This window comes from Solanum dulcamara, chromosome 1 (assembly GCF_947179165.1).
Source record: "Solanum dulcamara chromosome 1, daSolDulc1.2, whole genome shotgun sequence".
Classification (NCBI taxonomy): domain Eukaryota; kingdom Viridiplantae; phylum Streptophyta; class Magnoliopsida; order Solanales; family Solanaceae; genus Solanum; species Solanum dulcamara.
In genome coordinates, this window is record NC_077237.1 from 48,810,927 (window position 1) to 48,883,015 (window position 72,089).

At 36.0% G+C, this 72,089-nt stretch overlaps 2 protein-coding genes and 1 long non-coding RNA gene across 3 annotated transcripts; 1 reads left to right on the top strand and 2 right to left on the bottom strand.

The window, feature by feature from the left end:
* Positions 1-15,634: 15,634 nt before the first annotated feature.
* On the bottom strand, positions 15,635-17,548 carry LOC129887954 (uncharacterized). The gene is made up of 3 exons (XR_008766518.1): positions 17,164-17,548; positions 17,011-17,083; positions 15,635-16,113 (listed from the first exon to the last, which is right to left on the bottom strand). It is a non-coding gene; the product is annotated as an uncharacterized LOC129887954 (long non-coding RNA).
* A 13,454-nt stretch (positions 17,549-31,002) lies between these two features.
* Positions 31,003-33,999, top strand: LOC129882338 (probable receptor-like protein kinase At1g80640). The gene is made up of 10 exons (XM_055956627.1): positions 31,003-31,383; positions 31,703-31,843; positions 31,917-32,170; positions 32,235-32,367; positions 32,441-32,504; positions 32,589-32,685; positions 32,761-32,863; positions 33,189-33,307; positions 33,482-33,571; positions 33,697-33,999. The coding sequence occupies exons 2-10, from the start codon at positions 31,711-31,713 to the stop codon at positions 33,853-33,855; spliced, it is 1,152 nt and encodes a 383-aa protein (XP_055812602.1). The 5' UTR covers positions 31,003-31,383; positions 31,703-31,710; the 3' UTR covers positions 33,856-33,999.
* Positions 34,000-34,483: 484 nt separating this feature from the next.
* Positions 34,484-48,354, bottom strand: LOC129882418 (alpha-ketoglutarate-dependent dioxygenase alkB). The gene is made up of 7 exons (XM_055956743.1): positions 48,083-48,354; positions 47,853-48,004; positions 46,969-47,327; positions 46,233-46,371; positions 46,035-46,101; positions 45,810-45,931; positions 34,484-34,951 (listed from the first exon to the last, which is right to left on the bottom strand). Exons 1-7 carry the CDS (start codon positions 48,166-48,168, stop codon positions 34,812-34,814), a joined length of 1,065 nt encoding a protein of 354 aa, XP_055812718.1. The 5' UTR covers positions 48,169-48,354; the 3' UTR covers positions 34,484-34,811.
* Between the last annotated feature and the right edge of the window lie 23,735 nt (positions 48,355-72,089).

Sequence of the window (72,089 nt, forward strand, 5' to 3'; positions counted from 1 at the left end):
ACATTATAACTACTTTATGATTATGAACTATGTTTGAGAATTAAGCATTCATCATAAATTGAATAAACTGTGATTTTAAGGATTCTTTTGATAAAGTATCAAGTCTAAGATAAGTAAGTTGTAGCCTACCTCAATGTTGATCATGCACTCTAAACAATGTCATACTATCAAATCAATAATCTAGGCGTCAAGACAAGAGAATTGATATTATAATGCAATAAAGAATCTCGGACATAAAATTGGGCCAAGAATAGACCTACGGGACTCATGTTAGAAATCATAAAATTGACTCTGTCAATAGGTCCTAAAAAAGCTCAAGAAACTTGTGCCCAAAAGTGAGGCACATTCCTAGCTCATACACTGCCCAAAATAGCCCCACATCATACTATCTTAAGAATACCAAATTCAAGACTTGAATGAAGAAACTAACAAGTCTTACCGGATCTGAAGTGAGAATAAAGGCCCCAACAATGCTCTCACGCTATTCCCAATGAGAATAAACCTTTGCAAGAGCAAGGCCCTACTGAAGTCACCAGTCAACGTTGGTGCGGCTGAATACAGGAGCGACTCTATCAAAGCGAGCCAATCTCTACGTGAGTGGTGGCACCAACAACTTCTCAAAATTTATTCGGAGCCCCACAAATGCAAATTGAATATGTACCCTATCCAAAACAGCATTTGGACTTAATGAAACTATCGAAATTGACGAAGGTCATTTCAATAAAAAGTGTGTCTCAAACCCCATGCTCCTTTTAAGCTAAAAATAAGGTATCTCGAAATGAGATTGAAAGACTTAGTACCCAAACCACCAAAGGACCCTCTAGACTGAAATTGATGTTTTAGAGCTAATGAAACAAACAGAATTACATTTCAACGTTGTTTACTTAAAGGGTTGACCGAAGTCAACTATCTCAACTCAAAAACTCTAAAACCTAAAAACGCACATAAAAACCAAATGAATTTCCTGATGATAGTCCTATCAATCCCAGTGTATGACTTGGATAAGTTATAGGAAAGCTCTAAATGCCGAAAAATGTGAAAGTGAAGAAAATGACCTAGAGGGTCATTAGAGCAATTTTGTAAGGAAACTTTCAAGTGACTAAACTTCTTTTAAAATATAATATACAAAATATCTATAAAGAAATTTCATGAAAATATACTTTACTCGTGAAAATAATGCATATGAAATACTATGACAAAGTTTTTAAATAACTTTTATCTAAGAAGGGTCTATGTTGTAGATTAAACAAGAACCATCACTCAAGAATCATCGATAAATATGAAATACGATAGTTTCAATAATAGAATTCAACAATAGAAAGTTAGAACTAGGGAGAAATTGAAATCATAGACTTCGGGTAAATATCCTAATTTTGATCTTAATGAAAAAAACTGTAGATTTAGGGCCTGAGGAAGAACTGAGCTCCTCACTAAGATAGCCTTACATACCTTGAAGCTCTCCAATTGATGATTTAACGTTGAAGAGTAATCCCTAAAGTCCATTCTTGCTCCTTGAGACGAGTTCCCATAAAACCCTAAGTTTTGATGGTAAATTCTTACATATAATACATAATAATATGTTAGACTCACTTAGAAATCATGAGAGTATGATTATATTATTGTGGAAGGAGGTATAATCTCTTTGATAGATGATGGGTCTTGCTCAAAACCAAGTCTTGAACTTTAGAAATGAATTATTGATTTTGCTAGAGATAAAATAAGGATTTAATGTTAGAATCATGTTAAGATTTCATGATTAGTGATTAATAATGTTTGAAAACATTTGAGATACATAAGGGCACATACCTTGGTGGAAGAGGTGGAAGAGAGGAGAGAATTTAAGACAAAACAACCCCTAAGTCGTCCAAGATGAGTGCCTTAATGAAATCCCGACTTAAACTTACAAAGAGGTTAACGTAACATAAAATATATTAGAGAAATAGCCTAGCATGGCGCGCCCACGCTACCAGGTGCGCGTCGCTCATGACCAATTTGATTGTCGTTTAGTAAAACATGCATAACTCTTAACTCAGAAGTTGAATTAACGAGTGGTTAGATGTTTTGGAAAGAAGACTCAAAAATCTTTCATTTGGTGGGTTATAAGCCATGTAACTCTTTGTTTTCATATATATATATTATTGTTTGAATTGACCCAAGTACGAACTTATATTGAACCTCAATACATGTATCTCTAAGGGGTGCTTAACACCTTCCACTTGGAGTAACTAAAAATCCTTAACAAGAATCTCACTACATTCGCAAATTACAATGGAGTTTATATTTACATTTAAAAAAAGTTTTCTACGTAATTCTAAAATAAGGTGACAACTCTAAATACTTTCAAAATTAGAGGAAACTGGACCATTAAGTTGTGAACTATTTTGGCCTTATTATCATTTTTAATGGCCTTTTTACTTAAATTATGTATTATAATGCCTTAATTATGAATTATAGTTGAACTTTTTTTACCAAAAATAGCTAAATGCATATATAATATATTTCTAACATAATTTTAATTTAGTGACAGACAAACTAATTTGAATATTATTTGAATATTTAAAACTCTCTTGCTTCATGCAAAGCCAAGGTGGTAAATTATAAGGAATAAGTACCACATGCCAAATGTTGTACGGATTTTTGGACATTCCAAATGATTGAAAACCATCACTTACAATCTCAAGTGTACATTATGAGCTCAGCCGCAAAAGATGGGTGAAGTTCATCAAAAACAAATTATGCCATTGAATCAACTGAGTGCGTCATTATTCCATCATGAACTCTTTGGTTATAATACCATGACATAATAGGAGATATCTTTGAGAACATAAAAAGTCTTTGAAGTCTTGGCTTTAGAGGAAAATAACGTAAAATCTTGCATGATATTTTTTTTTCCTCTTTTAAATTTAATTTCCCCACTATGCTTATTCTCCTTTGTGAGCCTCAGAGGTTGAAAAGTAGGAATTCTGAGTTAAAAAAGAGAAGAGAGGAATATTTTTGTCTGAGGCTCGCAAAAGGCTTAGGAAATCTCCAAAGGGCCTTGACGACTCGCCAAAGCGCAAAAGTGCTTGCCAAAAGTTCTTGGAAATTTGCTGAGACTCAAGGGACGATTGTCTTAGAAGGAAGCGTGGTTGGTGACTTGCCAATTTTCCTTGGTGAGATGATTTACCTCACCAAAATATTCAAAAAAAGCTTGCAGAGGAAGAGGGAGTTTGGGCCAAGGAACATTTTGGCAACTCACTGAAAGGATCGGAAAGTTAACCTATATCGACAAACTAACCTATCTCGCCGAAATGATTAGAGATTTCTCATCAGACTAAGAGGAGGATTGGCGAGCTTGGCCTGTGGATTGGCAACTCGCCGACCAGTATGGCGAGTTTGGCCGATCTCACCAAGTGGTCTCTGTCAGACTTTTAATGAGGTTATTTTCATTCTTTTTGACTTATTTAACCACTATGCTACGATGTTTTAAGCCTAGTTTTTAAACCTATAACTATCCTAACCTTTTGAAATCTCCTCATTCCTTCTCCAATCACTAGTTACCATATTTCTTTCTCTAAATACTCTCACAAAGATAAATAATCAAGGAAATATAAGGACTCAAGTATTCAAGTCTCCTTTTTTAGATTTTAAGCTTGGTTTAATCAAGGTATCTTGGGAATTCATCCATGTATCATTTCCATCCATTGATCCCAAGGGTTTTCTTTGTTTTTCAATTGATTTCAATTTAATGATTCTAAGGTTTTCATGAGAATGCATTAGGTCAATTCAATTAAGATTTATTTCAATATTAATGATTCAAGTGTACATATTTCAAGTTAAATTACATGTTTTCAATTGAGTTTTCATTGAAATATGCATTATGATATTTTAAAGTATGAAGTTATGAAGTTATGAAGTTATGATCATGGATTGATCAAGAATTTGTGATTAAGGTTATGATGATGATGAATTATGATCTCCAGTATGTCTTCAAGCTAATATAAAGGTTGTGAAAGTTTTTCTCACACTCATGTTAAAGCTGGAGAAAGATTTTCACCAACTCACAGATTCATAAAGATCAAAAGATTTCTTTTTCTTTTATGAATCACTATGTTAATAAGATACTCTTATGATTATTTTATAATATTGGATTGGTATTTATTATTGCCTTTCCTAATAATGTTAATGGCTATGATTTTAATTTTCATTGGGATATTGACTAAGCACCAAGAGGACTTTGAGGTAGGGTTTGGTCCGCAAGCTCAAAGAGCGACCCAAGGAATCTCTAGTAGTAACCTCTAGTCCCAAACTTGTAATATCCCCTAAAAACGTTGTATATGATGTTTCAATTTTTGCCTAAACATGATACAGTCTCTGTATTTTGGTCATACCTTTTCATAGAAATATCCAAATTGAGTGATTCAAATTTCTGAGTAACCACAAGATCATTACCTACAACTTTTATGAAGACTATATTTTAAGATTTGGAGGTTAAGTAGGTCAAATAAATTAATCTTTGTAAGGTAGGATGCTGTTACGGAAATAAGTGTTTATAGAAGAAAAATCATATCTCACTGTAGGTTTATCCAAATTGGTTGATTCTTGAACTATATGAAACTAGACTTCCATATCTACAATTCTTATGAAGACACCAAATCCTAATAAGGAATTTATCTTATTCAAACGCAGCTCCCAAAAATAGTATTCTGTCAAAGATAACTCATTTCACCTACCATAGAAAGATCTAGATACATTTGACATCACTCATGACATAAATTATCCTCCATTTAACATCATCCATGACATCAATATATTCCACTAAATTTTCAGATTTTTATTTATAATTATTTTATTTATTGTTAGGTCATCTTTCCCACCTATAAATACCCACCTTATTTCCTCATTTTATTCATCAAGCTTTCTCAAGCAAATCTTCTCTCTATACACATTCTCAAATATAGTTTTAGTTCTTAGTAGTGAAGAAATACTATTCCGGTGATTCATATATTCCGGGTAGTACACAAAACGTTCCGGCAAGGAGAGAAGCTAGGACTCAAGAGTGTTCATTAAGTCTTCCGGTACCAACTAAAGCTTCGGTTTCCAGGTATGTAAGGTTTCAATGAGAGTATTCCTTCCACTCTCATGTCTAAATTATTTTGATTATATGATAAATTATGTTTATTTTCTTTAAGCTTTACTCTAAGTTATGTGGGTGTTTATCCATGGGTTCTTCCACCCATGTAGTCCAAAAACTCTTTCAATTAAATATCTTGATTTTAAGTAATATTTTCTTATGTTAATTCTTAATTTTACTTAATAGTATGAATCATGGTTAAACTAATGATTATTTCTCTATTTTGATGCAATATAATTTCATATGTATGAATTGATGGTTTACAAGTAATTCTTTTATTTATCTATTTAAAAGTTTTTGAAATTCATGGTGGGTTGTTTAAAGCATGATTTTTAATTAATGGATTTCAAAGTATTTATGAATATTTATTTACATACATATTTGCAAGTTGAAGTGATTTGAACCCACCTAGTTTTACTATGTTTTTAATAAAGTTTGACTTGAAAGCTTTGACTCCAAATAAATGTTTATGAAAGAAATATCTATGATCAAAAAGGGAGTCTTATGAAATGAAAGAATGATGAAATGATATGAATGATGAATTCTTTATGCAATAAGGACAATTCTTGCATATTTGAATTATCAAATGTTTTAATGAGCTATTCTACCGATTATGATGTTTGAATTCTCAAGTTATATGCTATGAATATTTTGAAGTATTAAACTATTCCGTGGGATTGACTTAGCACCGAATGAGGCATTGAGGTGGGATTCGGTAAGGGAATCCTAGTAGCAACCCCTTGTCTCATTAACTATGTGCCAACATAGGAGCCCTTGTAGGCTTAGGCTAATGGATCCATAAATAGCCCTTAAAGTTAAAGTTAAAGAAATGAATAAAGTTGACGGAGTTCTACCTGGCAAGTAGTCTCCCCGGCCAACGTAGGGGGTTATGTTGGATTCCATGTAATAGCTCGCATGGTCTTAAATGTCGGTTATGGTTAGCTTCCCACAAAATGAATGTTTTAAAGGATATCCATATGATTTATTATGCATGTATTACATTATGTTCCATATTACATAAATGTTATAATATTTTCTCAATGTTCATGCATCCTTACATACTTAGTACATTCAAAGTACTAACGCATACTCTTTTGCCTACATGATATCACCATGTAGGGATCGGTGCTCCTCCTCGTTCTCCTCCACGTGGCTAGTTGATATTCTATTGAAGACTACTTTTGGTGAGTTCCCATGTTCCGGGAACAATACTCCTTTATCTTTCTAGCTTATGATATGTTAAGATATTTTATTATGGCATTTCTTCTATTATGATTGAGGGTGAGCTAGGAACTTGTCTTAGCCCCATTAAATCTAATAGTTAGAGGTATTGTTGGACATATGTAAGTTGAAGATTTATTATTATGATTTCCGCTTGTCTATTTATCATCATTACCTATGAAAGGCTAAAAGAATGCTAAGAGGCTTGTTTGAGGTACTTTTGGGTTCCTCATTCGCCATGTCACATCTAGGCCCTAGGGTTGGGTCGTGACAAAACTACTTTGCCATCATAGGTTTGCCTTAAAGGCCTAGTTAGTGGATCCACAACTAGCTCAAGTTAAAGATATTCTCACGGAGTCTACATTGGCAATTAGCCTCTCTCTTTTCAGTGTGGGAGTAACACTGAATTCCATATTATAGCATACATGGTCTTATATATTGGTTAAAGGTTATATCCCATAAATGAATAATATTTTTCTTATGGACCCTTCTAATGATTTTAAAGGATGCATTGACCACATGTTATGACTTATGGCTTTCAATTTCATGCTTTCAAATAATTATTGGTCTTGCATCACATGTTTTATGCTCATCATGCTATCATGTTTACATTAAGCACATTCCCCACATACATAATACATTCCATGTACTAATACATACTTTTTGCATCTATTGTATCATAATATAGGGTCTGACGATCATTACGCTCATCCTTCCGCTCATGGCTAGAGTTGTAAATTGCTATCATTAGTCGATTAGTGAGTCCTCAGGTCTCGAGGAAAAAACCAACACAAGTTTTATGTTCTTTTATTATGACGGTTATATTTTTCTTTGGGTGAGCTAGGAACATGTCTTATACCCCCATATGGACTAAGTAGAGGCATGTTTTAGACTATCATGAGTTGTAGATCCTATTATTCGGACATATTGCTTAAATTTGTTTCCTTATTCGAGATTTTATTTGAGACTTATCTTTCGCATTATGTTGTCCTTGATGTTTTACCTACCTTATGTATGTGAAGTATGCTAAGAGGCTTGGTTGGAGTTCCCCAGGATTCTAATCACCATGTCATATCTAGGGCGTAGCTTGGGTTGTGACAAACTTGGTACCAGAGCACAAGGTTTAAGGTGTCCTGGGAGTCTAACATGCAATGTCGAGTAGAGTCTTGTTTATGGGCGTGAAAAGCGCCACATATGTGAATAGGAGGCTATGAAGGGTTTTAGGAAATTCAACTTATTTCATTATCTTATCTTGTGATCGAGTCAAACTCTAAGGCTTTTCCCTCTAACACTTTCTCTTAGCAATCTCAGAACTATGCCTCCACGAAGAATCCTCGTATGAAGAAATGTTGAGGAGGAGCAACAAGCTCCAAATAATCCCTTGAATGAGTAAGTGTCTCATGTTGAGTTCTGAGCTGTTTTCCAAGTACTTGCTCAAGCGGTAGAGGTCCAATAAAATAGAGAGGTAGTTGGTCCCGTGAATTCAAATATGGGTGCGACAGCAATGAAGGTTTATGATTTCATGAGGATGAGTCCACCGGAATTTCATGGGTCAAAAGTGGACGAGGATTCACAAGAATATTTGAGAAGAATTCTCAAGATCATGGAGATTATGGGAGTAAGCCCAGTGTAAATGGCGGAGTTGGCGAGTTATCAATTGAAAGAATCTGCTAGAATTTGATTTTATCAGTGGAAAAGTGAACGAACTAGAGAAGTGGGTCCTATTACTTGGGAAGAAATCAAATAGGAGTCTCTTGACTGTTTATTTCCCCTTAAGGTAAGGGAGGCTAAGATTCAAGAGTTTATCAACTTGAGATACAACATGAGTGTGAGAGAGTATCCCCTCAATTTTCACTAAGTTGTCGAAATATGCACCATTCATGGTTGCTAATCCAAGAGCTCATATGAGCAAGTCTGTTTTGGGTGTGTTGGACTTGGTGGTCAAAGAATGTAGAACCCCTATTGCTAATCAAGGATATGGACATCTCAAGGCTCAAGATACATGCCAAAGAAAATAGAGGAGGAGAAGTTGAAGGAGAGTTCTAGAAGGAGTCCAAGAGGGCTTAAATCGATGGTGGTGAGTTTTCATATCATAAGCCCAAAAATGGTGGTCGTTCACAATTTCACCAAAAGTTCTCCAACCAAAATTCTTTAAACACTCTGGATTCAAATTTCGACAAGGATAGGGTATCTAACCCTAAGGTTCAAGGAGGAGATCCAGGTGGTCAAGTTATCCTTGCATGAAAGAAATATGAAAGGAACCATAAGGGAGAATGTTTGGCGGGATCGGGTGCATGCTATAGATGTGGCAAGCCAGGTCATTATATGAAAGAGTGCAAAGGTGGTGGATGACCCTAGGTCTAGACTCAGACCACAGGCCGACAAGCTCAACAGGGTGACACTATAGGTTCGGGTGGCGGCCAATGCCAAAACCGATTTTATGCTCTTCAAACTAGGCAAAATTTTGAGAAGTCTCCTGATGTGGTTACCGGTACGTTAAAAGTTTTTGAGTTTGATGTTTATGCATTGTTAGATCCGGGTGCTACTCTATCATTTGTTATTCCTTATCTTGCTATAAAATATGTTGTTAGTCTTGAATTTTGTTAGAGCCTTTTTTGGTCTATACTCTTGTTGGTGATTCTATTCTAGCTAAAAAAATCTATAGAAATTGCCCAATTTCAGTTTCTCAGAAAATCACCTCAGTTGATATTGTAGAGCTTGATATGATCGACTTTTATGTTATTCTTGTTATAAATTGACTTCATGCATGTTATGCTTTAATATGTTGTAAAACCCATGTGGTTAAGTTTTAGTTTCCTAATGAGCCATTCCTAAAATGGAAAGGTGGTAAGTTTGAGTTCAAAGGTCAATTCATATCATGCTTTAAAGCTTGAAAAATAATTTCTAAAGGTTGTGTCTATACTCTAGTATGGATTAGAGATACGAATTCTGTAGCTCCTACTCTTAGTCAGTTTTGATTATCAATAAATTTCCAGAAGTATATCCCAATGATTTTCCAAGTATCCCTCCCAAAAGGGAAATAGACTTCGATATTGATCTTCTTCTCGATACTCAACCTATATCTATTCCTCCTTATCGAATGGCCTTGGCAAAACTTAAGGAGTTAAAGGATCATTTGAAAGACTTGTTGGATAAGGGTTTCATTAGATCAAATATCTCTTCATGGGGTGCTCTAGTTCTCTTTGTTAAAAAAGAGGATGGTTCTCTCCATATGAGCCTTGGCTATCGATGATTGAAAAAGGTCATGAATAAGAATAATTATCTCATCCCAAGGATTAATAACTTATTTGATCAACTTCAAGGTGCAAGTTACTTCTCAAATATTGACCTCTACTCGGGTTATCATCAATTTCGAGTAAGGGAATGTGACATTCCGAGGATGGCTTTTAGAACTCAGTATGGTTACTTTGAATTCTTGGCTATGTCTTTTGGACTACCAAATGCTTATGCAACTTTCATGGTTTTAATGAATCGGGTGCTCAATCAATATTTAGATATGTTTATTGTTGTGTTCATTGATGATATTTTGGTCTATTCTAAGAATGAGGAGGAGCACTATCATTTGAGGATTATCTTGCAAGTTCTCGAGGATCATCAATTATTCTTTAAGTTTAGCAATTGTGAGTTTTAGTTGAGGTCGGTTGCTTTCCTTGGCCATATTATGTCTGGTGAAGGGATTATGGTTGATCCTAATAAAACCTAAGTGTTAAAGAATTGGCCAAGACCTTTGTTTTCTTTTGATATTCAAAGTTTCTTGGGCTTAGCCGGTTATTATAGACGATTTGTGGAAGGCTTCTCTTCCATTAAATCGCTCTTAACTATTTTGACTTAAAAAAAGGTGAAATTCCAATGGTCTGAGGTATGTGAGAAAAACTTCCAAGAATTGAAAGATAGACTTACTTTTGCTCTGGTGTTGACTATATCGGAAGGGTCCGATGGTTTTGTTGTATATAGTGATACTTCAAGGGTTGGTCTTGGTTGTGTTTTGATGAAAAATGGTAAGGTGGTAACCTATGCTTCTAGACAACTCAAGGTGCATAAAAAGAACTATCCGACTAGTGACTTAGAATTGGCGGCGGTTGTGCTTGCTTTGAAAATTTGGAGGCACTATCTTTATGGTATCCATGTTGATGTATTCACCAACCATAAGAGTTTACAATATATGTTTAATCAAAAGGACTTGAACCTTTGACAAAGGAGATAGCTTGAGTGGTTGAAAGATTATGATATGAGCATGTTGTATCATCAAGGTAAAGTGAATATGGTTGTTGATGCTCTTAGTCGATTATCCATGAATAGTATTGCCCATGTTGAATATAGAAGGAAGGATTTGGTTCGTGATGTTCATAGTTAGCTCGGTTGGGTGTTCACTTGGTTGATTCCGAGGATGGTGGTATAGTTGTGCAAAATAGTTTTGAATTGTCTCTTCTGATGGATGTTAAGGCAAAACAAGATAATGATCCTACATTGATTGAGTTGAAGAAGGCAGCTGCTGAAAATATTAATAAGGCTTTCTCCCAAGGGAGAGATGGTGTTCTTACATATCAAATTCGATTGTGTGTTCCCAATATTGATGGCTTGAGAGAAATGATATTGTTCGAGGCTCATAGATCACGGTATTGTATTTATCCAGATTCCACAAAGATGTGTCAGGATTTTAGGGAAGTGTATTGGTGGAATGGCATAAAGATGGATATTGTGGAGTTTGTGTCCAAGTGTCCTAATTGTCAACAAGTGAAGGTTGAGCATCAAAGACTGAGAGGTTCGGCTTAGGACATTAAGATTCCTACTTAGAAGTGAAAAGACTTGAATATGGACTTCATTATAGATTTGCCTCGTACTCATAGGCAACATGATTCAATTTGGGTTATTGTTGATCGAATGACTAAGGCGACGCATTTTTTCTGTTAGCCTATTCGGCTGAGGATTGTGCTAGACTTTACATTCGTGAGTTGGTTAAGTTTCATAGTGTTCCGTCGTATATCATTTTGAATCAAGGTACTCAATTGACATCTCAATTTTGGAGGTTATTCCAAAAGGGTCTTGGTACTCAAGTTAAGCTTAGTATGGCTTTTCACCCGTAAATCGATGGCCAAGCCGAGCATACTATCCAAACATTGGAAGACATGTCCAAAGCTTGCGTAATTGACTTTAAGGGTAATTGGGATGATCATTTATCTTTGATCGAGTTTGTTTATAATAATAGCTACTATTTTAGTATTCAAATGGCTCCATTTTAGGATTTATGGTAGGAAGTGTAGATCTCCTATTGGGTGGTTTAAAGTTGGTGAAATTGCCTTAATAGGTCTGAGTTGGTGCATGAGACTATGGAGAAGGTTAGACTCATTAGACAAAGAATAAAGACTTTCAAAAGCCGACAAAAGTCCTATTTGGATGTAAGGAGAAAGGAACTTGAACTTGAAGTTAATGATTGGGTCTAGTTGAAAATTTTGCCGATGAAGGGTGTAATGTGCTTTGTCAAGAAGGGGAAACTTAGTCCCAGTATGTGAGCCCATACCAAATTTTGATACGGTTTAATAAGATGGCATATGAGTTGCCTCTGGAGTTGGCATCGGTGCATCCAGTGTTTCATGTGTCTTTGTTGAAGAAGTGTGTGGGTGATCTAAGCTCAATTGGGGGTTTTAGAGAGCACTGGAGTAAATGAGAGTCAATCCTATGAGGAAGTTCCGGTTGAGATTCTAGATCGATAAGTTTGAAAGTTGAGAAACAAAGAGGTTGCATCCATAAGGTGTCGTGGAGAAACCAATAGGTTGAATGTGCTACATGGGAGGACGAAGCCAATAAGATATCACTTATCCTCATCTCTTTTCTTCCATTTCTAGTTGAGGTATTAATTTCCTTCATGGTTTTCTCCCACGAATTCCTAAGTTTTAGTTTTCCATGTCTTTTCATATGCACACATGTTCATGAAGTTGATTTTAAGCTATGATTTATGTTAAGTTGAAAATCTCATGGTTTATGTATGTTACTATGTTATTGGATTCATGTTGAGTTGTTATGTCTCTATTCCTACGCTTTTAATGCTAGTTGAGTCCCATTCAAGGATGAATGTTTCTTAATGGGAGATATAGTGAGGCCCGAAAGTTGAAAAGTTAGAATTTTGAGTTAAAAAGGAGAACTGAGGAAAATTTCTGTCTAGGGTTAAAAAGGAGAAAAAAGGAGAACTGAGGAAAATTTCTGTCTAAGTATCGCCAAAAGGCTTGACGAATCACCAAAGGGCCTTGGTGACTCATCAAAGTGCAAGAGTGCTCGCCAAAAGTTCCTGGAAATTTTCTCAGACTCAAAGGACGATTGGAGAGGAAGGAATGGTGGTTGGCGACTCGCTAATGTTCCTTGGCGAGATTATTTACCTCACCAAAAGATTCAGAAAAGTTGGCAGAGGAAGAGGAAGTTTGGGCGAAGGAAGGCCACTTCGGCAACTCGCCAAAAGGATCAGCGAGCTAACCTATCTCACCAAAATGATTAGAGATTTCTAATCAGGCTGAGGGGAGGATTGGCGAGCTTGGCCTGAGGATCGGTTACTCGCTGACCTGGAAGGAGAGTTTTTCCAACCTCAACAAGTAGTCCCTGTCAGACTTTTAATAAGGTTATTTTTATCCTTTTCGGCTCATTTAAGCCCTAAGGTACAACATATTAAGCTTATTTTCTAAACCTATAACTACCCAAACCCTTTGAAATCCCCTCATTCCTTCTCCAATCACTAGTTACCATATTTCTCTCTCTAAATACTCTTCCAAGGATCAATATTCAAGGCAAGGCTAGGGCTCAAGTATTCAAGTCTCCTTTTTCAGACTTTAAACTTGGTTTAATCAAGGTATATTGGAAATTCATCCATGTATACTTTCCATCCATGGAGTCCAAGGGTTTTCTCTCTTTTTCAATTGTTTTCAATTCAATGATTCTAGGGTTTTCATGAGAACGCATTGGGTCAATTCAGTTATGCTTTATTTCAATGTTAATGATTCAAGTATGCATGTTTCAAGTTAAATTGCATGTTTACAATTGAATTTTCATGGAAACATGCATTATGTTATTTTTCAAGTATGAAGTTATGATCATGAATTGATGAAGGATTTATGATTAAGCTTATGATGATGGTGAATTATGATCTCAAGTATGTCTTCAAGCTAGTATAAAGGTTGTGAAAGCTTTTCTTACACTCATTTTAAAGATGGTGAAAGGTTTTCACTGACTCGCGGATTCATAAAGATTGAAAAGTTTTCTCATTCTTGTATGAATCACTATGTTAATGAGATACTCTTATGATTATTTTATGATGTTGGATTGGTATTTATTATTGCCTTTCCTAATGATGTTAATGACTTCAATTTATGATTTCTGCTAGGATATTAACTAAGCACCGAGAGGACTTTAAGGTGAAGTTTGGTCTGGAAACTCAAATAGCGACTCAAGGGAACTCTAGTAGCAACCTCTAGTCCCAAACTACCTTGCCACTATAGGTTTTCCTTAATGGCCTAGCTAGTGGATCCACAAATAGCTCAAGTTAAAGATGTTCTCACAGAATCTACCTTGGCAAGTACCCTCTCTCTTTTGGTATGGAAGTAACACCGAATTCCATGTTATAGCTCACATGGTCTTATATGTTTGCTAAAGGTTATATATGACAAATGAACAATGTTTTTCTTATGAGCCCTTGTAATGATTTTAAAGGATGCATTGACCACATGTTATGACTTATGGTTTTCAATCTTATGCTTTCAAATGATTATTGGTCTTGAATCACATGTTTTATACGCATTATGTTATCATGTTTATGTTATGCACATTCCTCACATACTTAGTAGATTGCATGTACTAATGCATACTTCTTGCCTACATTGTATCATAATGTAGGGTCCGACGATCATCTCGCTCATTCTTCCGCTCGTAGCTAGAGTTGTATAGTGCTATCATCACTTGATTATTGAGTTCTCATGTCTCGAGGGCGCAACCAACACAAGTTTTATGTTCTTTCATTATGAAGGTTTTTTTTTTCTTTGGGTGAGCTAGGAACATGTCTTATGCCCCCCATCTAGACTAAGTAGAGGCATGTTTTAGACTATCATAAGTTGTAGCTCTGATTATTCAAACATGTTGCTTTAAGCTTTCTCCTTATTCGAATTTTATTTGACACTTATCTTCTGCTTTATGTTGTCATTGATGTTTTACCTACATTATGTATGCGATGTATACTAAGAGGCTTGGTTGGAGTTCCTCAAAATTTCGATCGTCGTGTCACATCTAAGGTCTAACTTGGATGGTAATATCCTTCCATGTGGACGCACCACAAACTTTGCAAGATTGAAGACACCTATCACCCTTCCAATGTAACATGCAATCATTATTACATGCATCAATCTTCTTATAAGAAAGCCCAAAATTCTTAATTACCTTCTTTTCCTCATAATAAGAATCTGGCAAGTTTGTTCCATCCCGAAATAAATCTTTTTTCAAAAACTTCAATAACATCGTAAATGACTCATTTCTCAAATGGCCTATACTTTTAATGTGAAGCAATTTAATCAAAGTAGAAAGTTTAGAAACTTTTACACTTTCATATAATGGTAGATAAAAATCTTTCAAAAGCCTATAAAATCTTTTTGCTTCACCATTTGGTTCCTCCTAGAAAATGATTACCACTGTTATTCATAGTATTTCCCTCAAAATATGGGTACATATCTCTCAACATACCATGTATTTCATCCTCAGCATCACCCTTTTTAATGTCATTAGCATCTTCAAATTCAAAATCTGATTGTGTTTCACCTGACATCTCCCCATTTTGATACCAAAGAGTACAACTTGATATTATTCTATGAACTATTAAATGTGACCTAACCATCCCACGTGATCTAGAAGCTGCACTACCACATTTGATACATGGACAACATATCAATTGCGGTTCTCCCAATTTTGTAAAAGCATAATCCAAAAAAATCTCCACCTCATCTATGTAAGCATTAGAAAGTCGATCTTTAATAAGTTCCATCAATTGCTTATTAAGCGTCATAATCTTGGTGCATGTAAAATAGATATAAAAATACATTAGTATAACAACCAAGTTCAAGAGCAACATTAAGGAATGGAAATTATAATTATTCTACCAAGTCTACATAGCATTGTGATAATAATTCTAGTCGGAAACTAGAATCAAAATGTGAAAAATTGAAATAAAGAAAAGGATATGTGGAATTATCGAAATCTAATAGAATTTATGAGCAACAAAGGACTTTATACCTTCACCTCTCAATTGAATCCGATCAAACAACAAAAACCCAAACTCAACAAAAAATGAGAAAACCAAATTGAAATCCACAAAGAGGGTAACTTGATTATTGATTAAGCTAGAAGAAGTTAACGCGAGCAATATCAAGAATCCACCCTAATCACTCAACTACAATTACCAATTATGAACTACACTAATGCTAGGCTTTACCTAGAAACTACAAGCTTCGAAAATTTTAAATATTCAATTCATCATAATCTAAGTCTTCAAAAATGACAAAACAATACTAATTATACTAAGAAAATAAAGAAGACATTTTTTTATAATTTTACCCTTAATGAGATAAGGGCCTTGTTTGGTTGTCTTCTTTTGTGAATTCTTGAATTTAAGAGATTGTCACTTGCCCATATAGCCTCTTTATTCTTCCTCTTTACTTTGACGGACCTTCCACACATTGTATATATTTATTTGGTGTCCATCAAACACCTCTAAAGCTTTCATGTGATCCATTCTATCCATGTTGTTATCACACTGGATATTAGTACAGAAAGCATAACTATGACAAATAAGAATTGTAGTAGCTATGAGAGCATAAAGAATGATATGCAGGAGATTAAGCTAAATTTATCTTACTGCTTTCTTTTTGGAGTAATCAGTTCTACTTTAATGACACAATTTCTATCATTGATGTCCTTGATTCATTATAGATAGAAATAGGAGCATTCTAGAGTTCCAACGGTAGATATGGTTTCAGTACTACCTATGTACTATTTTTGGATATAATAAACAGTTACTATTCTAGAAAAAAATGAAAAACTAAAATCACCTTAGCTATTCAGTCAAACTATAGACAAGATTCTAATAGACATTAGCTATGGTGATTTTGTATTTAATCATGTCCACATAGGGAAAAAATCTACGGCTAACCTATTGGCTAACTTGGGTAAGGACACTTTAGTACAATTACTACCACGTCTTAATCCCAAAAGTGTTGGAGTTAGTATATGAGTCCATAACCAACTAAGTTACTATAAGATACCCTACTCTTGCCGGAGGAGTATTTTTCACATTGTTTAATGAGAGTAACAGCTTGAAACTATTAACGTTGTCCTAGCAATTATCTGATTAACAAGTTTACTTAATAATAATCACTGTTGCACCACCATTTATTGTCAATCAAGGCTACTAACAGAAATGCACACATTAATACATACGAACAAATGTCTGTGATGGCTTATATACATAATTTAAGTAAATGCACACCAATAAACTATTGGGAAAAAATCCAAGATGGATCATAAAGCATAAATCCAAAATCGGGCAAAATCAGACTTTCGACAGAATAGTTCATATTCAAAACAACATAAACTTATTTTATCTTAAAGAGGAGGAAACTTCAAGAATTTACCAAGATGTTATTACTCCCATCAAATATCAGCAAAATTCAAGTGAGATTTGAGGTAACAACAGAAAGTTGAGTTCTGCAGTCAAAAAGTGAGATGTTGATTTCCTTTTTAAAAGTCTTGAATGGAGACCTACAACCTAATATTTCCTAACAAACCTGGATATTAGGAGATGCATACGGCCGTTAGCTGACTTTTCTTTGTTGATTTGTCTCCAACAACTGATCAATTCTGTGATTCTCTAGGTTTGAGGGTCTCTTCGATATAACTATTCAGTCTATAATTTTTTTAATTTGTGCTAAATTCTATTGAAAAAGGTGGGGAAATGAGCGTAGTGGAGACTGAACCATCGATATTTTCTCCGGAGAAGGAGGAAATTGGGGTGGAGAAATATATACATTTATGATATTGGGAGTGTACTCTAATTTTTATCTCGTAGGAGCTGGGGGAGAAGTAGGTAGTTCGGATATTGAGAGTGTACTGTACTCTAATCTTGTAGAGGCTGGGGGAGAGGTGAGTAGTTCATATTTTTATTAGATTAAATTATTAGGAGGGGGTGGGGTTTGTGAAAATAAAATGTACTATGTGATTTATTTAATCAATAACAACTGAGTATTTTTTTAAGGTCCAAGTATTATCCCCTCATTAATATCAAATTAAAATTACCTTTTAATGATTGAAAAAAAATTGTGACGCCCATAAATACACATTTAACGATCGAATTTATATCCTTTCTTTAAGAATTGTAGTTAAAAAAAACAATTTTCCTCTGTAGTAAAGTGAGAACCCCTTTACTTGTGCTTTGTGTTAAGACCTCTCACCCTTTCTTCTCATCTTCCTTTTTCCTTTCTATTCCTATGTCTTTCATACCAAACCGCACTATAAGTTCCTTTGACTTTTGGTATAATCTCCTTCAGTCATCCCTTGATATTTCCTTGCAGTTTTATTAGTGATCTTTCTCTCTTGAATCTTATTGTGATCTGATTGATGCCATTGTTAATAGGAGTCACTGTACAATTTTAATATAATTTTTTCGGAGCTTCATCTCTTCTTCTCTGGTGAATCACCACTACTAAACCACTATCAAACTCCCTTTTCTCCGTTTCTTTTTCGGTTCAAACAACACTATCATATCTGAACACCAGAGAGAGTTTTTCGGCCAGGTGTTAACGCAAGAGAGAGTTTTCGGCCAGATGTAAAAGCAAGAGAGAATTTTTCGATCAGATCTAAACATCGAATTTCATGGAGCTCACTGGATAGCTTGTGATTCTTTATTGTAGGTCATTTATTAGTACAAAAAATGGATGTTGCTTCTTAAAAAATAGAATAAATGATGTGTTGCAAATTAGATTTGAATTTAAAGAAGATGATAATATATTGGATATGTGCGGGAGAAGTCATCACCAACGAAAAAGTGAACCAAGAAAGCATAAAGCAGACAGATACGACATCTGTCGAAGGAGCCATCTCAGGCGAGCTTCTTCAACGAGGAAGTTAAACTAAGAAGCAGATGGACACGGAGAGAGATGAGGGGTGCAATGGGTGATTTTACCTATTAAAAGTAAATTCGGTTATAGGCCGTAAAAAAAAGTACTCCAAAAAAGGGTAATAATTAATTTGAAAGAACTTATTTATGTTAAAAAAAAAATTGAAAAGAGTAAAATAAAATGTCTTTAAATTATGTGAAATGAATTAAAATGTCCTTCGTTAAAGTTTGGTCTAAAAATTTTCTTCTTGTCAATACTTAGTTCAAAATGCTTATGTTGTCAATACTTTGATCAAAAAATATCCACATTTTTACTTTTGGATCAAAATGCCCTTTTTCTAATAAAAATAGTATTTTCTTTTCTTTTTAAACACATTTTTTGCCTACTAAAAATATTGTAATTAACTCTTCATTAATTTTTATAAATATAAGAGCATAGTAATTCATCATTAAATTTCATTTAGATGATGACAAAATTTCTTTCCCCTAATAAAATAGAAAATATTTTTATTTCTGAATATTTTTTGAACTGAAAAAGGATAAACATTTGCTAATATAATCATTAATTTTAAACTTAAGATACAACAATCATGATGCCATAAAATACGAAAATTTATTATATTGCTTCAAATGACAAAATTGTTAAAAAAACAAATGTACAAGTGAATTGTCCACTTGAAATATTTGTGGATTGTCTACTTGAAATACTTTTTAATTTAAGTGGGGCCCACATCCCACTATTTTACTTCATCTTTTTGGCTATAAATAAGACATCACCTGCAATGTAACAACACGCACAAATACTACATTTTCTCTTATGTTCCTCCTTTCTTATTCATTATTCTCTCCGCCTCATTTTGCTAAATTTAATTTATTTTTATAACACGTTATCAGCACGAAGCTATAATTTTCTCCAGATAAATTAACTTTTATATCAGAATATGGAAATTTCTCAGTCATCAATTGGATCCAAAATCAATTATGATGATATGTATCTTATTGATAGTGCCACAACACACACTATTTTAAGAGATAAAAAATATTTCTCTTATTTAATTATGAAAGAAGCTAATATTAATACAATATCTGGTAGTACAAGATTAATTGAAGGATCCAAAAAAGCTAAAGTTGTACTTGTCAGGGAAACAAATTTAACAATTAATGAAGCATTATATTATAGTAAGTTTCAAAGACATTCGTCAAAATAATTATCATATTGAGACTATAAATGATGAAAAGAATGAATATCTTTACATTACTACAATGATGTCGGACAAAAAATTTATATTTGAAAAGTTACCCGCTCTTTCATCCGGCTTATACTTCACAAGTATTAGCATTGTTGAAACACATGCCATAGTAAACCAAAAGTTTACTAACTCAAATGATTTTATTATTTGGCATGACCGGTTGAGCCATTCCGGTTCTAATATGATGCGCAAAATAATTGAGAGTTCACATGGACACTCTTTGAAGAGCCAAAAGATTCTCCAATTTAAAGAATTTTCTTGTGCTGCATGTTCTCAAGGCAAATTGATTACTAGACCATCAGTAATCAAAGTGGACATTGAATCCCCAACATTTCTGGAACGTATACAGGGTGATATATGTGGGACCATTCACCCATCATGTAGACCATTTAAATATTATATGGTTTTAATAGATGCATCTACAAGATGGTCACATGTGTGTTTATTATCAACTCATAAAATGGCATTTGCGAGATTACTTGCTCAAATAATCAAGTTAAGAGCACAATTTCCAGATTATGCAATAAAGACATTCGTCTTGATAATGTTGGTGAGTTCACATCTCAGGCATTTAATGATTATTGTTTGTCCACTGGAATAATAATTGAGCATACAGTTGCTCATTTCATACTCAAAATAGTCTAACGGAATCATTGATTAAACGTCTCCAATTAATTTCTAGACCAATGCTTATGAGAATAAAACTTCCCATTTCATTATGGGGTCATGCTATTTTGCATGCAGCAAGTCTTGTGCAGATCAGACCCACAAGTTATCATAAAGTCTTCACATTACAATTGGTTTTTGGTCAGAAACCGAACATTTCCCATCTTAGAATATTTGAATGTGCAGTATATGTACCAATTGCTCTACCACAACGCACAAAGATGGGACCCCAAAGAAGATTGAGGATATATGTGGGGTATGAATCTCCTTCTATCATAAAATATTTAGAACATATGACTGGAGATTTATTCACCGCAAGATTTTCTGGTTGTCATTTTGATGAATCAGTATATCCAGCATTAGGGGGAGAAAATAAGCAGCTGAAAAGAGAAATATATTGGAATGTATTTTCACTATCTCATTTATATCCTCATACAAATCAATGTCAACTGGAAGTTCAAAAGATAATTCATTTGTAAGATATTGCAAATCAACTGCCAGATGCATTCACTGACCTATCAAGAGTTACTAAATCTCATATCCCAGCTGCTAATGCTCCAATCGAATTAATGTCCCAGTAGGATAATTAAATAATGCAAATGAGTCTAAACCACATTTAAAACGTGGTAGACCGATGTAACACCCCTCAAAAAATTTCCCCTAAGATTCAGGCCTTCCTTGTACACGTGTGGGGCCCATCGTATTTATTTCAAAGTATGTGCTTGAGTTAAGATGAGTCCCTGAGAAATTAAAGAGCGTTGGAGGTGATGTGGGGTCATAGAGGACCCCTAGGACCGAGCTAAGTCCCAAAAAAGTTCATCGTGGCTAAGTTAAGATGAGTTCGTGTATGGGGTCGACTTTTAATGACCCTATCTTTTGAAAGACGGAAATCTAGGTGGACCACGACTTATTAAATTAAAGTTCGTCGAGTTTTCTTTTCAACGCCACAAAAATGTGAATTTTGGAGTTCAGAGTTGAAAGATATGACGATCCTAAGATGAGCTAGCACGGCAGGAATTTCATTTTTGGCCTGGGTTGCAACTGCTGGGGAAATGGCCCTGGCGCTATAAGGGCGTGATGCGCCACTATCGCGCCAGAAACATGCCTCAGTAGTTTGGGCTCTGGCGCGGCGCGCCACTAAAAGTTGTGCAGGGTTTTTCAGGCCAAATTTCCAGAACTCAGAACAATGGCCTTGGCGCTGTAAGGGCGCAACGCGCCACTATCGCGCCAGATGCGTTTTTAGCCTATTTTTAGAACTTTTGAGGAGGGGTAATTTGGGAACTTACCCAAGTTATATATGTATTGCCATTGATCATTTTGGGATCAAAATTTCCAGCTCTCTCTCTCTCTAAAAGCCCTAGAAATCTCTCTCTCTCTCTCTCTTCTTCTTCTTCTCCATTTCCAACAAAAAGAGTTCAAGAGCTTCAAGATTTGAGTCCTCCATTGAAGACCCAACACCAAGGTTTTCTTCAAGTCTTCCCTAAGGTATGTAAGGCTATCCAAAACATGGGCTAAGTCCACCCATGTGCCCTACTCTTGCTTTGAGGTTAGATATCCATGAAAAATGTAGTTTCTTGGTATGGTTCATGTTTGAATGAGTTTTGTCCCCTATTTATTTAATGCCATATGTGTTGATGTTATTGAGCTAAGAAATTCCTAAAACCTTCATGTTAGTATGAGTTGATGGAGATGACTTGTTATTATGTTTTATTGATCTCTTTAGCCAAGTGATTATGTTGCTTAAGTCATTTTCCTTAAATGTGTTATTCTACTTGAATTGTTGAGCTAAAGTCATAGAGTTGTGATGAGTCTTGAGGAGATGTCATAAATGCTTACCTAAATGAGGCTTGATTGAGTTAATTGGAGGATAGAATTGACGAGTGGACAAGGTCCTAAATGAGACTTGCCATTATGACTTAAATTGAGTTAAGAATGAGGATAGAGTTGATGAGTGGGAAATGTTCCACATGAAACTAGCCGTGAGGGCTTGCTTGAGATGATTGGAGGGAGTCTTATGAGCATAGAGTCATGGGAAGAGTATCGATCACCGAAGTGGGTAAGAGTATAGTCCATACTCGAACCCCAGAAACTACGCCGCCAACGTAGGTAGGGATGGAACCGTTAAAGTCGGATGTTTCCCATTTTACTGTCCTGAAATAATAGGACTTGACTAATCGATGGTATCCATGATTAGGGAGGCGTTCATGCCCTGACAAGGTATGGACGGACATGGCAACAACGTCTGATTATTGTACTATCACCGGCTCATAGGTGATGGTTGTCGGTTAAGAGAAACTCCCATTTAGGCCTTGATAGTGCTCCGAGTCAGTTGAGTTAAGTGGCTTATGAGTTAGTCCTGTCTAAATTATTCTTGTTGGACTTAGGACATTTGAGTGAGTTGTCATGTATTTATGTATGAGTTGAGATCCTGACATGATATTGATGTTTTCTTAATGTGGTTTCATCCGGATATTTTACATACTCGTACATTCCATGTACTGACGTCATTTGGCCTGCATCGTTTCATGATGCAGAGACAGGTACTAGAGATCATCAACCGGCGCTCCGTTGAAGATCCACATACACTTCCAGCTAGTTGGTGAGTCCTCCTAGTTTTCGGAGGATATTGAGCCTTCTTGTATAGTTTTGTTGTCATTTCTTTTATTTTGATTGTTGATAGCTATGGACTTGTCATTGGCACCTTTTAGACTTGGATAGAGACTTCATAGACTGGAGTGTGGGGAGGTTGAACGGTTAATTTGAGGAGTCTTATTATATTTGTTGTTGAGTTGATGAATGCTAGGCCTTCGGCCCTCATATTGCGAATAGTATTTCATTAATTGAGTTTCCGCTAAGAGAATGTGATTGAATGAATGTGTGACTGGACCAGGTGGTTCGCTCGGAGGTCATAAATGGCCTTCGGGTGCCGGTTACGTCTAGGGTACCCTCCCGGGGCGTGACAACCGATTGGTTCCAAAGATAAAAATCCTCAAAAAAGAAAAGGAGCAAATAATCAAGATGGTCATGATATGAAAGAACCTACTCAAGAAGGGCGATGAGACATAACAATTGATAAAACCTTGGAAGAGGTTAAGGCGCCTAAAAATAATAATAAAAAATTCAATAAATTATGTCTCACCAGAAAAAATATGGAACCAAAATAATGTAATTGTCGACAATAGTTTTGCTTATAATGTTGCTATGGAAATAATGCAACAAAATGAGAATCTTGAATCAAAATCTGTCGATGAATGTAGACAGAGGAATGATTGGCCAAAATAAAAATATGCAATCCAAGTTGAATTAGCTTCGCTTGAAAAATACAAAGTTTTCGGACTGATAGTCCGAACACCTGAAGGTATAAAACCAGTGGGGTACAAATGGGTTTTTGTGCGAAAAAAAATGAGAAAAATGAAGTCGTAAGATATAAAGCACGACTTGCGGCACAAGGATTTTCGTAAAGACCCGACATTGATTATATGGAAATATATTCTCTTGTGGTGGATACAATCACTTTCAAGTATCTTATAAATCTGGCAGTTCATGAAAAACTTGGCATGCATATGATGGATGTCATTACAACCTATTTATATGGTTCTCTGGATAACGATATTTTTATGAAAATTCCTGAAGGATTTAAAATGCTTGAAATATTTAAAGATTCCCGGAAAACTTGTTCAATAAAACTTCAAAAATGTTATATGGGCTGAAATAATCAGGGCGAATGTGGTACAATCGTCTTAGCGAATATTTGCTAAAAGAAGGATATAAAAATGATCCAATTTTCCCTTGTGTCTTTATGAAAAGGTCTGGATCTAAATTTGTCATAATAGCAGTATATGTTGATGATTTGAATATTATTGGAACTCCGGAAGAACTTTCAAAGGCAGTAAAATGTCTGAAAAATGAGTTTGAAATGAAAGACCTCAGAAAGATAAAATTTTATTTTGGTCTACAAATTGAACATTTTGCAAATGGGATAATTGTCCATCAATCAACATATACAAAAAATATTTTAAGGAGATTTTACATGGATAAAGCACATCCACTGAGTACTCTAATGGTTGTGAGATCTCTTGATATTAATAAAGATATATTTCGACCTCATGAAAATAATGATGAGATTATTGGGGCTGAAATATCATATCTTAGTGCAATTTGTGCATTAATGTATCTTGCCAATAATTCTAGACCAGATATAGCTTTCGCTGTAAACTTGTTAGCAAGATTTAGTTCTTCCCCAATGCGAACACACTGGAATGGAATTAAGCATATATTTAGATACCTCTGAGGGACCACAAATATGGGATTGTTTTACTCAAATGAATCCATGTCATCATGGATTGGTTACGCAGATACAGGATATTTATCTGATCCCTATAAAGGTCGATCGCAGATAGACTATTTATTTACGTGTGGTGGTACAACTATATCATGGCGTTCAATAAAGCAAACTATGATTGTCACTTCCTCAAATCATGCAGAGATAATAGCCATTCATGAAGCAAGTCGAGAATGTGTTTGGTTAAGATCAATAACTCAACACATTCAAGAAACATGTGGTCTTTCTTTGACAAGAGACGCTCCAACAATATTGTATGAAGACAATTCTGCATGTATAGCTCAATTAAAGGGAGGATACATCAAAGGAGACATAACTAAACATATTCACCAAAATTATTCTTTACCCATGATCTTCAAAAGAAAGGTGAAATAGATGTTCAACAAATCCATTCAAATGATAATTTAGCCGATATGTTTACCAAGGCATTGCCAACTTCAACCTTTGAGAAAATCAGATACAAAATTAGAATGCGTCGTCTTCGAGATATTAAGTAATGTTTTATCAGGGGAGTAAAATACGCGCTGTACTCTTTTTCCCTTAGCTAAGGTTTTGTCCTTCTAGATTTTCCTGGTAAGGTTTTTAATGAGGCAACACTCAAGGCGTATTACCAAATGTGTGTACTCTTTTTCCTTCACTAGGCTTTTCCCATTGGGTTTTTTCTAGTAAGGTTTTTAACAAAACACAACATCTATGGGTGTTCAGGATAAATATGTATATTATTTCTTGTAATTTTTTTAGTAAGGTACATTTCACGCGAACATCCAAGGGGGAGTGTTAAAAAATAAATAGACAAGTAGATTGTCCACTTGAAATCTTGTTTAATTTAAGTGGGGCCCACATCCCACTATTTTACTTCATCTTTTTGGCTATAAATAATTCATCACCTACAATGTAACAACATGCACAAATACTACATTTTCTCTTCTGTTCCTCCTTTCTTATTCATTATTCTCTCCGCCTCATTTTGCTAAATTTAATTTATTTTTATAACAAAAATATCTTTAAAATATCATCGATGTAGTTATTGTTGACCCTTTTTCATATTAACTTTTGAATCATTGAATAGATTAGCAAATGTTTATCCTACTCCAATTTAAAAAAAATAAGAAATAAAAATATTTTCTATTTTATTAAAAAAAAATTAATCATTACCTAAATAAAAATTAATGATGAGGTTACTATGATATCATATATATATATGTGTGACCTATATTATCAATTTTAAAAGTACATGAGATAATTTTAATCTAATTGATAAAAGAAGATAAGAAGATAATAGATTACTTTCCACTTTTATATTAGTAAAAGGAATTTTAAAAGAAATAAAATAAGAAAAAGTCCTTTAAGAACAATGTTTTACTAGGAATAATTTGTTTTAAAAGAAAAAAATAATATGTTAATTAGGAAAAGGACATTTTGAACCAAAAGTAATAATAGGGATATTTTTGGATCAAAATATAGATAGTAAAAACTTTTTTGGATTAAAGTATTAACAACAAAAATATTTTTTGATCAAACTATTGACGGAGGATATTTTTAATTATTTTTCGTTTTAATAATAAAGCCTTTGGCCATATTTAGATATTTTTAAAAAAGTGTTTTTTATATTTTTTAAGTGCATATTGATGTACCTATAATACACCTAACATGTGACTGACTGCCTGCTTTTATGTGCCTTCTTTTATATTTTCCGTACATTAAACTATCTTGTCATTTAATTTGATCTAGCTTACAAGTAAATACCTAATAATGGCGGATTTGTTGGATTGGGAGAATTTTGAACATTTCTTTCTCCTTTTCCCCCCCTACCAAATAGCACTGTCTTTAGTATTAAAGGGTCATACGAAAAATTAAAATCTGAAACCACAAGGGTGCAGACATACACGAGAGTAAATTGCTTAATAGATAGATTACTCTTTAATTTTATTGAGATTAGTTACAGGTTAAAAGTGAATAAAATAAGCTCTCTTATGACATTCATTCATAAAGATGAGAGATTAGCAATTCAAAGTCTCGCATCCACGATTAGAAATGTTGATCGATATTTAAATTGTGAAAGTAATTTAGATTTTATCTATAATATTTGGTTCAAAATTTTAAATAAATATAATGAGTGAATAACAAGAAAGAATAAAATAATTTTTTTCTCACTCGATATCTTGTATTGCTGATCAAATTGAATGCAAATTGCATAAGATTCATTAAAAAGGAAATCAATCTCTATCCAAATTTATTCATTCTCAAAACTTAAATTTGTATAATTGGGAAAATATTGTGTATCTCACCATAATTCTTGTGGGTGTAAAGACAGTTCCATTTAAGGATATGATATGAGTCTCATGAACATCAATTAATTCACTGTCGACATTAATGGTATGAGAAAATTATTGATTAAATCTTTTTCCCTTAAACATCAATTGATAGACATATGGGTGAAAATCGGACGGCATTGGGTCGAAAGACAGCTAAGATTTGGTAGGTGAATTAGATGGACTTACTAAGAGAAATAATAAAAATGGTCCCCTCCTATTTGGGATAAGTTTAAAATAGTCTTAATGCTAATTATTTTAGTCCTTTAAATTTGTTAATTTCATTGACGTGGCACACTTTTATATTCAAAATAAATGGTTCAATTCTATAATAATTAAAAATAACTTTAACTTTAATATTATTCATTTACCATTAATGAAGTACATAGAGTTTTTATTTATTAAATTTTTTGTCAAATGAAACAATGTTACATAAATTACAACAGAGGGAGTAACATTTTTTATCTCCATCAAAGTATAAAAGCATAAAATCATAAAAGAGGTTAGATAAGGATATATGAGAAAGCAAATAACGAGAATGATGGAAATAAAATAGAGTAATCAAAGTACAGAAAGTAATAGATAATAACAGAAATCAGAGCACAAGAAATAATAGTGCGCTAATGCGCCTACTAATAAGGAAGAATAACGAGACTATGTACTAGCCTTCTACCTTAATGTGGGTCCTCCACACCCTCCTATCAAGGGTCATGTCCTCGGTAAGCTGTAGTTGCGTCATGTCCTGTCTAATCACCTCTCCCCAATATTTCTTCGGCCTACTCCTACCTCTCCTGAAGCCATCCATGGCCAACCTCTCACACCTCCGCACTGGGGCATCTCTGTCTCTCCTCTTCACATGCCCAAACCATCTTAGTCGCATTTTCTGCATCTTGTCTTCCACCGAGGCCACTCCTACCTTATCCCAAATAGCCTCGTTTCTAATCTTGTCGCTCCTGGTATGCCCACACATCCATCTCAACATTCTCATCTCTGCAACTTTTATCTTTTGAATGTGAGAGACCTTAACCAGTCAACACTCCGCCCCATTTAACATAGCCGGTCTAACCACCACTTTGTAGAACTTGCCCTTAAGTTGTGGTGGCACCTTCTTGTCACATAGCACACTAGAAGCGAGCCTCCATTTCATCTACCCTGCCCCAATACGGTGTGTGACATCATCGTCAATCTCTCTGTTACTTTACATGATAGACCTAAGATACTTGAAACTACTTTTCTTTTGGATGTCCTGGTCACCAAGCCTAACTTCTGCACCTCATGAGGTGTCTCACTGAATTGCACTCTAAGTACTCTGTCTTGGTTCTACTCAGCTTAAAACCTTTAGACTCCAAGGTATGTCTTCAATCCTTCAGCTTGGCGTTAACTCCACTACGAGTCTCATCGATCAGGATTATGGCGTCCGCGAAAAGCATACACCATGGCACCTCACCTTGAATTTATCGCGTCAATCCATCCATCACCAAGGCAAATAAAAACGGATTAAGGGTTGATCCTTGATATAACCCCATCAATCTGAAAAGTGCTCTGAGTCCTCTCCTACTGTCCTTACCTTGGTTTTGTCACCCTCATACATGTCCTTGATCACCCTAATGTACGTCACAGGTACACCTTTAGCCTCTAGACATCTCCATAATATCTTTCGTGGGACTTTATCGTAAGCCTTTTCTAGGTCGATGAATATCATATGCAAGTCCCTCTTCCTCTCCCTATACTGCTCCACCAGTCCCCTCATAAGATGGATGGCTTTTGTAGTTGATCGTCCCAGCATAAATCCGAACTGGTTCTCTGAAATAGACACGCCTCCCCTGACCCTCATCTTCACCACTCTTTCCCACACTTTCATAGTATAGCTTGGAAGCTTGATACCTCTATAGTTGTTGCAGCTCTGGATATCCCCCTTGTTTTTGTATAGAGGAATCATTACGCTCGACCTCCATTCTTTTGGAATCGTTGTCGTCTCAAAGATGACATTAAATAACCTAGTCAGCCACTCCAAACCTACCGAGCTTGCGCTCTTTCCGGTCACTCTTCCCCAACGCAACCTACGAAAAACACCCTTAACCTCCTCGACCATAATACTCCTACAACACCCAAAATTGTGACGCCTCCCTGTATGTTCCAAATCTCCCAACACAATCTCCCTGTCTTCTTTTTCATTCAAGAGTTTATGGAAGTATGACTGTCATCTCTGTTTAATAAAGGTCTCATCTACCAATACTTTTCCATGCTCGTCCTTAATGCACTTCACTTGACCCACATCGCGTGCCCTTCTCTCCCGCGCCCTGGCTAGCCTGAACAATTTCCTATCCCTGCCTTTCTCTTCTAGTTCAGCATAAAGGCGTTCAAAAGCTGTCGTTTTTGCCATTGAAACCGCCGACTTCACCTCCTTCCTCGCTATCTTATAAAGTTACCTATTCGTCCACTTCTCCACCTCATCCTTGCTTTCTATCAACTTCGCATACGCCACCTTCTTTGCTTTCACCTTCCCTTGCACTTCTCTATTCCACCACCAGTCCCGTTGATGCCGACTACGATTACTTGTCGAGACTCCCAACACTTTCCTTGCTACAACCCTAATATAACTAGCCGTTCTATTCCACATACTGTTCGCATCCCCACTACTATCCCAAGCCCTCATAATCTTCAATTTCTCTCCCATCTCCAAGGCACTTTTGTGATTTTATATTATGAAAAGATTTAGGAAAAAAGCTAAATTATCTCTTAAACTTGTCTGAAAAGTCAATTACAAGCTTAAACTATTACGACGATCTATTACACATCTTTACTACTTAAGAGTGAATTTAATGCCACCTTGAGACGTATAACACCACTTTCACAGTATGTGGTGTATTACATTCATTGTCACATCAGCGCTACGTCAACATCATGTCAGAAATTGTAATTTTTTATATCCTTTTTTTAACTATATTTTAAACTAATTAATCCCTAATTAATAAATAAAATTCTCTAATAATTATATCTTCATCACTAAATCTCATCCATCATCTCTCATCTCATCGAAAAAATCATGTCCGGCCACTTTTACTGCCGATTCTTTATTCTTCACCATCACTTTATCACCTTCAATTCTTTTTCTTCTCCTTTGTCACCCACCATCAAATATCACCACCATCATTATCAAAAATACAAATATAGAGTATCAGATTTTATTTTTTCCAAAAGAATCTTGATTTTTCCATCAACCCCATTGAATTAAAGTTTAATTCTTTATGGATTTAAGCTGGATTTATTCTTCTTCTTTTTGATTTTGAAGAAAATCAAAATACAAAATGGAGAGTAAATAGAGGAAATCAAAGCTTGCATTGGGTTTAAATACATGTCTTTATGTTTCAAATACAATTGAAGATTCACCGGCGATGGTAGCGGCGACGACGATGGCTGGAGGGAGGTTTCTGATGTTGTTTCGTTGTCTCACACTTTGATGTTATGATGAAAAATAAAGAAAGAAGAAGAAGAGCACAATGGTGGAGTGTGAAGAAGAGGAGGAGGGTGGGGTATAAAGAAGAAGAGACATGGGATGGGGTAATTTTGATTTTTATTTTTTTTTTTACTTTAATTTTTATCTAATGCGCATATTTTTTATTTTTTTTATTTTTTTATCACGTCAATTTTAGAGGGTAAATAAATTTATTTTAAAATAATAAAAATATATAATAAATCGTCATAATAATTTAAATATATAACTAATTTTTTGGGACAAGTTAAAAATGAATCTCTGTCTTTTCCCAAAAAATTTATCATTAGAAGGATTAGTAGTTGTGTATGTAAAATGAGAATATATCCACGTTAAAAAGGTAAACAGAATACCAAAGTAATAGTAAAAGTAGGCAATTATGAAGGAAACAAAAGATGTTTTTCCGTTATTTTTCTTTTGAGTGGTTTGTTTGCCTTTTTATCATGTATATGGACCATAGCAGACAGAAACTTTTGTGATATTTTTATGTTTTCATTCTGGTCCCAGTTTTTTACACACACACACACCCCTCATGCTGTTGCCCACTATTGCTCAATGAGAGAGAGAACGAAAATACATAAATTCAAATTCTTTGTTTGAATCCTCATAAATTGTCTCCAGATCAAGACTGAAACAGTCATCTTGTTCAATTTTTGCTAAAGACGGGGAGTGAAGTGTGGAGAAAGAAGAAAGAAGAAAGAAGAAAGAATTCAACTTTATCTTGTTTTTGGTGGACCCAATTGGATTCTTTATCAGTTTGTTCTATCTAGTTGATGCAACATAAATTATGGACCTGCTTCTTCACCTTTGACACTACCATTTCTCTAAGGTACTCCATTTTTACCTTTTCTTTTTTTCTTTTTACTTCAACATTCAAATTACAGGACTTATCATACAAGTGCACAGAGCCAATTTTATACTTCTTTTGGCTAAAATCTTCCTAATACTTGAATATTTATTCTTCTACATTTTCTTAAAACAATAACATTTGATGTTTAGTTTTGTAATTTTTGGGGGGTTGGTTACTAATAATTTTTTCACTTTATCTTCACTAATTAATGTCATATTCTTTGTTTTTTTTTTATTATTTATTTATTTCATTCCATAAATCTGTCAATTTTGGCTTTGATTGACTTGTATTTATTCAGAGCACCATATGGATCAAAATAGAAAGCTGTTGATAGCACTCATTGCAGCTTCTACTGCATTGGGAGTAATCATTTTCTTCATGATTTTCTTCTGGATTTATCAAAGAAAAAGATTAGATAAGGACATCAATCATAGTTCAGGTACATTTCTTCATCTTCACACAAATTATATATGGTTCACTTGTACATATGCACTGATTGTTTCATTCTGAAGATGTTGTGAAGGGTATCGCATTAGCACCAGTTATGCGTAAATTCAATTCTTTGAAGTCCACTTATATTAGGAAAACATTTGTTTCTTTAATGGAGTACAAGACACTAGAATCGGCCACCAACAATTTTCAAGAAAGTGAGATTTTAGGTGAAGGGGGTTTTGGATGTGTATACAAAGCTAAATTGGAAGACAATTTGTATGTAGCTGTCAAGAAACTACAAGGGGGAACCCACGATGCTATTAAAGAATTTGAGGTACCATTATCTAACAATTTGTAACTTGTTACTGTGTTTCTTTCTCACAATTTGTAATTTGCAGACGGAGGTAGAGTTGTTGAGTCAAATGCAACATCCATATATAATTTCATTGCTGGGATATTGCATCCAGGGTGAAACAAGATTGCTTGTGTATGAACTCATGCAGAATGGCTCTCTAGAAAGTCAATTACATGGTATTAAATTTAAATAACTCAATAAACCACTTGAAAATTACTCTACTAGTTGTCATTTTCTTGATTTGAATAGGACCTTCCCGTGGATCAGCATTAACGTGGCACCACAGAATAAAAATTGCCCTTGATGCAGCAAGGTAGACAAGACCACCCATATGGTTATTTAATTTGAATGATTGACATATTTGATATTAACAAATTGCTACCTGCTGTTTGACCAGAGGAATAGAATATTTACATGAGCACTGCCATCCCCCAGTGATCCATAGAGATCTGAAATCATCTAATATTCTTCTAGATTCCAACTTCAATGCAAAGGTAAAACTTTCATTAAACTGACATCGATAAAATTATACAGTGTGCAACCTCTCTTAATGTTGTGTTTAATTATAGCTCTCAGATTTTGGTCTTGCTGTGTTGGGTGGGGCTCAAAACAAAAACAATATCAAGCTTTCTGGAACTTTAGGTTATGTAGCCCCTGAATACATGTTAGATGGTATGTATGCATTATTAACTCTCTCACCTTTTACTTACTGTAGAAATTACAATGACTTTTCAACAAAACATTTTCTTCAAGTGATTGATCATTTGTTTAAGCAAAAAGGTATAATTATAACTACTTTAACCAATTCAAATCCCTTTACAAATAATCAAAACAAAGTTTTTACATTATGAGATTTATTTCCTTTTTAAGTTCATAACTCCAATACAAATGATCTGCCATAATTTAGTCCAAGTTAAGTACTTTATGTAATAGTGCCACTTTCATTTTCTTCTCTCTCTGAAATGTGAAAGAGTTGGCAATTTCATTTTTTTTACAGGAAAATTAACTGATAAAAGTGATGTTTATGCTTTTGGAGTTGTACTTTTGGAGCTCTTATTAGGAAGAAGGCCTGTAGAAAAACTGGCACCAACTCAAAGCCAGTCTATAGTCACATGGGTAAGTAATGGTCTCAGATCCAAATTCATTTATTTGAATATTCACTCTTTATGACACCCTATTTTAATTTATCTTTTGAAAATTGAACTTCACCCCACGATGTGGGATTTCACTGGGTTGTTGTTGTTGTTGTAAATTGAACTTCAATACTCTTAACTCTTTATTGAATTTTAGGCCATGCCTCAGCTCACAGATAGATCAAAGCTTCCAAATATTGTGGATCCTGTGATACAAAATACAATGGATTTAAAGCATTTGTATCAGGTTTGTGCAAAAATGCTGTCAAGTCTATCATACTGAATGTCAAATATTTTGGATTTTCATATAGAGTCCAAGATTTGTTTGTGAAATTGAGAATCAAGGTCTGTCTATGTTCTGGTAATGTGTAGGTTGCTGCAGTTGCTGTGTTGTGTGTTCAGCCAGAGGCAAGCTATCGTCCTCTAATAACGGATGTATTACATTCCTTAATCCCCCTTGTTCCGACAGAATTAGGTGGGACGCTCCGAGTTACTTCACAACAGCATGTGCTGGCGCCTTCGGAGAGCTGATTCTGTCAAAGGGTTCCAATTATGTATGCTGTGTGCAATTCAAAAGGCTGTTATAATACAACTCATGCAAGTCACTATATACTATTAAATATAAAATAATTGTTTATTCAATTTTAATAAATCATAATAGTATATTGAGTTTTAGCAGAGGATTAAATCATCGGTTTATTACAAGTATAAAATTTCTAAGATGAAAATTGAACAAATCATCTATATGATTGTTATAATAATTAAAATATATATTCAAATTTACCAGTTTGAAAGGTTTTATTTTTTTCCTGTACTCTGTACACTATCAAACTAAACCATATAAGTTGAACCTAGAGAGAGTTTTATAAGGAAATCCTCTGGTAATGGGTGCAAATCAGCTTTTCTTTTACACGGGTGCCAAAATTTGAATATCCCTCTTTTTGGAACTACATTTCTACCCTTTCATGTTACAGTCACAAATCCAGCTAAGAGCTTAAGGAATTCTATTAGACTGAAAATTTGCATGACGACTGTGGTGGGTGGGTGTAGGTTTTAAATCTCAACAAACAGCAGTTTAGCTCGTTTGGAGAAAAAGATGAAAATTGAAAGACCCCTTGTGTTAAGGTTTAGGACTAGGAACTGAAGATTTGCTCACGGGTTTTTGCAAGTGGTTTCGTAAAAATTAATATCACCAAACAATTACAATGATGATTGCATCCAAGTGTGGAGAATATAATTAAATAACAAAAAGTGTACTCTCTCTAATAGCTTAAGCTTTTAGATGAGATGGTCACACACTTCAACACTAAGTTGTCCACTCATACATGCAATGCACAGAACCCATGTTGAATAATCCACAAATATGAGAGAATTCTTTGCAAAATTTTGGGTGTTAATTGGTATGGAGGAAAACATTTTCTCATGTTTATGCAAAATAATGTTGCTTCGTGTTACTTCTCTACAAAACTTTCAAGAGAAAACTGAATCTAGAATACTTGTCTAATATTGATATTGATTCTAGAAGTCTTAATGTACTCCAAGAAAGCAGAATCCTCTTCATCGGAAAACAGCAATTCAAGGGAGGATACCTCAGCATGTTCTTTATCGGTGAAAATCCTAGGGACACCTGCAAGGCACAACGTCAACTTAGTGCATTCAAAAACGTATAAAGGGTTTTCGGATTATTTTTTTCTCATTTCCAGCACACCTCCAGACGAACCCAAACAATATGGCTTCTTATAATGGTCAAATGGGGGAAAAACATACAACCCAGACAATGTTTTCAAAAGCGAAAAGATACAATGAACTGACCAATTCTCTATTGAATCACTTTGCACATCATTCTTTCAAGCACACTTTTCTAAAGCTCATTGCTTCACCCATGAAGCAAAATCCCTTTGCAAAATTGAAAATCACCCCTCATTTTAAACAAGATGATACTTTTTAGCAACACTGAGCATTGAGAACTTCCAGTAAGCAATTATACTCATAAAAATTATAGTGCCTCCTTGCAACATCCCATAGAATAATCTTATATCATCAACTTAAGACATTTCACCACCTGGTTAAACTCAAAAAGCACTCTGCTAGGATTTTCAGGAGTTCTGATAGAGGAAGTCATCAAAAATACAGAGATAGAAACCAGCTAGTAGAAATGAATCTTCAATGAAAATAAGATGTCGTTGATACTTTTCAACGGCATTTCTCAATAACCTCAGTGTATGAAAAACCTGATGATTTAACACTTTCCAATGACCTTCTGTACCGAAAGATTTTCGATGACCTTGCTGTCGGTATATTAGAATTTATTTATTTATTCTTTGCCATCAAAAAATTAAAATATCTAATATATTATTTTACCTTTTCGACAAACAGGCCGTAGAAAACTCAATGTGCTGAAAAATTATATTGATTTTTTGACAGTAGGGTCGCCAAAAAGTGTTACATTTTCGGAAAAATGTTTAGCACTTCCAACATCTTCTCAAATAGTCATTTTTATAAATTCTTTTTACCTTGTTTGACGGCAATCTGAAAATTATATTGTCACTGTTATTTTTAAGTCTACCACACCACCTGTCCATTTAAGGAAACCAAATTGGTTGGCTACCTGAACTTTCACTTTCACCTTGTTGGTGAGGGTTTGATTCCCCACCTTGTAGTCCCTTCCCCATTTCCCCCTCCCCTACCGGCCTACCCCCAACTTTTTTTAAAAAAAAAAAAAAAAGCAACCAAGGGCCCATTAATCAATAAATATTTCATTATTTCAACTTGAACTTGAAATGGTATTGGGATTTTTACACGGTCTGGCTATTAGGAAACGTAAAGAACACATTTTAGCCCCAGATTTAAGTAAAAGGGCAGCCCGGTGCACTAAAGCTCCCGCTATGCGCAGGGTCCGGGGAAGGGCCCGACCACAAGGGTCTATTGTACGCAGCCTTACCTTGCATTTCTGCCAGAGGCTGTTTCCAAGGCTTGAACCCGTGACCTCCTGGTCACATAGCCCCAGATTTAAGTAATTAACCAAAATAGCAAATGCACCAAAGTTGTTTAGCTGCAATTTTAAGTAACTACCCAAAATAGCAAATGGACCAAAGTTGTTTTCATATTGATATTTGGCTCAAAGTGCATAACCATAGTACATTAGTTATCACCTCATATTTGTACATATTTGTGCGGATTACATTTTTATTGGGGGATTTTGAGCTAATTATGTATTTTATGTGTAGGAAGAGCTTTGGATGAAAGTGGGCAGAAAAGGATGATTCGGTGCAAGTCGAGTCAAGAAAACTAAGAACTGAAGAAGGTTGAGGACGCCCCACTTGCTCATGTCACGGCCTCAACAGACGAGCCAGGGAAGTTGGCCAATTTCAAAGCACTGAATCAAGGGGTGTCGCGAGCCCCATCGCGACCAGACCTAGAAATTCGGTGAGAAGGAGCTCATCAACCCTCCTCACACAACGAGGTCCTTTGATGAGCATCTCAGTTTTACATACCAGAGTTTTATTAGCATGATCCATGCTTTTATTGGCATGAGTGGCCCCTTACACACCTTAGGCCATATACAAACCCCAAGAATCGTCTTTTGAGGGGACACGATTTTGGAGGGAAAGAACCACCCCAGAAGCGAGGGCTAATGAAACTAAGCAATGAGTTTTCTGTTTCTTCCATTTTTTCTTGTTGGTTAAAAAATTTAGTATTGCGTTTCTGAGTATAATTATGAGTAGCTAAATTTCTCATCTAGGATATTGATAGAACCATTTATTGGATGATTTCTTGCCAGTGTTTAAATCAAATTGTTTGTTTATCGGGAAATAGGCACAGTTGAATTTGTATGAGGTCAAGGACACGCTTCATAATTTAACTCGTTCAATTCAATTATTAGCAGTTAAATATGTTTGTGTATACAACATACCCAGTAAATCCCACAAGTGGGGTTTGGGGAGGGTAGGATGTACGCGAACCTTACCACTACCTCATTGAGATAGAGAAATTGTTTCTGAAAGACTCTCGGCTCAAAAGTATCAGCCTCAAATAAGAGGAAAAAATAATATATATAACATAATGGATAAAACGAAACGCGATGCAAATTTTACAAGACAATAACAATAACAATAACAATAGCAAAATAAAGTGATAATCGAAAGGCAATAACATCACAACTAAAAAGACACGCCTAGACCTAACACCAACCCTAAACCGTCACAAGGCAAGACAATTTTCTGCCCCTACTAGCCTTTTACCCTAATCCGCGATCTCCACTCCTTTCTATCTAAGATCATGTCCTCCGTGATATGAAGTTGCGTCATATCTTATCTAATTACCTCTCCCCAATACTTTTTCGGTCTATCCATACCCCTCCGCATAACCCTCAAATCCAATCGCTCACACTTCTTAACTGGGGCATCGACCCCCCTCCTCTGCACATGCCCAAACCATCTCAGACTCGCTTCTCTCATCTTGTCTGCCACAGAGGCCACTCCCACCTTCTCCCGAATAATTTCATTCCTAATTTTATCATTCCTAGTATGTCCACACATCCATCTCAACATCCTCATGTCTGCAACATGAGAGTTCTTGATTGGCCAGTAGAATTAACACCAATCAAGCAACACAACAATATCTAATTTTTTGTGTCTTCAAATTAAAAAGAGGGCAAGCATTTGCTTCTCCAAGAAATGAGAAAAAAGATCATAGAACTCTAGTTAATCAATCTTCCCATGCCCTTGTTAAAAACACAAATTCAGTTTTTAAGGAAAAGCTCAAGACTATAACCTAAACAACACATGGTTAGATCAGTGCACAAAAGCCACATATCTCACTAAAAGGATCCCTAACAAAAAGGTTATAGTGGAATTAAATCAAATGACCTGGTTTCATTATTTATTTTGTCTTTTGGATAAGGTAGATACTTTTATTAAATGGTACCAAGATGGTATAGGGAAAGAAACATAAAGGGACAGCCCGTTGCACTAAAGCTCCCACTATGCGCAGGGTTCGAGTAAGAACCCGACCACAAGGGTCTATTGTACGCAGCCTTACCTTGTATAGGGGAAGAAACATAAACAACATAAAACAAAAAGCAACCTACTACACTCTTCTTCCTAGCATATCCAAGAAACCCATACAGAATTCAAATTATCTATTAAGCTATTTTACATCAGAAGTACAAATTTTGTAAGTGTCTATCCTTAATTTTAAAAATGTGAATTTTCTGCCCTTCAAAGCAAGCTTTATTCCTCTCCAGCCATATTGTCCATAAGATGCACAATGGAATAACTCTCCATATCTGCTTTATCTCTTTTGGTATCACCTGCTGCTGCAAGTCTTCCAACAAAACTTTCACATTCTGAGGCATCACTGAATTAATACCACGAAGATTTAGGAATAACTCCCAACATTCTCTTGAAAATCTGCAATGGAGAAAATGGTGCTCAATTGTTTCCTAATCTTCTTCACGCAGGAAGCATCTACTAAATATGTTAAAACCTCTTTTCTACAAGTTATTTTGAGTTAAGCATGCCCCCCAAGTTGCAACCCATCCAACTACTTTAATAGGAGCTTTTGTGTTTTATACCATCTTCCAAGGCCAAGAATTCCTACTGACCCGGTTGCTTTATCAACATACTATAGCAATTCTTAACTGAAAATTTCTTATCTTTACTTGCCAGACAGAACAGGGTATCCACCTTATTCTGATCAATATAACTGATCCCAATTGTTGAAGCAACCGACAAAATTCTTCTATCTCACAATCATTCAAATTTCTCCGAAACCTTGGCTTCCAACAAGAGTTAGGATGAAATTCAGCAGTATTACCATCCTTTTTAGTAGAGCAGTTAAACAGAGTAGGAAACTTGTCTTTAAACATTTATCACCAACCCACAAATCTGTCCAAAATCTAAATTTTTTTCTCCATTTCCCACCCCCAATCTAGGAAACTAACTGAAGTCTTCTCACAGTTTGATTATGCCCTTCCATACTTCCCAATAACAGTTCTCCATATGTATGTTGCTCAGACTCTTCAAAAATATCATTGGGTGCGTATCAGATCCTTCAAAAGTAGTGCATTTTTGGAGGATCCAACATGGGTGCAACAACAATTTTGGAGAGTCCGAGCAACTTTAGCTCCATATATCCTTCTTCCCATATATGGCATTAATATGCATTTCCCAAACTTCCTTACCTTCCATGCTATATCTCCACAACCATTTGAGTAGCAGACTTCCATTATTAAGACTACAATAATCTATCATATTAAACAATAGATTTTTGGGTATGTTGTTGTATTAAACAGTAGATTAGGGCTAACTAGGAGAATAAGATATTTCATTACACTATCAAAACAACATAACATGTTGTGTCAAATGGTATCATGGTTATCTAACAGCAATGATTATCAAATGATCTATGAGTTGCAAATTTAAACGATATCTAGTACAAATTGGAAACATTGGCAAAGCTTAATGTATCAAAACATGCATCATGATTGAGATAGTCTGGACTTGAATGGTGATGTCAGGCACGGTTGAAGAAGCATTGCTTTGTTGGACTGTAGAATACAAAAGAGAAGATGTAGGGCTTTGGATGTTGATCCACTAGAGCTTATGTAGATTGTACGGAAGGAGAAAAATAGGAAAGCTTTTGATGGGATATAGAAGGACTCGGTATACTTTTGAGGAATAGCCTCTTATCTGATTTCTTTTTGGTGCATCCACGAGGTTCCTATTTGTATAGAAGATTGGGTGTTGTTTGTAGAGACTCACATTTTCTATATGGCTTTTCTACTTTTTGATATACCTTTTGTACATGGGTGTTGAATCCGCAAAGTCTTTAAGTAATGCAAATATGTTTTTGTATGTAAGTAAAAAATGAGATAAAGATAATAAAGTAAGCAAAGAAAGTCGTATGTATCTAACGGTTTTCTCAACAAAAAAAGTACGTAAAGAAAGTCATATGGAGCAGTGGATCTCCGCTGATGTTCGATTTTACTAGAACCAATGATGTTTGAGTGTTCTTAGCTTTAGATTCGAGAACGATTAAGTAAATGCAATAAAGTAAAGACTTAGGGTATGTTTGGTATGGAGGAAAATATTTTTTGGAAAATGTTTTCTTATCTTTCCATGTGGTTGAACAAATTGTTCGAAAATATTTTCTATAGGAAAATATGTTCCTTAAAAATGAGGAAAATGACTTCCTTAATGAATGCAGGGAAACAAGTTCTATAAGTGATATTCTATGTTTAGTGTAAACTCCCAACGCCCCCAACCCCTACCCCTTGACCATCCCACCCCCCATATTTCTTATTTAACAAACACAAGAAAATAATTAAGAAACTAACTTGTTTTCCAAAAGAACATTTACCATGGAAAATATTCTCCTTTACACACCTTTAGGGGTCATTTGGTAGCTAGATAAGAAACAAGTTATCCATGTATTAATTTTCGGATAACTTAGACAAAGTTTGGTAGATAGACAATAAATAAGTTATAATTGTATAAAATTAATACGACGTTTGGTTGACAATTTGGAAACTCGCATAACTAATACATGTATAAGTTATGATGAAATCTATGTATTATTTTATGCATGATAGAAGGTGGAATAATTAATACATATATAAATAATACATGAGTAACTAATCCCTACATAACTAATATCTGCATAAAATAATATATAAATTCATGCATAACTAATGCCTACATTACTAATACTTGCATGACTCTACTAGCTACCAAAGGACCCCTTAGTGAAATATGAAAAACTTAGAGCACAAGTATAAATGTAATGTTGTTGTATTGCTTAGTATCAGATGCCCCTTACAATTGTGTCAAAACTTTTATTTATAGGTTATAAAGATAATACATCAACCAATAGATAAGCTCCACTCGAGCCCTAAAGTGTTATGATCAATGGGATATTGCCTACGTGGAAATGTTGTTCATAGTGCTAGCTAATATTACTCTATTGTGGCTTGGGTTTTGTATGACCATATCTAGCATATCTGTCCTTTTTGTCTTGTCACATCATATCTTCAAGCCACGAGTTTTCACCTATTTCCCGATAACAATCATTCTCATGACTTCAAAAAATAATTGAGACAGATCTTCCCCAAACTCGTCTTCGAGACTAGTTCACTTAACCGAGCCAATTTCCTTGAGCATCCTTTATCGACGCCGTGTATCCACTATTTATTCTATTGCGCATATAAGTTTTTCTCCCCGATACAAATAGTCCCTTTGTTTTTCAATCAAGCATGACGGGGAAGCTGAATAATCTCCAAAGATTCTAATGAGACGTTCGACTAGAGAAAGTTCTGATTAATGTGAAAAGACGATCCCACGACCTTAAATGCACCTGCCACACGTGACTTGATTATTGGTTGGGATAACAGCTCATCTCCTAAGGCACCTATAACTCCTTTTTTCTTGCTTATAAATTGCAACCCTTGCATTTGTTCCAGCTTTCCACGAACTTTTTTCTAATCTCTCTCTTATTCTTCAATAACCTCTTTGGATTTCCATGACTCTTCATCATTCAGTCTTCATACAAGATCACGGGGTTTATTGTCTCATTCAAAAAGTGAAGGTATTTTTTTCCCAAACCCAAAAGGTAAAAGGGGTTTTGTGGAATTTATTTTAAAAAAAATCTTTTCAAAGACTTCCTCCAACTTCTATCAGTGGCAATCAAAGCAATAACCACCCAAATACCCATTTATCATCAAAATATGCTTTGAGCTCAGTCTCAGAACGGCATAAGATCACTAAACATTTGAGCCTTCTGTAGATGAACTTGAAAATGAAAAAAGAATACTCTGACTTTCTACAACAACAACAACAAACCCAGTATAATCTCACAATGTGGGGTCTGGGGAGAGTAGAGTGTACGCAGACCTAACCCCCACCTTGAAAGGTAGGGCAGCTGTTTCCGAAAGACCCTCGGCTTTAAGAGAGGACAAGATAAAAGGTCAGATAGGAGCAAGCATATAGAAAACAAGATGAAAACAGGAATAGCAAAAGGATAAAGTCGTGGTAGAGTGGTACGGGAAAAAAGAGGCCTTAACTACTATAAATAAATAAGATAAGATAGATAAGATAGTCGAAGTACAACGGCGCCACAACTATAAACAGCAATACAATGCAGAAGTCAAAAGGCATTAAACAATGACCAGAACTACAACTACTATGGTGCAAAGGATGAATCACCTAGCCTTTTATCCTAATCTGTGTCCTCCATAATGGAAATTATAGTGCGCTAATGCGCCTACTAATAGGGTAGGATAACGCGACTATGTACTAGCCTTCTACCCTAATGTGGGTCCTCCACGCACTCCTATCTAAGGTCATGTCCTCGGTAAGCTGTAACTGCGTCATGTCTTGTTTAATCACCTCTCCCCAATATTTCTTCGGCCTACCCCTACCTCTTCTGAAACCATCCATGGCCAACCTCTCACACCTCCTCACTGGGGCATTTATGTCTCTCCTCTTCATATGCCCAAACCACCTAAGTCGCATTTTCCGCATCTTGTCTTCCACTGAGGTCACTCCTACCTTGTCCCGAATAGCCTCATTTCTAATCCTGTCGCTCCTGGTATGCCCACACATCCATCTCAACATTCTCATCTCGGCTACTTTCATCTTTTGAACATGAGAGACCTTAATTGGCCAACACTCCGCCCCATATAACATAGCCGGTCTAACAACCACTTTGTAGAACTTGCCCTTAAGTTGTGGTGGCACCTTCTTGTCACAGAGCACCCCGGAAGCGAGCCTCCATTTCATCCACCCTGCCCCGATACGATGTGTGACATCGTCATCAATCTCCCCGCTGCCTTGCATGATAGACCTAAGGTACTTGAAACTACATTTCTTTTGGATGGCCTAGTCACCAAGTCTAACTTCCGCGCCAACCTCATGAGGTGTCTCACTAAACTTGCACTCTAAGTACTCTGTCTTGGTCCTACTCAGCTTAAACCCTTTAGACTCCAGGGTGTGTCTCCAATCCTCCAGCTTAGCGTTAACCCCGCTACGAGTCTCATCGATCAGGACTATGTCGTCCGCAAAAAGCATACACCATGGCACCTCACCTTGAATTTGTCGCGTCAATCCATCCATCACCAAGGCAAATAAAAACGGACTAAGGGTTGATCCTTGATGTAACCCCATCACAACTGGGAAGTGCTCTAAGTCCCCTCCTACTGTCCTTACCCTAGTTTTGGCACTCTTATACATGTCCTTGATCACTCTAATGTACGCCACCGGTACACCTTTAGCCTCCAAACATCTCCATAGTATTTCTCGTGGAACTTTATCGTAAGTCTTTCCTAGATCGATGAATACCATATGCAAGTCCCTCTTTCTCTCCTTATACTGCTCCACCAGTCTCCTCATAAGATGGATAGCTTCAGTAGTTGAGCGTCCTGGCATAAATCCGAACTGGTTCTCTGAAATAGACACGCCTCTCCTAACCCTCATCTCCACCACTCTTTCCCACACTTTCATAGTATGGCTTAAAAGCTTGATACCTCTATAGTTGTTGCAACTCTGGATATCCCCCTTATTTTTGTATAGAGGGATCAGTACGCTCGACCTTCATTCTTCGAGCATCGTTGCTGTCCTAAAGATGACATTAAATAACCTAGACAGCCACTCCAAACCTACCGGGCTCGTGCTCTTCCAAAATTCACCAGGGATCTCGTCAGGTCCGACCGCTCTTCCCCAGCGCATCCTACGCACAACACCCTTAACCTCTTCGATCGAAATACTCCTGCAACACTCACCAACGTGAAGCCTCCCTGTATGTTCCAAATCTCCCAATACAATCTCCCTGTCTCCTTTTTCATTCAAGAGTTTATGGAAGTACGTCTGTCATCTCTGTTTAATGAGGGTCTCTTCTACCAATACTTTCCATGCTCGTCCTTAATGCACTTCACTTGATCCACATCGCGTGCCCTTCGCTCCCGCATCCTGGCTATAGCTTGAACAATTTCCTATCCCCGCCTTTTTCTTCTAGTTCAGCATAAAGACGTTCAAAAGCTATCATTTTTGCCATCGAAACCGCCGACTTCGCATCCTTCCTCGCTATCTTATAAAGTTCCCTATTCGTCCACTTCTCCACCTCATCCTTGCTTTCTATCAGCTTCGCATACGCTATCTTCTTCGCTTCCACTTTCCCTTGCACTTCTCCATTCCACCACCAATCCCCTCGGTGCCGACCACGATTACTTGTCGAGACTCCCAACACTTCCCTTGCTACAACCCTAATACAACTAGCCGTCCTATCCCACATAGTGTTCGCATCCCCACTTCTATCACAGGCCCCCATATCCTTCAATTTCTCTCCCATCTCCAGGGCGCTAGTCGTGGTCAAACTCCCCCATCTGATTCTAGGTCGGTCATCCCCGACCCTCTTCTTCCTCGTCATCTTGATCCCTAAATCCATTACCAAGAGCTTATGTCAGGTCGTAAGGTTGTCGATCGGAATGACCTTATAGTCTTTGCACAGACCTTTATCATCCTTCCTAAGGAGTAAAAAGTCTATCTGGGTATTAGCCACCGCACTCCGGAAGGTTACCAAGTGGTCCTCCTTTTTTGGGAAACTCAAATTGGCTATCACCAACCCAAAAGCTCTTGCAAAATCCAACAGTGAGACTCCTCCTCCATTTCTGACCCTGAAGCCGAAGCCTCCATGCACATCATCATACCCTCCCGAAATAGACCCGATGTGCCCATTGAAATCCCCTTCCACGAAAAGCTTCTCAGTAGACGGTATGCCTCCAACTAACTCATCCAAATCCTCCCAAAAACGCCTCTTATCCTCCTCGTTTAAGCTTGCTTGTGGCGCATAAGCGCTAATAATGTTCAACGTGGTCCCTTCAACGACCACCTTAATCGACATCATCCTATCATTGAATCTCCTAACCTCCACCACCTGATCCCTTAAGTTACTGTCTACTAAAATGCCTACCCCATTCCTATTCTTCGATCTACCAGAAAATCAAAGCTTATACCCATCTACCCCCTTAGCTTTAGAACCTACCCATTTGGTCTCTTGTACACACACTATATTAATCTTCCTCTTCTTTAGAATCTTAACTAGCTCTATGGATTTTCCCGTCAACATCCCAATGTTCCAAGAGCCTATTCTCATTCTAGACGCTCCTTTAACCCACTTACCCCTCCTAACCCTCGTCCCCGTCCCCGTCCCCGTCCCTAAGAATGATAAACTTCAGCATAAGCTAGTTCGTCAAGTTGTTCATGTGTGACCACCCTAGATCATCAAAAAATAGGAACGAGAACATTTATTCCCAAGTAAAATCAACTGACTAATGTAATATACCGCTACCAGTAGATCAAGAATGATTCCAAAAGTTTTACGACCCCCAAATTTCTATCAACTACCTGTAGATACCCAAAATTCCTACGATAATCATCACCTACAGCTAGCATACCACAACCAGAGAACTAAAACATACGTAGTTAACTAACCATGGAAGCATTCCCTTGCTTGTCCTTCCATAAGAATAACATCACCACTTCGAACAAACATTGCAAGAGGTGGAACCTCCCTAGACTTTCCCCCAATAAGGAAAACGCCTTTACAGCCCAAACTAGAGAGAAAAAAGAACAGTTGTCAGGCCTTAGTAATGTTTCCTACAGATCAAAGTTTGAACTTAATTAAACCAGAGAAAACTGTAAAAAATCAGCACATACCTCATGCTAACAATAGGTTTACTCCAATCCTTCTCCATGTCATCAAGGTGGCCACCAAGCGAGTCACCTTAAAGGAGTAGAGGAAACTAGAATTAGCAAATAAGAAGTCTACTGTAATGGCTCCTTTTTATAGATAACTAATACAGGTATAGATCCATATGCTTAAGACCTAGAAGTCAAATATTTTGGAGCAGGTACCTAGACCAAAATAATTGACAATTGCTGCTTCCGCCTGGAACACTTCACCTAATGGCAGGGTAGGTGCTGCCAATCTTTCAGCCAGCAGGCAAAGTGCATCGGGTATCTTGTTGTGAGGCAGAGAAATATTATAGCTCCGCTGAACAAATGCCAGAAAAAAAAATCAGAACAGATACTAGTCAAGGAAATAAAAAACGATGAACACAAGTCCAAGATTAAATAAAATCAAGCACATGAAAAGAGAACAAAATATACTGTACGGAAGAAGGAAGGAATGATGAGTGTACAATTGCTAAAAAGTCTCATCAGCAGGTGTAGACACCAGAAACTAATGTTAGGGCACAATGAACAAATTATTCAAAGACAATATATCGTCAGTGGTTAGCTAAAATAACAATAAAATTTGTGGTCATAGATAAGGTCATGAAACAAGTTGAGAAGGAAGGAATGTACAGTACCTATTTCATTAGTATCAGTCAGTTTTAACAGCAAGTGAAGAAACAAATGGTACCATAATACGAATCACATGATAGTATTAAAAGCCTACATAACTTGTTTGGTTCACATATAAAATAAGTCCAGCTCCTATGAATACTTTAAAAAAGGGTGTTATGATGCACAAATGAGAAATATTGAATATCCACACATCACTAGGACTGTATGCAAATGGGCAACAAGCCATCAAAATGAACCTTTGAACAATATACTGCACTTATGAGGAGAAAATCAGCAAGACCTTCGACCAGTCAAACTGCAAGCCAAGGGTGCTCCACCGTAACTTACGAAGCAAAACAGAGGCTGGCACTGATTTGCATGTAACTACTTTGGATAATGCACCTGATTGTTCAAAAAAATTCCATGTGGGAACATTTATGTCCCTCTGGATGATTTCCGCCTCAGAATTATTGATCCCACAATACTGCTCCTCTGGAATCAAAACTTTATTATCCTTGGCAGCAGCAAATAAGTCCTGTAGAGGCCCATAAATTGCATTGTGGTTGGTCCTGTTAGGAGGTTGAGGAAAGCTTGTCAAACTCTCCTTTATCCATCGGCATTGCTCCTCAACAGGTAATGCTCCAGGAATGAAATAAAACCCTGCAACAATCAGCAAAAAAGCTTCAATGTCCGGCATGCTAAGAATAGAAGATTAATCGAGAAGTAATGTCATCAACTGACTATGCCTCAACACAGGACAAAGTTGCAGCCAGATATAGTCCTCTATAACCATTCACTTTATTCAAGCCCAAAACATTCTATTGCTACTTTGCCTGTAAATAAGGAAAATTATTAGCTGTTAAACTAACTAAAGGTTGTTCAACTCTCAAAATTATCCCTACACTAACATACAAGTCAAGACTAAAAAGATAGAGAAATAATGTATTGGGACCATAGTTGTTCAATAAGTACATGTGTAAGTTATAGTTCACTTGTCAATTCTATTGGGACCATAGTTCTTTAATAGGGTATTGGTTTCCTATCTTAATGAGTTTTACATTGAAAGCTCAGATCTCTCTGATAAAAAAGACCTTGAATTGTTTAATGATCAAATAGTTATTAAGACTTAATAGTTTCCAAGTTGAAGATAGAATGCAAATTGTGCAATACGAGGATAAGGCATACCCGGATGACTTTCCAAGCAGAATACAGGAGTATCAAAATCGCATGGAATTGCGAAAATGCCTGAGGGAAGTTCACCATTTCCATGGTAAGACTCTGAAATTGACTTAAAATCAATTACATCCGACAAATCTACTGGTTTCGGTTGCTTTTTCCTGAGTTGAACAACACCCACACACACACATTAGTGTCCCATTAATTAAGGTAAAAGACATGCAACTTTAACAACTTACTTTCGGCTATTCTCGTAATAAAGTTTGTATTTCTTTTCAGCATTCCTGAAAGCAGTTCTCTCTGCATCCTCGGTCGAACCGTACATCTTCTACGGCTCAAAACTTTGAACTTGAATCTTTCAATTAGGGTTCACGCTACAGCTAATCGGGTTGGATGAGGGAAAACTCTGTAAATTAATAAGGGAAAACTAAGTTATATTTGTTATAAATTAACTAACTTTATAAAATTATTTAGAAAGAGAAAGTGAAGAGGAGAATGGAAGAGGAAGCAGTGTATGTATTTTTATTTTTTTGCCAAAAATTACATTTATATAGAAAAAAAAATACAATAAGTAAGAGAGGAAAAAAAGACCAAGTGGTCAACTTGCCCACTTTTAAGTGGGCCCCACTTGGGGAAAGGATATCCAATACAAAACACTCTCCCTTGAATGTCTATGTATAATGTGCCTCCTTAAAAATTCTATACGAAATAATATACATATTTATTCTGAATACCGATAGATGTTGTGACTCGTTAAAACCTTATTAGGAAAAATTCAGTGGAAAAAAGTCTAGTAAAGTAAAAAGAGTACACACATCTAGTAATACGTCTTAAGTGCTGCCTCATTAAAAATCTTACCAGGAAAATCAAGTGGGATAAAACCTTGGTTAAGAGAAAAAGAGTACAACGCGTATTTTACTCCCCCTGATGAAAACTTCATTTGATATTTTGGAGACGACGCATTCCAACCTTATATCTCAACTTCTCAAAAGTTGATATTGGTAATGTCTTTGTGAATAAATCTGCAAGATTATCACTTGAATGAACTTATTGTACATCAATATTACAATTCTTCTGAAGATCATGTGTGAAGAATAATTTTGGTGAAATATGTTTCGTTCTATCTCCTTTTATGAAGCCACCTTTTAATTGAGCTATGCACGCGGCATTGTCTTCGAATATAAGTGTTGGTACTTTAACATTATTTTTCAGGCCGCATATTTCTTTGATGAACTGTATCATCGATATCAACTACATACATTCTCTACTTGCTTCATGAATTGCTATTATTTCAGCATGATTTGAAGAAGTAGCAACAATATAATGTTTTGTAGATCGCCATGATATAGCAGTTCCTCCGTGTATAAATAGATAGCTTGTCTGAGATCGAGCTTTATGTAGGTCTGATAAATAACATACATCTGCATAACCAATAAGGTCTGCGCAACCTTTGTTAGTATAAAATAAACTCATATCAATAGTACCTTCAGGTATCGCAAAATATGTTTGATACTGTTCCAATGCCTTCGCGTTGGGGATGAACTATACCTTGCTAGCAAATTAACAGAAAATGTTATATCAGGCCTAGTTGCGTTAGCAAAATACATAAGTACACCAATAACACTGAGATATGGTACTTCAGGACTAAGAATTTCTTTATCCTCTTCTGGAGGTCTAAATTGATCTTTTTTCACTTCAAGTGATCGAACAACCATTGAAGTACTTAATGGATGTGCTTTGTTCATGTAAAATCGTTTTAAGATTTTCTCAGTGTAGGCAGATTGATGGACAAAGACCCCGTCTACTAAATGTTTAATTTGCAGACCTAAACAAAGTTTTGTCTTTCCAAGGTCTTTCATCTCAAATTCTTTCTTTAGATATTCAATTGCCTTTTGGACCTCTTCAGGAGTTCCAATGAGATTTATGTCATCAACATAAACGGCAAGTATAACAAACTCTGATTCCGTTTTCTTAATAAAAACATATGGACAAATGACATCATTTATATAGCCTTCATTTATTAAGTACTCACTAAGGCGATTATACCACATGCGCCCTGATTGTTTCAGACCATATAATGATCTTTGTAGTTTTATTGAGTACATCTTCCGAGACTTATTACATGCTTCAGGCAATTTTAATCCTTCTGGAATTTTCATGTAAATTTCATTATCAAGTGAACCATAAAGGTAAGTTGTAACTACATTCATTAGATGTATTTCAAAAATTTTATGTACAACTAGACTAATGAGATATCGAAATATTATTCCATCCATAACAGGTGAGTATGTTACTTCATAGTTGGCCCCGGGTCTTTGAGAGAATCCTTGTGCAACAAGGCGTGCCTTGTATCTTACAATTTCATTTCTCTCATTTCGCACAAAAACTCATTTATAGCCAACTGGTTTCACACCTTCAAGGGTTTGGACTACAGGTCCAAAAACCTCATGTTTAGCAAGTGAGTCTAATTTTGATTGAATTGCCTTTTGCCATTCTGGCCAATCACATTTACGTCAATATTCTTCGACGAATTTAGGCTTAATACTTTCACTATCTTGCATGAAGTTAATTGCAACATTATATGCAAAAACATTATCCATCATAATTTTTGATCGGTCTAAATTTATCTCATCACCGGTAGAACTTATTGAAAGTTCTTCATTCACTTGAGTTTCGGGTTCACTGATTTCTTCAGGAATATCAAGATTACTCAAATGTTGACCTTTTTCAGAAGGTTCTTCTGTAGTATCATCTTTATTATTCCTCACGCTTCTCTTTTTAGGATTTTTATCCTTTGAATCCAATGGTCTATCAGGCTTCAGGCGTGTTTGGGATTCAGAAGCTATGATACTGATAGATGGTCCTTTTGGGACATCAATTCGGACAGGCATATTCACTGCAAGGATATGTGATTTAGTTATCTGTTTCAAATTAGTAAATGCATCTGGCATTTGATTTGCTATTTTTTGTAAGTGGATGATTTTCTAGACCTCTTGCTCATATGTGCGGGTGCGTGGATCAAAATGAGATAGTGATAAAAATTTTCATGCAATTTCTTATTCGGGTGCCTTTTTCTCTCCCCTTAAGGGTGGGAAAGTTGTTTCATCAAATTGATAATCTGCAAATCAAGTAGTGAATAAGTCTCCAGTCAACGGTTCAAGGTATCGAATTATGGAGGGTGAGTCAAACCTAACATATATGCCCAACCTTCGTTGAGGACCCATCTTTGTACGTTGTGGTGGTGCTACATGCACATATACTGCACAATCAAAAATTTGTAGATGGGCTATATTTGGTTCATGTCCAAATACTAATTGTAACGGAGAATATTTATTATAATATGTCAGTCTGAGACGTACAAGTGTTGCTGCATGTAAGATAGCATGACCCCAAACAGTAATTGATAATTTTGTTTTCATTAGTAGAGGTCTTGCTATCAATTGTAGGCGTTTAATAAATGACTCTGCAAGGCTATTTTGAGTATGAATATGAGCAACAGGATATTCAATTTTTATCCCAATTGATAAGCAATGATCATCAAAAGCTTGGGATGTAAATTCACCAGCATTATCAAGGCGAATGACCTTAATTGGATAATCTGGAAATTGCGCCCTTAATCTTATTATTTGTGCTAACAACTTTGCAAACGCTAGGTTACGGGATGATAAGAGGCACATATGAGACCATCTAGATGATTCATCTATTAGGACCATAAAATATCTAAACAATCCACTAGGTGGATGAATAGGTCCACATATATCTTCATGTATACGCTCTAAAAAACTAGAAGATTCGATGCCAACCTTCAGGGTCGATGGTCTGATAATTAATTTGCCTTGATAACAAGCAGTACATGAATATTTATCATTCGTAAGAATCTTCTGGTTCTTTAATGGATGTCCAGTTGAATTTTCAAGGATTCTTCTCATCATTATTGATCCAGGATGACCTATTCGATCATGCCATAGTACAAATGTATTTAGATCAGTAAACTTTTGATTTACGATCATATGTGCTTCAATTGCACTAATTTTTGTATAATATAGGCCAGATGACAAAGTTGATAATTTTTTCAAAATGTATTTCTGGCCTGAAACACTCTTGGTTATACCAAGGTATTCAATATTCATTTCATTTAGTGTCTCAACATGATATCAATTTCTGCTAATATCTTTAAAACTTAATAAGTTTTTTGGGAATTTAGAAGAAAATAGTGCATCTTCTATAACATTTTTTGTCCCCTCAGACAGAATTATAGTAGCTCTTCCGAAGCCTTCAATTATTTTTGAATTATCAGAAATTGTAGTAACATTTATTTTTCTTCTAAGTAAGTTGGAAAAATATTTCTCGTCTTTAAAAATGGCATGAATTGTTCCACTATCAATTACACAAATATCCTCGTGATTGATCATTGATCCAAATAAAATTTGAGGCATATCCATATTTTTTTAAAAGGAAATAAAGTAAATATTATAATTAATACATGGTTTATTACATAAATTTTATTTATTTCCATGGACTAGGAAAATACAAACATAATATATAGTATAGATAAAATAAAAAAAGAAAATAATTTAAATATTATTAGTCTTATCAATATTCATATTTTTCTTTTGGAAAATTAAAGAAATCGGCTATATCTAGATGCATAAGCTCAATATTATCTTCAGAGATAAAATTTGTCTCTGAATTATTTTCTGCCCTCTTTAAGGATGTCTGATCTAGCTAAACCAAACATTTTGATGATCGGCAAGTCTGCGATCAGTGCCCCACACCTCCACATCTATGACATATGCTTTCTGAATTTTTCTTAGGTAAAGCTTCAGGCTTTTCACTCTTTTTTTTATACTGCTGATTATTTGTTGGTGTAAGTCGAACATCATGATTATAATTTATTCTTCGACGATGACCACGACCCCGATCATGACTGGGTCATGACCTCTTTTCTGTTGGTTATAATTTGCCTGATTCACTTTAGGGAGTGGCAAAGAACCAACGGGCCGACTATCATAATTTTTTTATTAATAGTTCATTATGGCGTTCAGCAATAAGAAGGTGAGATAGTAATTCAGAATAATTTTTAAACCTTTTTTTGCGATATTACTGATGTAGGAGCATATTCGCGGGTGAAAATATGGAGTATGTTTTTTCCAGTTTATCTTGTTCAGTGATTTCTTCTCCACATAAATTTAACCGAGCTATAATTCTAAGAAAGACAGAATTATATTTAGTTATATTTTTAAAATCCATTAATCTCAGATTTAACCAATCATGACGTGCTTGTGGAAGCATGACCAACTTCAGGTGGTCATATCTTTCTTTTAAATTTTTCTACAATTTAAGGGGATATTTTAATGTTAGATATTATAATTTTAGCCCCTCGTCAAGATGGTGGCGGTGAAATATCATGGCTTTTACAAGGTCTTGACTAGATCCCGTATTTTCATCTTTGATTGTGTCTGCCAAATCCATCGATTCTAAATGAATTTCGACATCAAGTGCCCATGGTGAGTAGCTTTTTCCAGAATTATCAAGAGCAACAAATTCAAGTTTTGAAATATTAGACATTTTAAAAAAATAAAATTCTTACCCTTTTTGTTACTTTCTTAACAATAGCTGGAGTCTCGTGCTGATAACGTGTTATAAATTAACTAACTTGACAAAATTATTTAGAAAAAGAAAGTGAAGAGGAAAATGAAAGAGGAAGCAGTGTATGTATTTATGTTTTTCTCTGTGTTCTCTTAATGCCAGAAATGACATTTATATAGAAAAAAAATGCAACAAGTAGGAAAGGAAAAAAAGACCAAGTGGGCAACTTGCCCACTTTTAAGTGGGCCCCACTTGGGAAAAAGACATCCAATACTTTTTTTCCTGTATTTATTTTCACCTTTTTTTTTCTTTTTTCTCCTTTATTGGTTCCTTTTGTTTTTATTTTTTCTATTTTATTTTATTTTTTTCTATTATGTTTGGAAAGTCACCTGCTAATCGAAATTGATATAATTATTAGGGTAGTATTTATCAGTTTAGTAATTACACAATCTAATAATTACGGTGACGTGTTTGTTTGCCATAATGTAATTACAATGTAACTACAAGTGCACTGTTGTCACGACCCAAGCTAGACCATAGGCGCGACACATGGATTTGAATCTTGTAGGACTCCAACCAAGCCTATGACATATCATTCATGAGCATACATAAGGTAAATAAACCAAATAAGCTAAAGCATAGACACAGAAGTATAGTCTCAAAATAGAGCATAAGTCTCAAAATACGTTATGAAAGATAACATAGACTCGAAACATCCAACATGCCTTTACTAATGAGATGGGGGTGTAAGACAAGCTTCTATCTCCTCCATGACAACATAAAAGAATTGTCACAACCCAAGCCTAGATGCTAGATGTGACATAATGAATGAGGAACCCGAAGGTGTAATGACCCTCTGAGTCATTTTTGAAATAAGGCATTCATTTCATCATTTAGAGCATTCTTGTAGTCACCCCAAGTTATTTATGACTTGCTAACACTGACTGTTCGGTCGTCTGGCCGTTCATTTGGGTGTTAGGCCCATTTCCCTATTTTGGAGTTTTTATAACTTGAAAAAGTAATTTTGGTAATTACTTCAGGTAAACAACCTCATAACGGAATTTTGACGGTTCAATCAACTCTAAAATGGCCAAATTAGGCTAGTAGCATAATCGGTACGAGTATTGAGGTAATCAGTACGAGTTTGGGGTCATTTGGCACTTTAGCCCTTGAAATTTGATATATGATTGACTTTGGTCAACATTTTTGAAAAATGCACTCGGATGAAAATTTCATCAGTGCGGTTAGTTTTAAAATATCGAGTTCAGTCTAGAATGACCTTTTGTGCGGTTCCCGAGGCTTTTGATCTCATTCCAAGCCTTTTTGTAGATTTTGGCTTAAAACAATACTTGGGTGTGGGACCCATTTTTTGTTAAGATTACCTCGAATGGAAATTTTGGGTGCGGTTCCCGAGGCCGTTGAGTCCAGAACGTCGAATTTATTGGATAGCATAGTTTGTTTGCGCGCATGGGGTTTCGAATGAATCCCGAGCACCCCATTGGAGACTTTAAAAATGAGAATAATCTGCTGGTGCACCATATCTGGTGCACCCTCTCCCTCTAAGACAACCTTTCTCATAAGTTTTCTTCTATTTCAAAGTTGTATTTCTTGATCAACTTAACCCCGAATTTGGTGATTCAAAAGCCTAGACTATGGAGTTTTTCATGAGGATCGTTGTAGTATGGTTGGCTTCAGCTATCGGGCCTTCGTTTCTGGTAATTTCTTAATTATAGTTGTTGCCCTTGTTGTCCTTTCTAGCTTGTTTTTGATTTTTGTTGCATGTTTAGGGTGGGCTGTTTTGAGCCTTGAATTGTGTTCCTTTTTGGAACACAAGTTCGGAGTAGCATTTAAGACCTTTTCACGGAGTCAATTCCATAATTTATGAAGCGGTTCCCACATTCCCATTTTTGACTTCGAAATTTGGCCTGTGTCCGAATTTAGTAATTCAGTGTTAAAATGACCGTATTGGTGTTATGATTCTATTATTGATAGCGTGGTAGAGTTCTGAGGCCATTCGAAAGGAAAAAGCTCCAGTTTCTTGAGTTGGAGCACGCGCGGTCGACCAACAGGTAGGGTACGATTTTTCCTTTTTTAGATTGAGTATGTTTAGGTATTTGTATACTGAATTGTATGATCTTGGATGAATTTGGACGTCGAGCATGTTAAATTCCTAGAATTCATGTCCTAGGCGTTATTTTTGGGGAAATTCAGACTGTTAAAGCATGTCCACTGTTATTTCTGTTGGTTTATGTCTTTGAAAGCATATTTGGCCTTAGTCTTGGCTTAGACTAGTGACTGCCAGAGACTTGCAAAAATTTGGTGTCCTTGGGCCTTAGAACTTCTCCGACGTCATTTCGCAGCTTAGCTCCCTCTAGACTGATATGACAGACTTGACTCTTATAATATGATCTTTAGCTAGGTAGTAACACATCTTTGGAACCTTACCTCTATAATGTCCTATTCTTCTACCGGTCCCGTATCACTTGGTTCTTGGTTCCGAAAGTCTATTCATCAATTTTGGTTGGATGTGGTTCGGGCTGGAGTGATTTATTGATGGCACTCGGAATGGAGGTACTCCTAGTGACTCTCGGTTGGCCGCTGATCCTAATTCTGACTAATTCACCTCTATTCATGGTACAAGTCCCCAATTCACTCCATCGGGTAGGGTTCAAGTCCTTACTTTGGTATTACTGCCTCGGTTCAAGTCCCTGGCCTTACTTCATTGTGGTTCAAGTCCATCGCAGCTATCAGCCTTGGTACAAGTCCATCTCCACTTACTAGCTTTGGTTCAAGTCCTTAGCTACCATTACATTGGTTCAAGTCCTTGGACTATCTTAGATGTGGTTCTAGTCCACGATTATCTATCACCTAGGTTTAAGTCCTTGGTCTCTCTTACACGTGGTTCAAGTCAATGATTATCTATCACCTTGGTTCAAGTCCTTGGTCTCTCTTACATGTGGTTCAAGTTGTACGATCCCGTAAAATGAAAAGTCGAATGAAGGGAAAATCTCAAGAAAAGTCGACTGACCCCAAGTCTACGAGTTGGTCTATGACTCGTAGGGACTTTGACAGGTCATAGAAATAAGTCATGTACATAAGTTCAGGGTTGGAAAAAAATGACTAAGGAAAAATGAGAGTCTACGAGTCGTAATGATGACTCGTAAAAGAGTCTACAACTCGAGAAATGAGTCATAGTGCAAGCCTTATACCCTACAACTACCGAGCCTCAAGACTTCATCTACGACTCAATAGGACAAGTCGTACAGAAGATTATGATGAGTCGTATGGGAACTTCAAAGACCCTATAAACTTGCAAGTTTTCAAACCCGCAAGATGAGTCACATTGACGACTCGTAACACCAATGATGAGTCGTAATCACGACTCGTAGGAGTAACTTTAGAGACTCAATTTTTAGGTTTTTCTAACACATACAAGACGAGTCGTAATGACAACTCATCACAATTCCTATGATTCGTAGAAAACCATCCGTAGGTTTAAATTTTGGGCTTTAATGAAGGGTAGTTTGGTCATTTTCCCTATCTTCTAATAATGTACGTGAACTTTTTCAAGGACTACATTCATTAAGTATTATTTCCTAAAATATTCCTAGACCCTTTTATTTCCCTCATTAATTCCTGAATAAATTTTAGACTTCTCTCCCAAGGTTCCTCAAGAATTCATCAAGTTTTGGTTAGGGTTTCTTCAAGATCAAGCCTTCTTTCTTAAATTCAAGTCTAATTTCAATCAAGGTATGTGTGGATTTATTCATTAGCCCCTTCCACTCATGGAGTCCAAGATTTATTTAAAAAATCTCATGAAATCTCATTACTTTTAAACTTCAATTTTAATGAATTGTGTTGGGCTATTTCAATTATATTTTAATCATTATGAATGATCATTATAAGTATGTTTCTACATAAATTATACGATTTTAAGTTGAATTATGGATGCCCATGCATAAAGTTATTTCTATGATGAAATTACATGAATTATGATTGGAAGTTCAATGATTTCAAAGTATTCTATGGTTTTCAATCAAATTGATTATATATTCAAGTTTTCTTCTAAATTCAAGTATGAATCATGACTGTGGATTTCAATTATGATTAGATTATGATATTCATGCAAGTTATGAAGAAAGGTGACTTAGGGCCCTATATGGTGGCTTATGAACCTCATGATATGTATATGTAAGTATGATTTATAATGATGAAAGGTTAATTTTCACATTGCAATTATGTTATGAAATACTCTATGATTTTCAAACCAATGATCATGTCTATGATATATGTTCATTATGATTTCTATGCAATGTATGTATTCCATGGGATTTGACTTAGCACCGAGAGGACTTGAGGTGGGGGCCCTACCAAAAACTACCAAAAACCTTAGTAGCCACTTTTTGTCGGATATGGTTCCAACCCCGTATATGTATATGCTCATTATGTTATTTTATGATTTTCGACTAAGTCCTTTAAATGCTTTGATCATCATGTTGTCCTCATGACTTTACCAATCTTCTTTATTATGTACATTTTTATCATTGCATCTTATAATTTTTCTTGCATGTCATGCCCACATACTTAGTACATTCAAACGTACTAACGTATATTTGTTGCCTACATTCTCTTATAATATAGGAGCTAAGGATCACACTTATTTACGTGACTAGTAGAGTTTCCAATCGATGAAGCATTGGTGAGTCCTCATCTTATCGAAGACAAGTTATGACTTTGTTCGATTCTAAAGACTTCATTACATTTTGATTTGAGGGTGACCTAGGGACATGTCTTAGCTCCCTCCCTTTTATTTAGTAGTGGTATTATTTGGACAAATGTTATCGAGTCTATGTTGTCAAGTTACATTCTTTTTTTTGATTCATGGTTTAGACTCTCTTACGTTATTTCCGTTTTTCTATACCTTATGTATGCTTTGTAATATGTCAAGAGGCTTAGTTGGAGCCCTTCTGGGTTTCAATTATTGTGTTACAACTAGGTCCTAGGTCGAGTCGTGAAAAACTTGGTATTAGAGCACAAGTTTTAAGATATCCTAAGGGGTCCAACATGCCGCGTAAAGTAGAGTCTTATTCATGGTTGTGAAGCACGCTACATCTATGAATAGGAAGCTATAAGGAATTTTAGGAATCCTAACTTCTTAATGGTCTATGTCGTGCGATAGAGTGTGTTCTAAGACTTCCTCTCCCTAATGTTTGTCCTTTGTAATTTTTAGAAAAATGCCTCCAAGAAGACCATCGTTGCCAAGGGGGAACAATGTTAACGGAGTCCAAGATCCTCTAGCTCCTCAAGGCAATGGCCCTTTGCCTGAGCAAGTGATACATGTGGAGTTTCGTACCTCTTTTATCATGCTAGCCTAAGTAGTAGCCAACCATGGGATTGCGACTCCTCCTAATGTTCCCACTCTGGCCTCAAGAGTGAGGGATTTAGCACGAATGAAACCTCCCGAGTTCTATGGTTCGAAAGTCGATGAGGACCCCCAAGAGTTCATTGATAAGGTTATAAAATAGTGAGTATCATAGGGTGACTTCGGAGGAGAAGAGGAGTTGGCAGCCTAGCAATTCAAGAGTGTTGCTCAAGTTTGGTATACTCAATGGAAGTTGGAAAGGGTAGATGAAGGTCCGATTGAATGGGAAGCCTTCAAGCTTGCCTTCCTTGATCGCTTTTTCCCTCTTGAGCTAAGGGAAGCTAAAGTGTTGGAGTTCATTAACCTTTGACAAGGCAATATGGGAATGAGGGACTATGCCCTCAAGTTTACTAATCTATCAAAGTATGCTCTTTCATTAGTTGCCGATCCACACGCCTGAATGAGTCAATTCATATTGGGAGTGTCCAACTTGGTTGTTATGGAATGCCGTAAAACTATGCTTGTTAAAGAGATGGACATATCTTAGCTCATGACTTGCACCGAACAAATTGAAGGATAAAAGCTCAAGGAGATGAAAATAAGGGATTCTAAGAGTGCCCGCTATGAAGGTGAGTTCTCCAATGCTAGGACCGGTGGTAATGGTAGTGTCCGTTTTCAATAAGGCAAAGGTTCAGGGAAGATATTAGATAAATATAGGGTGCCATACCCTAAAGTTCAAGGAGAAAGAGGTGTGAATGTTAGTATCCCTTCTTTTCCTAAGTGTGCAAAGTGTGGAAAGAATCATGGAGGGAAATACTTGATGGAAACGGGTGCTTGTTATGGATGTGGAAAGATGGTCCATATGCAATCCGAGTGCCCTTATGTTGCCCATAAGGCTGGAGAAGGTTATCTAGAAGGAGGACAAGTGCAAAAAGGTGCCCAAGCTCAACCTAAGGGTGGCCAACACAACAACTGATTCTATGCTCTTCATGCTAGGCAATATGTGGATGAGACTCCCTATGTGGTCACAGGTATGTCAAGGATCTTTAATTTTGATGTTTATGCATTGCTTGATCTGGGTGCCAATTTGTCTTTCATTACTCCTAATCTTGCTATAAGATTTGATGTGTGCCCCAAAGTGCTATTAGAACCTTTTTCGGTTTATACTCCTATTGGTGATTCGATATTAGCCAAGAGGGTTTATAGAAGTTGTCCCGTGGCATTCTTGCATAAATTTATTCCTTGTGGTCTTGTTGAATTTTATATGTTCGATTTTGACATCGTTCTTAGTATGGATTGGTTATATGCTGCTTATGCATCTATTGATTGTAGAACTCGTAGGGTCAAGTTTTACTTTTCTAATGAGCCTACTCTTGAATGGAAGGGTAATGATTCAGTGGTTAAGGATCGATTTATCTCATGTCTTAAGGATCAAAAAATGATTTCATAAGGGTGCATTTATCATATTGTGCAAGTTAGGGATGTTGATTCTGAAACTCCTACTCTTGAGTCGATCCTTATATTTAATGAGTTTTCTGATGTGTTTCTCGATGATTTGCCCGCTGTTCCTCATAGATCTTCTCCCCGATACTCAACCTATTTCTATTCCTCCTTACCATATGGTTCTGGTGGAACTTAAGGAGCTGAAAGAGCAATTAAAGTATTTATTAGATAAGGGTTTTATACGACCAAGATTTCACCATGGGTGGCTCCCGTGTTGTTTGTTAGGAAGAAAGATGGGTCACTCCGAATATGTATAGATTATCGACAATTGAATAAGGTCACCGTAAAGAATAAGTATCTAATTCCGAGGATGGCTGATTTATTTGATCAATTGCAAAGGGCAAGTTACTTTTTTAAGATTAATCTCCATTCCGATTATCACCAATTAAAGGTAAGGGAGTGTGATATTCCTAAGACGACATTTCGAACAAGGTATGATCATTTTGAATTTGTAGTTATGTTATTTGGGTTGACTAATGCTCCCGCTATTTTTATGGATTTGATGAATTATATTTTCAAGCCATACTTGGATATGTTTGTAGTGGTGTTTATTGATGATATTTTGAATTACTCTCTGAATGAAGAGGACCATATGGGTCACTTAAGGATTGTGTTGCAAATATTGAGAGATAAACAACTATTACCTAAATTTAGTAAGTGTGAACTTTGGCTAAGGAAAGTTGCATTTCTTGGTCATGTGGTATTCGGTGATGGGATTAAGGTTGATACACAGAAAATGAAGGTGGTAAAGAATTATCCTAGATCATTATCTTCTTCGGATATTAGAAAATGTTTGGGCTTAGCAAGATATTACAGGAGGTTTGTTGAAGGGTTTCCATCTATTGCTTCACCTTTGACTAAATTAACTCAAAAGAAGGTAACATTTCAATGGTCGGAAGAATATGAGATGAGTTTTCAAATATTGAAGGATCATCTTACGTCGGCTTCTATTTTTACATTGTCTGATGGTGTGGATGAGTTTGTTGATTGCTATGATGCCTCAAGTGTTGGTTTGAGTTGTATTTTGATGCAACATGGTAATGTTATAACCTATGCTTCTAGGTAACTTAAAGTGCATGAAAGGAACTATCCAACCCATGATCTTGAACTTGCGGCAGTTGTGTTTGCTTTGAAAATTTGGCGTAATTACCTTTGTGGGGTGCATGTTGATGTGTTTACTGACCAAAAAAGCATGCAATATGTCTTTAGCCAAAGAGACTGGAACTTTAAGTAAAGAAGATAGCTTGAACTCCTAAAGGATTATGACATGAGTGTGTTGTACCATTCGGGTAAGGTAAATGTTGTAGACGATGCTCTTAGTCGGTTGTGCATGGATAGTATTGCATATGTTGAGGAAAGTAAGAGGGAGTTGGTTAAAGATGTCCATAGATTAACATGTTTAGGAGTGCGTTTAATTGACTCTAATGGTGGAGATGTTCTTGTACATAATGACTCAGAATCGTCTCTTGTGGTAGGAGTTAAGGACAATTAAGACAATGATCCGGTGTTGGTTGACTTGAAGAAGTCGGTTACCGAAAAATCTATTGAGGCTTTCTCCTAAGGGGGAGATGGGGTCCTATGTTACCAAGGTCGTTTGTGTTTCCAAATGTTGATGGGTTAAGGGAATCAATATTGAATGAGGCCCATAGTTCTAGATATTCAATTAATTCAGGATCCACTAAGATGTATCGTGATTTGTGGGAAGTGTATTGGTGGAATGACATGAAGAAAATAGTGGAGTTTGTCTCTAAGTGTCTTAATTGTCAACAAGTTAAAGTTGAGCACAAAAAATTAGGAGGTTTAGCTCAAGATATTGAGATTCCTACTTTGAAGTGGAAAGATATGAATATGGAATTTGTAATGGGTTTGTCTCATACTAAAAGGCAATATAATTCTATTTGGATTGTTGTGGACCGAATGACTAAATCGGCACACTTTTTGTCGATTAAGACTTCTTATGGTGCCGAAGATTATGCTAAGTTGTACATTCATGAACTTGTGAAACTTCAAGGTGTTCCTTTGTCTATTATATCGGATAGAAGTACTTAATTCACTTCATATTTTTGGAAGTCGTTTCAATAGGGTCTTGGTACAAAAGTTAAGCTAAGTACCACTTTTTATCCTCAAATCGATGGACAAGCTGAAAGTACGATCAAAACTTTGAAAGATATGTTAAGGGCATGTGTGGTTGATTTGAAAGGAAGTTGGAATGAGCATTTGCCATTGATTGAGTTTGATTACAATAATAGTTATCACTTTAGCATCCAAATGGCTTCTTTTAAAGCTTTACATGGGAGAAGATGTAGGTCCCCGGTGGGATGTTTTGAAGTGGGTGAGATGGCATTGATCGGTCCTGATTTGGTAGTTGATGCAACGAAGAAAGTAAGGCTTACAAGAGAGAGATTGAAGATTTCTCAAAGTCGTCAAAAGTCCTATTCGGACATTCGAAGAAGAGAGATTGAATTTAATATAAATGATTGGGTGTATTTAAAGGTTTCATCTATGAGTGGTGTAATGCATTTTGGTAAGAAAGGAAAGTTGAATTCTAGATATGTAGGACCCTATAGAATAGTGAAAAGTGTTGGTAAAGTAGCATATGAGTTAGAATTTCCAGTTGAGTTCGCTATGGTTCATCCGATATTTTATGTGTTAATATTGAGAAAGTTTCTGGGTGATCCAAGCACTATTTTTCTATTGGAAATTATGAACGTTGAAGAGAATTTAACTTATGAGGAGGTTCAGATGGAAATCTTTGACCGACAAGTGAAGAGTTTAAGAAATAAAGATGTTGCATCCATCAAAGTGTTGTGGAGGAATCAACAAGTAAAGAGTGCTACATAGGAAGTGGAAGAAGACATGATAAAACATTATCTGTATCTCTTTCCTTCCACTCAAGCCTAAGGTACTAAGTTATTCATGATCCAATCGATTAAACTCCTACGTTTCAGTTCCATATGTCATCCATATGTATGCATGTTCATGAAAGTTGATTTTCAAAGCCATGTTTTATATTAAGTGTGAAGTTAACATGTTCTATGCATTTTAAAGTGTCCCTATGTTCATGTTGGGTTGCAAGTCTTCTTTCTATATCTTTTCTATGCTAGTTGAATCTCATTCGAGGATGAATATTCCCAAGTAGGAGATACTGTATGATCCTGTAAGATGAAAAGTCGAATGAAGGAAGAATCTCAAGATAAGTTAATTGACCCCGAGTCTACGAGTTAGTGTACCACTCGTAGGGACTTTTACGGGCCATAGAAATGAGATGTGTACATGAGTTCAGGTTGGAAAAAAATGCCTAAGGTAAAATAAGAGTCTACGAGTCATAATGACGACTCGTGAAAGAGTCTACAACTCGTGGAAAAGAGTCGTAGTGTAGGCCTTATATCTTGTAACTACAGAGCCTCAAGACTTTATCTACGACTCAACAGGACGAGTCGTAGAGAAGATTAGGAGTCATAGAAATGAGTCGTATAGGAACTTCAGAGACCCTATAAACTTGCAGGTTTTCAGACCTTCAAGACGAGTCACTCTGACGACTCGTAACACCAACGACGATTGTAATCACGACCCATATGAGTAACTTCAGATACTCGATTTTCAGGTTTTTCTAACACCCGTAGGACGACTAGTAATGATAACTCATCGCAATTCCTAAGATTCGTAGTAGTCCATCCGTAGGTTTAAATTTTGGGATTTAATGAAGGATAGTTTGGTCATTATCCCTACCTTCTAATAATGTACATGGACGTTTTTAAGGACTAGATTCATTAAGTATTATGTCCTAAAATACTCTAGACCCTTTTATTTCTCTCATTAATTCGCAAACAAATTCTAGACTTCTCTCCCAAGGTTCCTCAAGAGTTCATCAAGTTTTGATTAGGGTTTCTTCAAGATCAAGACTTCTTCCTCAAATTCAAGTCCAATTTCAATCAAGGTATGTGTGGATTGATTCATAATCCCCTTCCACTCATGGAGTCCAAGGTTTATTTCAAAAATCTCATGAAATCTCATTACTTTTAAACTTCAGTTTTGATGAATTGTGTTGGGCTATTTCAATTACGTTTTAATCACTATGAATGATTATTATAAGTATGTTTCTACATAAATTACATGATTTTAAGTTGAATTATGGATGTCCATGCATAAAGCTATTTCTATGATGAAATTACACGAATTATGTTTGGAAAGTTCAATGATTTCAAAGTATTCTATGGCTTTCAATCAAATTGATTATCTGTTTAAGTTTTCTTTTATATTCAAGTATGAATCATGACTACGGATTTCAATTATTATCAGATTATGATATTTATGCAAGTTATGAAGAAAGGTGACTTAGGGCCCTATATGGTGGCTTATGAACCTCATGATATGTATAAATAAGTATGATTTATAATGATGAAAGGTCAATTCTCACATTGCAATTATGTTATGAAATACTCTATGATTTTCAAACCAATGATCATGTCTATGATATATGTTCATTATGATTTCTATGCAATGTATGTATTCCATGGGATTTGACTTAGCACAGAGAGGACTTGAGGTGGGGGCCCTACCAAAAACCTTAGTAGCAACTTCTTGTCCCTTAAATTATGTGCCACCATAGGTTGCCTTCATCGCTTAGCTGGTGGATCCACATATAGCGTATGTATATGACAAACCTAGCGGGGTAGAGTCTACCTTGGCAAGTAGATTCTTCTTTTTCTTCGTTGTATGTGAATACAATGAGATTCTATGTTATAGCTCCAATGGACTTATTATCGGTTATGGTTCCAACCCCGCATATGTATATGCTCATTATGTTATTTTATGATTTTTGACTAAGTCCTTTAAATGCTTTGATCATCATGTTGTCCTCATGACTTTACCGATCTTCTTTATTATGTACATTTTTTATCATTGTATCTTATAATTTTTTGTGCATGTAATGCCACATACATAGTACATTCAAATATACTAACGCATATTTGTTACCTATATTGTCTCATAATGTAGGGGCTGAGGATGACACTCATTTATGTGGCTAGTAGAGTTTCCTATCGACGAAGCACTGGTGAGTCCTCATCTTATCGAGAACAATTTATGACTTTGTTCGATTCTAAAGTCATCGTTATGTTTTGATTTGAAGATGAGCTAGGGACATATCTTAATCCCCACCCTTTAGTTTAGTAGAGGCATTAGTTGGACAAATGTTATCGAGTCTATGTTGTCAAGTTAAATTCTCCTTTTTGATATATGGTTTAGACTCTCTTACGTTGTTTCCGCTTTACTTTACTGTCACGACCCGAATTCAGGCCATGATGGCACTACTGTGACCTAGAAGGCATGCCAAACCCAAGTCAAGCGGAAATCAGACCTTAATCTACTTAAGTAATTAATGACATAAGAAAGGTTGGGCCATGGTATAGATATATAAATACGATACAAAATATATAAAAGGCCCGATAGTGACCAAAAATGACGAACTGACACTAGACAAAACCCCGAACTTGGTGTCACCTATACAAGAGCTACTAAGTACAAAAGCTGATAATATACAAATTTACAACATATAACTGTTTGTCCAAAATACAAAATACAAGTCAGAGCAAAAGAGGGAATGTAGCAAGTCTCTGAACGCTGGGAGCTCACCACAATCCAGATCTAGCACCACTGTGGATGATCAGGCGTGCGCTGGGGGTGGCTCAAACTGAGAGCTATATTGAAAAGATGTAGAAGTGCAATATGAGTACGAAAATATGAGTTACTCAGTAGGCATCATAGGCCGACCAAGTTCGAAAAAAATAAATTTATAATAAGCAGTACGATGATACTAACAATAATAAGAGAAAAGCATACGCTATAACTATGGGGAAAGAGGGTACGGGAAGATCATACAATAGTCAAATAAATCCAACCAAGTATAAAAGTGACATTAATAATCTCAACCCGCAAAATGTTGAAGGAGTGCATGAATATAAAGTAGTGAATATGGATCAATATCCCCAAAAGTAGCGTGGAGCACCCAGAATAACCCTCGAGCTCATCAATAAAAGGGCTGCCCCGAATAATACCTTGAGCTCAGCAACATAGAATAATAACTCGAAATATGTATGAACGGGCCGCTCGAAATTCACACCTCGAGGTTATCAAATGAAATAATGTGTAGCCCAAAGTCAATAAAAAGGCCGCCCAGAATCATACCTCGATCTCATCAGCCATGAAATTTCATAAATAAAATATCACTGATATTTTAGTAAATTTCCCATACTTATCCATCAATCCATGTTTTTAATCTCTCTGTGTATTCATTCTTTAAAAAGGTTTTTAAACACCAACGAGGTAAATCGAGGCAAGTAGTATACCAAAATCATATATCACTCAAGTCGAGTAAAAATCCTGTCAAATGTATCAAATTACTAACCTGGGACTCCTATGTATCGAAAGCACGACCTCGGGCCCAACATTCAATATCAAAGTTAAACAAGACACAAGCATGAGCCAAAATTTACAACAAGTGGGCAATCGAAACCAAACAAGTCAAACCATGATATCTTAAGTTCAAACCACCTAGAATCAAGTTCTAAAGATTTTAAGCGATGCAAACAAGTCAAGATATCACCTAGACTGAGGCTCCAACGACTAAAACCCCAAACTAGTCACTATCGATGATCATCGACTATAAAATGCTAAATAGGATATCAACACCTAAATCACCAACCTAATCACACTTTACTACTCAAAATATACTAATTCTAATCAAGCTATGTCTAACAAGAGCAAAGCATAACCTACCTTAAGTCGGAACCGCACCCGTACTGCTAAACTTGAGCCTTTCCTTCTGGGTTGCCTCCAAACGATGCCACTCTATCAAATTATTGAAGAACACTTTATAACAAAGCCAACGATTCCCATATTATTATAATTAAAAATAGAACCAAAATTGAGTCAAAATTCGACATTGGGTTCTCCATATGATATCGAAAAAACAACTCCATCACAAGATTTCAAATAGCTCAAGGAACTTGTTCTCTAAAAATGGGCACATTCCGAGCACCGAAAGAGCTCAAAACAATCCCACCAATTTCAAGCCCTAGATTAACCAAAAATGCAAGGAAACAACAAATTTATGCAAAACAAGATTTTAGGACAAGAAAGGGTTTCAGAATGTCTCAAAAGAATTTTCAACACACCGAAATAAAAATGATCGAAAATGGTCAAGAATTGCTCTCCAAATCACTATTTTTCTAAGTCCCAAATAAGACTTAGACTGCTTAAAGTGGGCATTTTAATTCACTGCTGCCATTGAATTTACCTTTCACAATTGCGGGGCCCAAGTCTACGATTGCGAGACCCAATAAAAATGACCTTTGCAATTGCGACACTCATCTCCGTGCTCGTAATGACCAAGGATTCAATCCTTTATGATTACGGCCCCTAGCTCGGGAAAGCGAAGAACAAAATTCCCTGCACTAGTAGTTCAGCTGGTGCTGAACTTTGGAGAAATGAGATTTTCTCCGATGGGGGTCCAAAATTTATTTGTGACCCCGTGAATGCAAACGGACAATGCTAACCAACCTAAAATGGTATTCTGGACTCAATATAATTGACAAATTTCCCAACGGAGGTCATTTCATTAAAATATTGAACAAAGTCAACACTTTTGAAAGAAAGCATTTAAATGCACAAATGGCCTAAAACTCAATCCAAACAGCTCAGGAACCAAACCAAAGGACATTCTAGACCAAACTCAGCATTCTGGAGCTAACCGCGCTGATGAAATTTTCATCCAAGTGCATTTACTCAAAATATTGACTAAAGTCAAACTTGGTCAAAACTTTAAAGTAAAAATGACAAATCTCACAAACTCAAAACAAAGACTCCAAAATCCAAATCAACCTTCCTTCTAAACCAAAATGGATCTTCGGGAGTTGATGGAACTGTCGAAATTCTCATACGATGCCCAAATCTCTAGATGTTGACTAAAGCTAATTCTTTCAAAATCTTAAGTCTTAAAAATGACCAAACCACCTCAAACTCAATTGCACACCTTAGAGAGTGTGCCACCCATCCCAATATCACATTAGAGCTATATAAAAGCTAAGGGAAGGGTAGAATGGTAAAAATATGCAAAAGAAGGAAAATGACCTTGGAGGTCATTACATATAACTTATGTATGCTTTGTAATATGTCAAGAGACTTGGTTGGATCCCTTTGGGGTTTTGATTGCTGTGTTTGGACAAGGCCCTAGGACGGGACATCACACAAGTCCACGATTATCTACCATTACCTCAATTCAAGTCCTTGGTCTCTCTTATATGTGGTTCAAGTTTACGATTATCTATCACCTTGGTTCAAGTCCTTGGTCTCTCTTACACATGGTTCAAGTCTACCATTATCTACCATTACCTTGGTTTTAGTCCTTGGTCTCTCTTACACGTGGTTCGAGTCCATGATTATCTATCATCTTAGTTCAAGTCCTTGGTCTTTCTTGTACGTGGTTCAAGTCCATGATTATCCACAGATTGGTTCAAGTCCTTGGTTACTATCAAATCTAAGTTTAAGTCCTTGATACTCTTATGATTCTTCGGTTCAAGTCCTTAACTATGATTCAACTATGGTTAAAGCTTCAAGCTATCAGAATGATTCAGTTCAAGTCTGTGAGAAGTTGTGGCATTGTAGGAACTTCATCAGATTCTCTTATGATATCAACTATCTTTGCTCATGCCGGGCTTATAGGAGTCAGTTCAGGTTGATACTTTTAGCCTTGTGCACAAGGGTACTTATCGGGTTCATGGGATCCCGGTGATTTAGCTAGTTCCTCTTTATTTCTTTGTGTGTTGAGTACGCTCGTGTACATACCTGCCTTGAGTTCTTGTTTTGTCTTTAGTTGTGATTAGTTTCTCCCATTTCAGTTTACTTTTGCTTATCTTGCATAGTCAGCCTATGATGTCTACTGGGTACCTGATGTTCTGGTACTCATACTACACTCTGCATCTGTTTTTGTGATGTAGGTTCAAGTACTAGCTATCAGCATTGATTCGAGCCAAATACGGTCATGACCGGACATGAGGGTGAGCAGACAACATTCTGAATTTACTCGTCTCCCTCTGTATATATATTTTGTCTATCTTTTGTTCTTTGAGACAGTCTTATTTTTGTGGTCCACTTTTGGAACTTATACTCATTTTGTAGTAGCTTTGTACATGTGACTTCCAATTTTTGAGAGGGATATTTTGGTTTGTATATATTTTGATTTGCTTGTGTACCTATTATTTCATTATTATTTTTAGTTTGAATTGTTGGTCTTCTACCTTAACATCCCATTACTAATAGTTCCGAGATATGGGCCAGCTTTCCTATTGGTGGGTCACAGTAGGCGTCATCCTGACTTGAGAAATCGAATAATGATAGAAGGTACCTCAGACAATACTCTTCGTATTTATTTGGCTTTTCATAGGTAATGACAATTAATAAATAAGTGAAAACAAGGGTAAAGAGGGACTATGAGAAAAATGGCATATTAGTCAAGATTCATCATACTTATATCCAACAATACCTCTAATCTTAGACTTAGTAGGGGCTAAGACATGTCCTTATCTCACCCTCAATAAAGTGACAATGAAGTACCATAATAAATGTCTAAAGGTCTGAACATAGCATAAGTTAGAAAGAAAAAATGGTATTGTTCCTGAAACATAGAAACTCACCAAAGTAGTCTGCGAGCAATCCAAACTAGTCACGTGGAGGAGAATGAGGAGGAGCACCCTACATGGTGATATCATGTAGGAAAAAAGGTATATGTTAGAACTCTGAATGTACTAAGTATATAGGCATGCAATATAATAGAAAGCATTTAGGATATTTATAAGGCAAACTACGTAAATGAGTGCATGCATGAGTAATCAAGTACCTAACATTTAAATCATACATATGTGGGTAGGTGACTATAACCGACAATAATACCATATGAGCTATAACATGGAATCCAATGTAACCCACTATATTGGAAGGGGAGACTAGTTGTCAAGGTAGAACTCCGTCAACATTCATTTCTTTAACATTAGATGACCATATGTTGGCACATAGTTAATAAAATAAGAGGTTGCTACTAGGATTCCCTTACCGAACCCTACCTCAATCTCCATTAGGTGCTAAGTCAAATCCTATAGAATAGTATATCATAGTAGCATAAATATACATATATTTTGAGACATCAAATCATTATTCGGTAGAATAGCTCCTTAAAACCTTTAGTGATTCAAGTATGTGAGAATTGTCCTTATCACATAGAGAATCCATAGCTTGGGTGAGAAAGCCTCTCATGAACATTCATCTTTCATTCATAAGACTCCCATGATCATAGTCATTAGCTTTCTCAAACATTAAATCGAAGTCCATAACCTTCAACTCATGCTTTAATGAAAATAGAGTAAAACTAGGTGGGTTCAAGTCAATTCAACATTCAATCATGTATTTAAATAAAAGTATGCATAAACACTATAAAATTCATCACTTAAAATCATGATTTGAACGACCCACCATGAATTTCAAGAACCTTTAAGGAGCTAAGTAGAGAAGTTACTTGCAAACTATTATTCCATGCATTTGAAGTCATTTTGTATCAAAGTAGTCCAATAATCATTATTTTAACCATGATTCATGTTATTAAGTAGAAATTGGAATGACCCATATAGAAATCTTACTTGAAATCAAGAGATTTACTTGAAAGGATTTTGGACTCAATAGGTGGAAGAACCCATGGATACAGACCCACATACCTTAGAGTAAAACTTGAGGGATATTGAATAAGTCTTGAGAAGCTTGAAGTAATCTTGATGCTTGATCTTCAATGGGGAGCCTTGAAATCCTTTAGTTTGAGAGGAATTTTATAGGAGATGATTTGACAAAGAGGGGGATGAAATTTAGGGTTTTGAGTAGAAAATAGATGAAAAATAACCCCAAAATATATCCACGTTCGACTATATATGTTCAGAGAATTATCCAAGATACCCTTAATTAAAACTGGAAATTTTTACAAAAATATTAGTCTATTAGGGAGCACTGGTGCGATGCGGAGGTGCTCCTCCCTAGGTCATTTTTTTGCGAAGTTCAATTTTTCCCTAGATTTGAGCTTGATTTAAGTTTAGACAATTTTGAACTATCAGGGAACACAGACGCAACGCGCCATGGTCGCGGACCCTACTATTTTAGGGAAATTTTGAAAAAAATCATCTTGCAAAATATGAGTATGAAAAATCCTCCGAAGCCATTTTCCCTCTATTTTACCTTATTATAACACATTCCAACTTTCAAAACACTCGGGACCTTACAAGAATGAAATAGTCAAATGATGCAAAATGGAAATAAAGTGTCTTGTACTCGAAGCATGAGGACTCACCACAAGTGCTAGTCTAGACTCAACTCTACTCAAGAATAGGAGGTGCGCGATGATCGTCCATCCTTACATTATGATAAAATGTAGGCAAGACTATGCATTAGTACATAAAATGCACTAAATATGTGAGAAATATGCATGAATAACAAACATAGAATATAATCAATATGAAACATAGAATGCAAGACCAATATCTTAAACATGAATAAAGACATGAAAACATTAAACTTATTAGTCAATGCATCAAAAAATCATCATCATAATTTTTGACTGGTGTAGGATAGGACCTTAATCGACATTTTAGATCATGCAAGCTATTACATGGAATCTGATGATCCCCATATTGATAAATGAGAGGCTACCTTGTAAGGGTAGACTCTTTCCTAGTACTTTATCTTTAACTGTGCTATAG

Bases quoted from the DNA above. Each gene is read 5' to 3' on its own strand.
- LOC129882338 (XM_055956627.1), top strand. From the start codon at position 31,711: ATGGATCAAAATAGAAAGCTGTTGATAGCACTCATTGCAGCTTCTACT. The intron at 32,368-32,440 runs GTATTAAATTTA...TGATTTGAATAG, and splicing joins TCTAGAAAGTCAATTACATG to GACCTTCCCGTGGATCAGCA. The intron at 32,686-32,760 runs GTAAAACTTTCA...GTTTAATTATAG, and splicing joins ATTCCAACTTCAATGCAAAG to CTCTCAGATTTTGGTCTTGC.
- LOC129882418 (XM_055956743.1), bottom strand. From the start codon at position 48,168: ATGTACGGTTCGACCGAGGATGCAGAGAGAACTGCTTTCAGGAATGCT. The intron at 47,328-47,852 runs GTATGCCTTATC...TGATTGTTGCAG, and splicing joins CTGCTTGGAAAGTCATCCGG to GGTTTTATTTCATTCCTGGA. The intron at 45,932-46,034 runs GTATGTGCTGAT...TTTTCTCTCTAG, and splicing joins AAACCTATTGTTAGCATGAG to TTTGGGCTGTAAAGGCGTTT.